This window comes from Triturus cristatus, chromosome 1_1, assembly GCF_964204655.1.
Source record: "Triturus cristatus chromosome 1_1, aTriCri1.1, whole genome shotgun sequence".
In the NCBI taxonomy this organism is placed as follows: Eukaryota; Metazoa; Chordata; class Amphibia; order Caudata; family Salamandridae; genus Triturus; species Triturus cristatus.
The window spans coordinates 1,245,954,927-1,246,027,015 of record NC_140579.1 but is presented as its reverse complement, the minus strand read 5'-3'; positions in this window follow the sequence as shown (position 1 = coordinate 1,246,027,015).

The following is a 72,089-nucleotide window of genomic DNA, read 5'->3' as shown; positions in this document are numbered from 1 at the left end:
AACGTGAGCAAGGGACTCACGTCTGAGCATACCCTGCCAACTTATGGCGAACAAAGCAAAAACCAAAGGAAATGATGGACGGAGTGTTGAACATTGCAAGCACTCACCCCCAGTCAACTGATCTGGGTTTAATCCATCACCGTTCTTTAGCCCACTCTGCCACCCCAGTTCAGACATAGCCATATTCAAATCAGTCTGACCCTGTGCCTCATGGGAAAAGTCCAGCCCGAACTGCCAAGCCATGTCTTCCCTGGACCGGAAACAAGCTACCTAGGACTGGTTTCTGGCATTTCAGCCGTCTTCAGCCATGCTTGCTTGAATCCAGTGGCAAAGTGAGCAAGGAACTCACGTCTGAGCATACCCTGCCAACTTATGGCGAACAAAGCAAAAACCAAAGGAAATGATGGACGGAGTGTTGAACATTGCAAGCACTCACCCCCAGTCAACTGATCTGGGTTTAATCCATCACCATTCTTTAGCCCACGCTGCCACCCCAGTTCAGACAGGGCCATATGCAAATCAGTCTGACCCTGTGCCTCATGGGAACAGTCCAGCCCTAACTGCCAAGCCATGTCTTCCCTGGACCGGAAACAAACTACCTAGGACCGGTTTCTGGCATTTCAGCCGTCTTCAGCCAGGCTTGCTTGAATCCAGTGGCAAAGTGAGCAAGGGACTCACGTCTGAGCATACCCTGCCAACTTATGGCGAACAAAGCAAAAACCAAATGAAATGATGGACGGAGTGTTGAACATTGCAAGCACTCACCCCCAGTCAACTGATCTGGGTTTAATCCATCACCGTTCTTTAGCCCACTCTGCCACCCCAGTTCAGACATGGCCATATGCAAATCAGTCTGACCCTGTGCCTCATGGGAACAGTCCAGCCCGAACTGCCAAGCCATGTCGTCTCTGGACCGGAAACAAGCTACCTAGGACCGGTTTCTGGCATTTCAGCCAGGCTTGCTTGAATCCAGTGGCAAAGTGAGCAGGGGACTCATGTCTGAGCATACCCTGCCAATTTATGGCGAACAAAGCAAAAACCAAAGGAAATGATGGATGGAGTGTTGAACATTGCAAGCACTCACCCCCAGTCAACTGACCTGGGTTTAATCCATCACCGCTCTTTAGCCCACTCTGCCACCCCAGTTCAGACATGGCCATATGCAAATCAGTCTGACCCTGTGCCTCATGGGAACAGTCCAGCCCGAACTGCCAAGCCATGTCTTCCCTGGACCGGAAACAAGCTACCTAGGACTGGTTTCTGGCATTTCAGCCGTCTTCAGCCAGGATTGCTTGAATCCAGTGGCAAAGTGAGCAAAGGACTCACGTCTGAGCATACCCTGCCAACTTATGGCGAACAAAGCAAAATCCAAAGGAAATGATGGACGGAGTGTTGAACATTGCAAGCACTCACCCCCAGTCAACTGATCTGGGTTTAATCCATCACCGTTCTTTAGCCCAAGCTGCCACCCCAGTTCAGACATGGCCATGTGCAAATCAGTCTGACCCTGTGCCTCATGGGAACAGTCCAGCCCGAACTGCCAAGCCATGTCTTCCCTGGACCGGAAACAAGCTACCTAGGACCGGTTTCTGGCATTTCAGCCGTCTTCAGCCAGGCTTGCTTGAATCCAGTGGCAAAGTGAGCAAGGGACTCACGTCTGAGCATATCCTGCCAACTTATGGCGAACAAAGCAAAAACGAAAGGAAATGATGGACGGAGTGTTGAACATTGCAAGCACTCACCCCCAGTCAACTGATCTGGGTTTAATCCATCACCGTTCTTTAGCCCACTCTGCCACCCCAGTTCAGACATGGCCATATGCAAATGAGTCTGACCCTGTGCCTCATGGGAACAGTCCAGCCCGAACTGCAAAGCCATGTCTTCCCTGGACCGGAAACACGCTACCTAGGACCGGTTTATGGCATTTCAGCCGTCTTCAGCCAGGCTTGCTTGAATCCAGTGGCAAAGTGAGCAAGGGACTCACGTCTGAGCATACCCTGCCAACTTATGGCTTACAAAGCAAAAACCAAAGGAAATGATGGACGGAGTGTTGAACATTGCAAGCACTCACCCCCAGTCAACTGATCTGGGTTTAATCCATCACCGTTCTTTAGCCCACGCTGCCACCCAAGTTCAGACATGGCCATATGCAAATCAGTCTGACCCTGTGCCTCATGGGAACAGTCCAGCCCGAGCTGCCAAGCCATGTCTTCCCTGGACCGGAAACAAGCTACCTAGGACCGGTGTCTGGCATTTCAGCCGTCTTCAGCCAGGCTTGCTTGAATCCAGTGGCAAAGTGAGCAAGGGACTCACGTCTGAGCATACCCTGCCAACTTATGGCGAACAAAGCAAAAACCAAAGGAAATGATGGACGGAGTGTTGAACATTGCAAGCACTCACCCCCAGTCAACTGATCTGGGTTTAATCCATCACTGTTCTTTAGCCCACTCTGCCACCCCACTTCAGACATGGCCATATGCAAATCAGTCTGACCCTGTGCCTCATGGGAACAGTCCAGCCCGAACTGCCAAGCCATGTCTTCCCTGGACCGGAAACAAGCTGCCTAGGACCGGTTTCTGGCATTTCAACCGTCTTCAGCCAGGCTTGCTTGAATCCAGTGGCAAAGTGAGCAGGGGACTCACGTCTGAGCATACCATGCCAATTTATGGCGAACAAAGCAAAAACCAAAGGAAATGATGGACAGAGTGTTTAACATTGCAAGCACTCACCCCCAGTCAACTGATCTGGGTTTAATCCATCACCGTTCTTTAGCCCACTCTGCCACCCCAGTTCAGACATGGCCATATGCAAATGAGTCTGACCCTGTGCCTCATGGGAACAGTCCAGCCAAAACTGCCAAACCATGTCTTCCCTGGACCGGAAACAAGCTTCCTAGGACCGGTTTCTGGCATTTCAGCCGTCTTCTGCCAGGCTTGCTTGAATCCAGTTGCAAAGTGAGCAAGGGACTCATGTCTGAGCATACCCTGCCAACTTATGGCGAACAAAGCAGAAAACAAAGGAAATGATGGACGGAGTGTTGAACATTGCAAGCAATCACCCCCAGTCAACTGATCTGGGTTGAATCTATCATCGTTCTTTAGCCTACGCTGCCACCCCAGTTCAGACATGGCCATATGCATATCAGTCTGACCCTGTGCCTCATGGGAACAGTCCAGCCCAAACTGCCAAGCCATGTCTTCCCTGGACCGGAAACAAGCTACCTAGGACCGGTTTCTGGCATTTCAGCCGTCTTCAGCCAGGCTTGTTTGAATCCAGTGGCAAAGTGAGCAAGGGACTGACGTCTGAGCATACCCTGCCAACTTATGGCGAACAAAGCAAACACCAAAGGAAATGATGGACGGAGTGTTGAACATTGCAAGCACTCACCCCCAGTCAACTGATCTGGGTTTAATCCATCACCGTTCTTTAGCCCACTCTGCCACCCCAGTTCAGACATGGCCATATGCAAATCAGTCTGACCCTGTGCCTCATGGGAACAGTTCAGCCCGAAATGGCAAGCCATGTCTTACCTGGACCGGAAACAAGCTACCTAGGACCGGTTTCTGGCATTTCAACCGTCTTCAGCCAGGCTTGCTTGAATCCAGTGCCAAAGTGAGCAAGGGACTCACCTCTGAGCATACCTTGCCAACTTATGGCGAACAAAGCAAAAACCAAAGGAAATGATGGACGGAGTGTTGAACATTGCAAGCACTCACCCCCAGTCAACTGATCTGGGTTTAATCCATCACCGTTCTTTAGCCCACTCTGCCACCCCAGTTCAGACATGGCCATATGCAAATCAGTCTGACCCTGTGCCTGATGGGAACAGTCCAGCCCAAACGGCCAAACCATGTCTTCCCTGGACCGGAAACAAGCTTCCTAGGACAGGTTTCTGGCATTTCAGCCGTCTTCAGCCAGGCTTGCTTGAATCCAGTGGCAAAGTGAGCAAGGAACTCACGTCTGAGCATACCCTGCCAACTTATGGCGAACAAAGCAAAAACCAAAGGAAATGATGGACGGAGTGTTGAACATTGCAAGCACTTGCCCCCAGTCAACTGATCTGGGTTTAATCCATCACCGTTCTTTAGCCCACTCTGCCACTCCAGTTCAGACATGGCCATATGCAAATCAGTCTGACCCTGTTCCTCATGGGAACAGTCCAGCCCGAACTGCCAAGCCATGTCTTCCCTGGACCGGAAACAAGCTACCTAGGACTGGTTTCTGGCATTTCAGCCATCTTCAGCCAGGCTTGCTTGAATCCAGTGGCAAAGTGAGCAAGGGACTGACGTTTGAGCATACCCTGCCAACTTATGGCGAACAAAGCAAATACCAAAGGAAATGATGGACGGAGTGTTGAACATTGCAAGCACTCACCCCCAGTCAACTGATCTGGGTTTAATCCATCACCATTCTTTAGCTCACGCTGCCACCCCAGTTCAGACATGGCCATATGCAAATCAGTCTGACCCTGTGCCTCATGGGAACACTCCAGCCCTAACTGCCAAGCCATGTCTTCCCTGGACCGGAAACAAACTACCTAGGACCGGTTTCTGGCATTTCAGCGGTCTTCAGCAAGGCTTGCTTGAATCCAGTGGCAAAGTGAGCAAGGGACTCACGTCTGAGCATACCCTGCCAACTTATGGCGAACAAACCAAAAACCAAAGGAAATGATGGACAGAGTGTTGAACATTGCAAGCACTCACCCCCAGTCAACTGATCTGGGTTTAATCCATCACCGTTCTTTAGCCCACTCTGCCACCCCAGTTCAGACATGGCCATATGCAAATCAGTCTGACCCTGTGCCTCATGGGAACAGTCCAGCCCAAACTGCCAAGCCATGTCTTCTCTGGACCGGAAACAAGCTGCCTAGGACCGGTTTCTGGCATTTCAGCCAGGCTTGCTTGAATCCAGTGGCAAAGTGAGCAGGGGACTCATGTCTGAGCATACCCTGCCAATTTATGGCGAACAAAGCAAAAACCAAAGGAAATGATGGATGGAGTGTTGAACATTGCAAGCACTCACCCCCAGTCAACTGATCTGGGTTTAATCCATCACCGTTCTTTAGCCCACTCTGCCACCCCAGTTCAGACATGGCCATATGCAAATCAGTCTGACCCTGTGCCTCATGGGAACAGTCCAGCCCGAACTGCCAAGCCATGTCTTCCCTGGACCGGAAACAAGCTACCTAGGACTGGTTTCTGGCATTTCAGCCGTCTTCAGCCAGGCTTGCTTGAATCCAGTGGCAAAGTGAGCAAAGGACTCACGTCTGAGCATACCCTGCCAATTTATGGCGAACAAAGCAAAAACCAAAGGAAATGATGGACGGAGTGTTGAACATTGCAAGCACTCACCCCCAGTCAACTGATCTGGGTTTAATCCATCACCGTTCTTTAGCCCACGCTGCCACCCCAGTTCAGACATGGCCATGTGCAAATCAGTCTGACCCTGTGCCTCATGGGAACAGTACAGCCCGAACTGCCAAGCCATGTCTTCCCTGGACCGGAAACAAGCTACCTAGGACCGGTTTCTGGCATTTCAGCCGTCTTCAGCCAGGCTTGCTTGAATCCAGTGGCAAAGTGAGCAAGGGACTCACGTCTGAGCATACCCTGCCAACTTATGGCGAACAAAGCAAAAACGAAAGGAAATGATGGACGGAGTGTTGAACATTGCAAGCACTCACCCCCAGTCAACTGATCTGGGTTTAATCCATCACCGTTCTTTAGCCCACTCTGCCACCCCAGTTCAGACATGGCCATATGCAAATGAGTCTGACCCTGTGCCTCATGGGAACAGTCCAGCCCAAACTTCAAAGCCATGTCTTCCCTGGACCGGAAACAAGCTACCTAGGACCGGTTTCTGGCATTTCAGCCGTCTTCAGCCAGGCTTGCTTGAATCCAGTGGCAAAGTGAGCAAGGGACTCACGTCTGAGCATACCCTGCCAACTTATGGCGAACAAAGCAAAAACCAAAGGAAATGATGGACGGAGTGTTGAACATTGCAAGCACTCACCCCCAGTCAACTGATCTGGGTTTAACCCATCACCGTTCTTTAGCCCACTCTGCCACCCCACTTCAGACATGGCCATATGCAAATCAGTCTGACCCTGTGCCTCATGGGAACAGTCCAGCCCGAACTGCCAAGCCATGTCTTCCCTGGTCCGGAAACAAGCTGCCTAGGACCGGTTTCTGGCATTTCAACCGTCTTCAGCCAGGCTTGCTTGAATCCAGTGGCAAAGTGAGCAGGGGACTCATGTCTGAGCATACCCTGCCAATTTATGGCGAACAAAGCAAAAACCAAAGGAAATGATGGACAGAGTGTTTAACATTGCAAGCACTCACCCCCAGTCAACTGATCTGGGTTTAATCCATCACCGTTCTTTAGCCCACTCTGCCACCCCAGTTCAGACATGGCCATATGCAAATGAGTCTGACCCTGTGCCTCATGGGAACAGTCCAGCCCGAACTGTCAAACCATGTCTTCCCTGGACCGGAAACAAGCTACCTAGGACCGGTTTCTGGCATTTCAGCCGTCTTCAGCCAGGCTTGTTTGAATCCAGTGGCAAAGTGAGCAAGGGACTGACGTCTGAGCATACCCTGCCAACTTATGGCGAACAAAGCAAAAACCAAAGGAAATGATGGACCGAGTGTTGAACATTGCAAGCACTCACCCCCAGTCAACTGATCTGGGTTTAATCCATCACCGTTCTTTAGCCCACTCTGCCACCCCAGTTCAGACATGGCCATATGCAAATGAGTCTGACCCTGTGCCTCATGGGAACAGTTCAGCCCGAACTGCCAAGCCATGTCTTACCTGGACCGGAAACAAGCTACCTAGGACCGGTTTCTGGCATTTCAACTGTCTTCAGCCAGGCTTGCTTGAATCCAGTGCCAAAGTGAGCAAGGGACTCACGTCTGAGCATACCTTGCCAACTTATGGCGAACAAAGCAAAAACCAAAGGAAATGATGGACGGAGTGTTTAACATTGCAAGCACTCACCCCCAGTCAACTGATCTGGGTTTAATCCATTACCGTTCTTTAGCCCACTCTGCCACCCCAGTTCAGACATGGATATATGCAAATCAGTCTGACCCAGTGCCTGATGGGAACAGTCCAGCCCGAACTGCCAAACCATGTCTTCCCTGGACCGGAAACAAGCTTCCTAGGACCGGTTTCTGACATTTCAGCCGTCTTCAGCCAGGCTTGCTTGAATCCAGTGGCAAAGTGAGCAAGGAACTCACGTCTGAGCATACCCTGCCAACTTATGGCGAACAAAGCAAAAACCAAAGGAAATGATGGACGGAGTGTTGAACATTGCAAGCACTTGCCCCCAGTCAACTGATCTGGGTTTAATCCATCACCGTTCTTTAGCCCACTCTGCCACCCCAGTTCAGACATGGCCATATGCAAATCAGTCTGACCCTGTGCCTCATGGGAACAGTCCAGCCCGAACTGCCAAGCCATGTCTTCCCTGGACCGGAAACAAGCTACCTAGAACTGGTTTCTGGCATTTCAGCCATCTTCAGCCAGGCTTGCTTGAATCCAGTGGCAAAGTGAGCAAGGGACTGACGTTTGAGCATACCCTGCCAACTTATGGCGAACAAAGCAAAAACCAAAGGAAATGATGGACGGAGTGTTGAACATTGCAAGCACTCACTCCCAGTCAACTGATCTGGGTTTAATCCATCACCATTCTTTAGCCCACGCTGCCACCCCAGTTCAGACATGGCCATATGCAAATCAGTCTGACCCTGTGCCTCATGGGAACAGTCCAGCCCTAACTGCCAAGCCAGGTCTTCCCTGGACCGGAAACAAACTACCTAGGACCGGTTTCTGGCATTTCAGACGTCTTCAGCAAGGCTTGCTTGAATCCAGTGGCAAAGTGAGCAAGGGACTCACGTCTGAGCATACCCTGCCAACTTATGGCGAACAAACCAAAAACCAAAGGAAATGATGGACGGAGTGTTGAACATTGCAAGCACTCACCCCCAGTCAACTGATCTGGGTTTAATCCATCACCGTTCTTTAGCCCACTCTGCCACCCCAGTTCAGACATAGCCATATGCAAATCAGTCTGACCCTGTGCCTCATGGGAACAGTCCAGCCCGAACTGCCAAGCCATGTCTTCTCTGGACTGGAAACAAGCTGCCTAGGACCGGTTTCTGGCATTTCAGCCAGGCTTGCTTGAATCCAGTGGCAAAGTGAGCAGGAGACTCACGTCTGAGCATACCCTGCCAATTTATGGCAAACAAAGCAAAAACCAAAGGAAATGATGGATGGAGTGTTGAACATTGCAAGCACTCACCCCCAGTCAACTGATCTGGGTTTAATCCATCACCGTTCTTTAGCCCACTCTGCCACCCCACTTCAGACATGGCCATATGCAAATCAGTCTGACCCTGTGCCTCATGGAAACAGTCCAGCCCGAACTGCCAAGCCATGTCTTCCCTGGACCGGAAACAAGCTACCTAGGACTGGTTTCTGGCATTTCAGCCGTCTTCAGCCAGGCTTGCTTGAATCCAGTGGCAAAGTGAGCAAGGGACTCACGTCTAAGCATACCCTGTGAACTTATGGCGAACAAAGCAAAAACCAAAGGAAATGATGGACGGAGTGTTGAACATTGCAAGCACTCACCCCCAGTCAACTGATCTGGGTTTAATCCATCACCGTTCTTTAGCCCACGCTGCCACGCCAGTTCAGACATGGCCATGTGCAAATCAGTCTGACCCTGTGCCTCATGGGAACAGTCCAGCCCGAACTGCGAAGCCATGTCTTCCCTGGACCGGAAACAAGCTACCTAGGACCAGTTTCTGGCATTTCAGCCGTCTTCAGCCAGGCTTGCTTGAATCCAGTGGCAAAGTGAGCAGGGGACTCACGTCTGAGCATACCCTGCCAACTTATGGCAAACAAAGCAAAAACGAAAGGAAATGATGGACGGAGTGTTGAACATTGCAAGCACTCACCCCCAGTCAACTGATCTGGGTTTAATCCATCACCGTTCTTTAGCCCACTCTGCCACCCCAGTTCAGACATGGCCATATGCAAATCAGTCTGACCCTGTGCCTGATGGGAACAGTCCAGACCGAACTGCCAAACCATGTCTTCCCTGGACCGGAAACAAGCTTCCTAGGACCGGTTTCTGGCATTTCAGCCGTCTTCAGCCAGGCTTGCTTGAATCCAGTGGCAAAGTGAGCAAGGAACTCACGTCTGAGCATACCCTGCCAACTTATGGCGAACAAAGCAAAAACCAAAGGAAATGATGGACGGAGTGTTGAACATTGCAAGCACTTGCCTCCAGTCAACTGATCTGGGTTTAATCCATCACCGTTCTTTAGCCCACTCTGCCACCCCAGTTCGGACATGGCCATATGCAAATCAGTCTGACCCTGTGCCTCATGGGAACAGTCCAGCCCGAACTGCCAAGCCATGTCTTCCCTGGACCGGAAACAAGCTACCTAGGACTGGTTTCTGGCATTTCAGCCATCTTCAGCCAGGCTTGCTTGAATCCAGTGGCAAAGTGAGCAAGGGACTGACGTTTGAGCATACCCTGCCAACTTATGGCGAACAAAGCAAAAACCAAAGGAAATGATGGACGGAGTGTTGAACATTGCAAGCACTCACCCCCAGTCAACTGATCTGGGTTTAATCTATCATCGTTCTTTTGCCCACGCTGCCACCCCAGTTCAGACATGGCCATATGCAAATCAGTCTGACCCTGTGCCTCATGGGAACAGTCCAGCCCGAGCTGCCAAGCCATGTCTTCTCTGGACCGGAAACAAGCTGCCTAGGACCGGTTTCTGGCATTTCAGCCAGGCTTGCTTGAATCCAGTGGCAAAGTGAGCAGGGGACTCATGTCTGAGCATACCCTGCCAATATATGGCGAACAAAGCAAAAACCAAAGGAAATGATGGATGGAGTGTTGAACATTGCAAGCACTCACCCCCAGTCAACTGATCTGGGTTTAATCCATCACCGTTCTTTAGCCCACTCTGCCACCCCAGTTCAGACATGGCCATATGCAAATCAGTCTGACCCTGTGCCTCATGGGAACAGTCCAGCCCGAACTGCCTAGCCATGTCTTCCCTGGACCGGAAACAAGCTACCTAGGACTGGTTTCTGGCATTTCAGCCGTCTTCAGCCAGGCTTGCTTGAATCCAGTGGCAAAGTGAGCAAAGGACTCACGTCTGAGCATACCCTGCCAACTTATGGCGAACAAAGCAAAAACCAAAGGAAATGATGGACGGAGTGTTGAACATTGCAAGCACTCACCCCAGTCAACTGATCTGGGTTTAATCCATCACCGTTCTTTAGCCCACGCTGCCACCCCAGTTCAGACATGGCCATGTGCAAATCAGTCTGACCCTGTGCCTCATGGGAACAGTCCAGCCCGAACTGCCAAGCCATGTCTTCCCTGGACCGGAAACAAGCTACCTAGGACCGGTTTCTGGCATTTCAGCCGTCTTCAGCCAGGCTTGCTTGAATCCAGTGACAAAGTGAGCAAGGGACTCACGTCTGAGCATACCCTGCCAACTTATGGCGAACAAAGCAAAAACGAAAGGAAATGATGGATGGAGTGTTGAAGATTGCAAGCACTCACCCCCAGTCAACTGATCTGGGTTTAATCCATCACCGTTCTTTAGCCCACTCTGCCACCCCAGTTCAGACATGGCCATATGCAAATGAGTCTGACCCTGTGCCTCATGGGAACAGTCCAGCCCGAACTGCAAAGCCATGTCTTCCCTGGACCGGAAACAAGTTTCCTAGGACCGGTTTATGGCATTTCAGCCGTCTTCAGCCAGGCTTGCTTGAATCCAGTGGCAAAGTGAGCAAGGGACTCACGTCTGAGCATACCCTGCCAACTTATGGCGAACAAAGCAAAAACCAAAGGAAATGATGGACCGAGTGTTGAACATTGCAAGCACTCACCCCCAGTCAACTGATCTGGGTTTAATCCATCACCGTTCTTTAGCCCACGCTGCCACCCCAGTTCAGACATGGCCATATGCAAATCAGTCTGACCCTGTGCCTCATGGGAACAGTCCAGCCCGAACTGCCAAGCCATGTCTTCCCTGGACCGGAAACAAGCTACCTAGGACCGGTTTCTGGCATTTCAGCCGTCTTCACTCAGGCTTGCTTGAATCCAGTGGCAAAGTGAGCAAGGGACTCACGTCTGAGCATACCCTGCCAACTTATGGCGAACAAAGCAAAAACCAAAGGAAATGATGGACGGAGTGTTGAACATTGCAAGCACTCACCCCCAGACAACTGATCTGGGTTTAATCCATCACCGTTCTTTAGCCCACTCTGCCACCCCACTTCAGACATGGCCATATGCAAAGCAGTCTGACCCTGTGTCTCATGGGAACAGTCCAGCTCGAACTGCCAAGCCATGTCTTCCCTGGACCAGAAACAAGCTGCCTAGGACCGGTTTCTGGCATTTCAACCGTCTTCAGCAAGGCTTGCTTGAATCCAGTGGCAAAGTGAGCAGGGGACTCACGTCTGAGCATACCCTGCCAATTTATGGCAAACAAAACAAAAACCAAAGGAAATGATGGACAGAGTGTTTAACATTGCAAGCACTCACCCCCAGTCAACTGATCTGGGTTTAATCCATCACCGTTCTTTAGCCCACTCTGCCACCCCAGTTCAGACATGGCCATATGCAAATGAGTCTGACCCTGTGCCTCATGGGAACAGTCCAGCCCGAACTGCCAAACCATGTCTTCCCTGGACCGGAAACAAGCTTCCTAGGACCGGTTTCTGGCATTTCAGCCGTCTTCTGCCAGGCTTGCTTGAATCCAGTGGCAAAGTGAGCAAGGGATTCATGTCTGAGCATACCCTGCCAACTTATGGCGAACAAAGCAAAAAACAAAGGAAATGATGGACGGAGTGTTGAACATTGCAAGCGATCACCCCCAGTCAACTGATCTGGGTTTAATCTATCATCATTCTTTAGCCTACGATACCACCCCAGTTCAGACATGGCCATATGCAAATCAGTCTGACCCTGTGCCTCATGGGAACAGTCCAGCCCAAACTGCCAAGCCATGTCTTCCCTGGACCGGAAACAAGCTTCCTAGGACCGGTTTCTGGCATTTCAGCCGTCTTCAGCCAGGCTTGCTTGAATCCAGTGGCAAAGTGAGCAAGGGACTGACGTCTGAGCATACCCTTCCAACTTATGGCGAACAAAGCAAAAACCAAAGGAAATTATGGACGGAGTGTTGAACATTGCAAGCACTCACCCCCAGTCAACTGATCTGGGTTTAATCCATCACCGTTCTTTAGCCCACTCTGCCACCCCAGTTCAGACATGGCCATATGCAAATCAGTCTGACCCTGTGTGTCATGGGAACAGTTCAGACCGAACTGCCAAGCCATGTCTTACCTGGACCGGAAACAAGCTACCTAGGACCGGTTTCTGGCATTTCAACCGTCTTCAGCCAGGCTTGCTTGAATCCAGTGCCAAAGTGATCAAGGGACTCACGTCTGAGCATACCTTGCCAACTTATGGCGAACAAAGCAAAAACCAAAGGAAATGATGGACGGAGTGTTGAACATTGCAAGCACTCACCCCCAGTCAACTGATCTGGGTTTAATCCATCACCGTTCTTTAGCCCACTCTGCCACCCAGTTCAGACATGGCCATATGCAAATCAGTCTGACCCTGTGCCTGATGGGAACAGTCCAGCCCGAACTGCCAAACCATGTCTTCCCTGGACCGGAAACAAGCTTCCTAGGACCGGTTTCTGGCATTTCAGCCGTCTTCAGCCAGGCTTGCTTGAATCCAGTGGCAAAGTGAGCAAGGAACTCACGTCTGAGCATACCCTGCCAACTTATGGCGAACAAAGCAAAAACCAAAGGAAATGATGGACGGAGTGTTGAACATTGCAAGCACTCACCCCCAGTCAACTGATCTGGGTTTAATCCATCACCGTTCTTTAGCCCACTCTGCCACCCCAGTTCAGACATGGCCATATGCAAATCAGTCTGACCCTGTGCCTCATGGGAACAGTCCAGCCCTAACTGCCAAGCCATGTCTTCCCTGGACCGGAAACAAACTACCTAGGACCGGTTTCTGGCATTTCAACCGTCTTCAGCAAGGCTTGCTTGAATCCAGTGGCAAAGTGAGCAAGGGACTCACGTCTGAGCATACCCTGCCAACTTATGGCGAACAAAGCAAAAACCAAAGGAAATGATGGACGGAGTGTTGAACATTGCAAGCACTCACCCCCAGTCAACTGATCTGGGTTTAATCCATCACCGTTCTTTAGCCCACTCTGCCACCCCAGTTCAGACATAGCCATATGCAAATCAGTCTGACCCTGTGCCTCATGGGAACAGTCCAGCCCGAACTGCCAAGCCATGTCTTCTCTGGACTGGAAACAAGCTGCCTAGGACCGGTTTCTGGCATTTCAGCCAGGCTTGCTTGAATCCAGTGGCAAAGTGAGCAGGGGACTCACGTCTGAGCATACCCTGCCAATTTATGGCGAACAAAGCAAAAACCAAAGGAAATGATGGATGGAGTGTTGAACATTGCAAGTACTCACCCCCAGTCAACTGATCTGGGTTTAATCCATCACCGTTCTTTAGCCCACTCTGCCACCCCACTTCAGACATGGCCATATGCAAATCAGTCTGACCCTGTGCCTCATGGGAACAGTCCAGCCCGAACTGCCAAGCCATGTCTTCCCTGGACCGGATAAAAAGCTACCTAGGACTGGTTTCTGGCATTTCAGCCGTCTTCAGCCAGGCTTGCTTGAATCCAGTGGCAAAGTGAGCAAGGGACTCACGTCTAAGCATACCCTGTGAACTTATGGCGAACAAAGCAAAAACCAAAGGAAATGATGGACGGAGTGTTGAACATTGCAAGCACTCACCCCCAGTCAACTGATCTGGGTTTAATCCATCACCGTTCTTTAGCCCACTCTGCCACCCCAGTTCAGACATGGCCATATGCAAATGAGTCTGACCCTGTGCCTCATGGGAACAGTCCAGCCCGAACTGCCAAACCATGTCTTCCCTGGACCGGAAACAAGCTTCCTAGGACCGGTTTCTGGCATTTCAGCCGTCTTCTGCCAGGCTTGCTTGAATCCAGTGGCAAAGTGAGCAAGGGATTCATGTCTGAGCATACCCTGCCAATTTATGGCGAACAAAGCAAAAAACAAAGGAAATGATGGACGGAGTGTTGAACATTGCAAGCGATCACCCCCAGTCAACTGATCTGGGTTTAATCTATCATCATTCTTTAGCCTACGATACCACCCCAGTTCAGACATGGCCATATGCAAATCAGTCTGACCCTGTGCCTCATGGGAACAGTCCAGCCCAAACTGCCAAGCCATGTCTTCCCTGGACCGGAAACAAGCTTCCTAGGACCGGTTTCTGGCATTTCAGCCGTCTTCAGCCAGGCTTGCTTGAATCCAGTGGCAAAGTGAGCAAGGGACTGACGTCTGAGCATACCCTTCCAACTTATGGCGAACAAAGCAAAAACCAAAGGAAATTATGGACGGAGTGTTGAACATTGCAAGCACTCACCCCCAGTCAACTGATCTGGGTTTAATCCATCACCGTTCTTTAGCCCACTCTGCCACCCCAGTTCAGACATGGCCATATGCAAATCAGTCTGACCCTGTGCCTCATGGGAACAGTTCAGCCCGAACTGCCAAGCCATGTCTTACCTGGACCGGAAACAAGCTACCTAGGACCGGTTTCTGGCATTTCAACCGTCTTCAGCCAGGCTTGCTTGAATCCAGTGCCAAAGTGAGCAAGGGACTCACGTCTGAGCATACCTTGCCAACTTATGGCGAACAAAGCAAAAACCAAAGGAAATGATGGACGGAGTGTTGAACATTGCAAGCACTCACCCCCAGTCAACTGATCTGGGTTTAATCCATCACCGTTCTTTAGCCCACTCTGCCACCCCAGTTCAGACATGGCCATATGCAAATCAGTCTGACCCTGTGCCTGATGGGAACAGTCCAGCCCGAACTGCCAAACCATGTCTTCCCTGGACCGGAAACAAGCTTCCTAGGACCGGTTTCTGGCATTTCAGCCGTCTTCAGCCAGGCTTGCTTGAATCCAGTGGCAAAGTGAGCAAGGAACTCACGTCTGAGCATACCCTGCCAACTTATGGTGAACAAAGCAAAAACCAAAGGAAATGATGGACGGAGTGTTGAACATTGCAAGCACTCACCCCCAGTCAACTGATCTGGGTTTAATCCATCACCGTTCTTTAGCCCACTCTGCCACCCCAGTTCAGACATGGCCATATGCAAATCAGTCTGACCCTGTGCCTCATGGGAACAGTCCAGCCCAAACTGCCAAGCCATGTCTTCCCTGGACCGGAAACAAGCTACCTAGGACTGGTTTCTGGCATTTCAGCCATCTTCAGCCAGGCTTGCTTGAATCCAGTGGCAAAGTGAGCAAGGGACTGACGTCTGAGCATACCCTGCCAACTTATGGCGAACAAAGCAAAAACCAAAGGAAATGATGGACGGAGTGTTGAACATTGCAAGCACTCACCCCCAGTCAACTGATCTGGGTTTAATCCATCACCATTCTTTAGCCCACGCTGCCACCCCAGTTCAGACATGGCCATATGCAAATCAGTCTGACCCTCTGCCTCATGCGAACAGTCCAGCCCTAACTGCCAAGCCATGTCTTCCCTGGACCGGAAACAAACTACCTAGGACCGGTTTCTGGCATTTCAACCATCTTCAGCAAGGCTTGCTTGAATCCAGTGGCAAAGTGAGCAAGGGACTCACGTCTGAGCATACCCTGCAACTTATGGCGAACAAAGCAAAAACCAAAGGAAATGATGGACGGAGTTTTGAACATTGCAAGCACTCACCCCCAGTCAACTGATCTGGGTTTAATCCATCACCGTTCTTTAGCCCACTCTGCCACCCCACTTCAGACATGGCCATATGCAAATCAGTCTGACCCTGTGCCTCATGGGAACAGTCCAGCCCGAACTGCCAAGCCATGTCTTCCCTGGACCGGATAAAAAGCTACCTAGGACTGGTTTCTGGCATTTCAGCCGTCTTCCGCCAGGCTTGCTTGAATCCAGTGGCAAAGTGAGCAAGGGACTCACGTCTAAGCATACCCTGTGAACTTATGGCGAACAAAGCAAAAACCAAAGGAAATGATGGACGGAGTGTTGAACATTGCAAGCACTCACCCCCAGTCAACTGATCTGGGTTTAATCCATCACCGTTCTTTAGCCCACTCTGCCACCCCAGTTCAGACATGGCCATGTGCAAATCAGTCTGACCCTGTGCCTCATGGGAACAGTCCAGCCCGTACTGCCAAGCCATGTCTTCCCTGGACCGGAAACAAGCTACCTAGGACCAGTTTCTGGCATTTCAGCCGTCTTCAGCCAGGCTTGCTTGAATCCAGTGGCAAAGTGAGCAAGGGACTCACGTCTGAGCATACCCTGCCAACTTATGGCGAACAAAGCAAAAACGAAAGGAAATGATGGACGGAGTGTTGAACATTGCAAGCACTCACCCCCAGTCAACTGATCTGGGTTTAATCCATCACCGTTCTTTAGCCCATGCTGCCACCCCAGTTCAGACATGGCCATATACAAATCAGTCTGACCCTGTGCCTCATGGGAACAGTCCAGCCCGAACTGCCAAGCCATGTCTTCCTTGGACCGGAAACAAGCTACCTAGGACCGGTTTCTAGCATTTCAGCCGTCTTCAGCCAGGCTTGCTTGAATCCAGTGGCAAAGTGAGCAAGGGACTCACGTCTGAGCATACCCTGCCAACTTATGGCAAACAAAGCAAAAGCCAAAGGAAATGATGGACGGAGTGTTGAACATTGCAAGCACTCACCCCCAGTCAACTGATCTGGGTTTAATCCATCACCGTTCTTTAGCCCACTCTGCCACCCCACTTCAGACATGGCCATATGCAAATCAATCTGACCCTGTGTCTCATGGGAACAGTCCAGCCCGAACTGCCAAGCCATGTCTTCCCTGGACCAGAAACAAGCTGCCTAGGACCGGTTTCTGGCATTTCAACCGTCTTAAGCCAGGCTTGCTTGAATCCAGTAGCAAAGTGAGCAGGGGACTCACGTCTGAGCATACCCTGCCAATTTATGGCAAACAAAGCAAAAACCAAAGGAAATGATGGACAGAGTGTTTAACATTGCAAGCACTCACCCCCAGTCAACTGATCTGGGTTTAATCCATCACCGTTCTTTAGCCCACGCTGCCACCCCAGTTCAGACATGGCCATATGCAAATGAGTCTGACCATGTGCCTCATGGGAACAGTCCAGCCCTAACTGCCAAGCCATGTCTTCCCTGGACCGGAAACAAACTACCTAGGACCGGTTTCTGGCATTTCAACCGTCTTCAGCAAGGCTTGCTTGAATCCAGTGGCAAAGTGAGCAAGGGACTCACGTCTAAGCATACCCTGTGAACTTATGGTGAACAAAGCAAAAACCAAAGGAAATGATGGACGGAGTGTTGAACATTGCAAGCACTCACCCCCAGTCAACTGATCTGGGTTTAATCCATCACCGTTCTTTAGCCCACTCTGCTACCCCAGTTCAGACATGGCCATGTGCAAATCAGTCTGACCCTGTGCCTCATGGGAACAGTCCAGCCCGAACTGCCAAGCCATGTCTTCCCTGGACCGGAAACAAGCTACCTAGGACCAGTTTCTGGTATTTCAGCCGTCTTCAGCCAGGCTTGCTTGAATCCAGTGGCAAAGTGAGCAAGGTACTCACGTCTGAGCATACCCTGCCAACTTATGGCGAACAAAGCAAAAACGAAAGGAAATGATGGACGGAGTGTTGAACATTGCAAGCACTCACCCCCAGTCAACTGATCTGGGTTTAATCCATCACCGTTCTTTAGCCCACTCTGCCACCCCAGTTCAGACATGGCCATATGCAAATCAGTCTGACCCTGTGCCTCATGGGAACAGTCCAGCCCGAACTGCCAAGCCATGTCTTCTCTGGACTGGAAACAAGCTGCCTAGGACCGGTTTCTGGCATTTCAGCCAGGCTTGCTTGAATCCAGTGGCAAAGTGAGCAGGGGACTCACGTCTGAGCATACCCTGCCAACTTATGGCGAACAACGCAAAAACCAAAGGAAATGATGGACTGAGTGTTGAACATTGCAAGCACTCACCCCCAGTCAACTGATCTGGGTTTAATCCATCACCATTCTTTAGCCCACGCTGCCACCCCAGTTCAGACATGGCCATATGCAAATCAGTCTGACCCTGTGCCTCATGCGAACAGTCCAGCCCTAACTGCCAAGCCATGTCTTCCCTGGACCGGAAACAAACTACATAGGACCGGTTTCTGGCATTTCAACCGTCTTCAGCAAGGCTTGCTTGAATCCAGTGGCAAAGTGAGCAAGGGACTCACGTCTGAGCATACCCTGCCAACTTATGGCGAACAAAGCAAAAACCAAAGGAAATGATGGACGGAGTGTTGAACATTGCAAGCACTCACCCCCAGTCAACTGATCTGGGTTTAATCCATCACCGTTCTTTAGCCCACTCTGCCACCCCAGTTCAGACATAGCCATATGCAAATCAGTCTGACCCTGTGCCTCATGGGAACAGTCCAGCCCGAACTGCCAAACCATGTCTTCTCTGGACTGGAAACAAGCTGCCTAGGACCGGTTTCTGGCATTTCAGCCAGGCTTGCTTGAATCCAGTGGCAAAGTGAGCAGGGGACTCACGTCTGAGCACACCCTGCCAATTTATGGCGAACAAAGCAAAAACCAAAGGAAATGATGGATGGAGTGTTGAACATTGCAAGCACTCACCCCCAGTCAACTGATCTGGGTTTAATCCATCACCGTTCTTTAGCCCACTCTGCCACCCCACTTCAGACATGGCCATATGCAAATCAGTCTGACCCTGTGCCTCATGGGAACAGTCCAGCCCGAACTGCCAAGCCATGTCTTCCCTGGACCGGATAAAAAGCTACCTAGGACTGGTTTCTGGCATTTCAGCCGTCTTCAGCCAGGCTTGCTTGAATCCAGTGGCAAAGTGAGCAAGGGACTCACGTCTAAGCATACCCTGTGAACTTATGGCGAACAAAGCAAAAACCAAAGGAAATGATGGACGGACTGTTGAACATTGCAAGCACTCACCCCCAGTCAACTGATCTGGGTTTAATCCATCACCGTTCTTTAGCCCACTCTGCCACCCCAGGTCAGACATGGCCATGTGCAAATCAGTCTGACCCTGTGCCTCATGGGAACAGTCCAGCCCGAACTGCCAAGCCATGTCTTCCCTGGACCGGAAACAAGCTACCTAGGACCAGTTTCTGGCATTTCAGCCGTCTTCAGCCAGGCTTGCTTGAATCCAGTGGCAAAGTGAGCAAGGGACTCACGTCTGAGCATACCCTGCCAACTTATGGCGAACAAAGCAAAAACGAAAGGAAATGATGGACGGAGTGTTGAACATTGCAAGCACTCACCCCCAGTCAACTGATCTGGGTTTAATCCATCACCGTTCTTTAGCCCACTCTGCCACCCCAGTTCAGACATGGCCATATGCAAATGAGTCTGACCCTGTGCCTCATGGGAACAGTCCAGCCCGAACTGCCAAACCATGTCTTCCCTGGACCGGAAACAAGCTTCCTAGGACCGGTTTCTGGCATTTCAGCCGTCTTCTGCCAGGCTTGCTTGAATCCAGTGGCAAAGTGAGCAAGGGATTCATGTCTGAGCATACCCTGCCAACTTATGGCGAACAAAGCAAAAAACAAAGGAAATGATGGACGGAGTGTTGAACATTGCAAGCGATCACCCCCAGTCAACTGATCTGGGTTTAATCTATCATCATTCTTTAGCCTACGATACCACCCCAGTTCAGACATGGCCATATGCAAATCAGTCTGACCCTGTGCCTCATGGGAACAGTCCAGCCCAAACTGCCAAGCCATGTCTTCCCTGGACCGGAAACAAGCTTCCTAGGACCGGTTTCTGGCATTTCAGCCGTCTTCAGCCAGGCTTGCTTGAATCCAGTGGCAAAGTGAGCAAGGGACTGACGTCTGAGCATACCCTTCCAACTTATGGCGAACAAAGCAAAAACCAAAGGAAATTATGGACGGAGTGTTGAACATTGCAAGCACTCACCCCCAGTCAACTGATCTGGGTTTAATCCATCACCGTTCTTTAGCCCACTCTGCCACCCCAGTTCAGACATGGCCATATGCAAATCAGTCTGACCCTGTGCCTCATGGGAACAGTTCAGCCCGAACTGCCAAGCCATGTCTTACCTGGACCGGACACAAGCTACCTAGGACCGGTTTCTGGCATTTCAACCGTCTTCAGCCAGGCTTGCTTGAATCCAGTGCCAAAGTGAGCAAGGGACTCACGTCTGAGCATACCTTGCCAACTTATGGCGAACAAAGCAAAAACCAAAGGAAATGATGGACGGAGTGTTGAACATTGCAAGCACTCACCCCCAGTCAACTGATCTGGGTTTAATCCATCACCGTTCTTTAGCCCACTCTGCCACCCCAGTTCAGACATGGCCATATGCAAATCAGTCTGACCCTGTGCCTGATGGGAACAGTCCAGCCCGAACTGCCAAACCATGTCTTCCCTGGACCGGAAACAAGCTTCCTAGGACCGGTTTCTGGCATTTCAGCCGTCTTCAGCCAGGCTTGCTTGAATCCAGTGGCAAAGTGAGCAAGGAACTCACGTCTGAGCATACCCTGCCAACTTATGGCGAACAAAGCAAAAACCAAAGGAAATGATGGACGGAGTGTTGAACATTGCAAGCACTCACCCCCAGTCAACTGATCTGGGTTTAATCCATCACCATTCTTTAGCCCACGCTGCCACCCCAGTTCAGACATGGCCATATGCAAATCAGTCTGACCCTGTGCCTCATGCGAACAGTCCAGCCCTAACTGCCAAGCCATGTCTTCCCTGGACCGGAAACAAACTACCTAGGACCGGTTTCTGGCATTTCAACCGTCTTCAGCAAGGCTTGCTTGAATCCAGTGGCAAAGTGAGCAAGGGACTCACGTCTGAGCATACCCTGCCAACTTATGGCGAACAAAGCAAAAACCAAAGGAAATGATGGACGGAGTTTTGAACATTGCAAGCACTCACCCCCAGTCAACTGATCTGGGTTTAATCCATCACCGTTCTTTAGCCCACTCTGCCACCCCAGTTCAGACATAGCCATATGCAAATCAGTCTGACCCTGTGCCTCATGGGAACAGTCCAGCCCGAACTGCCAAGCCATGTCTTCTCTGGACTGGAAACAAGCTGCCTAGGACCGGTTTCTGGCATTTCAGCCAGGCTTGCTTGAATCCAGTGGCAAAGTGAGCAGGGGACTCACGTCTGAGCATACCCTGCCAATTTATGGCGAACAAAGCAAAAACCAAAGGAAATGATGGATGGAGTGTTGAACATTGCAAGCACTCACCCCCAGTCAACTGATCTGGGTTTAATCCATCACCGTTCTTTAGCCCACTCTGCCACCCCACTTCAGACATGGCCATATGCAAATCAGTCTGACCCTGTGCCTCATGGGAACAGTCCAGCCCGAACTGCCAAGCCATGTCTTCCCTGGACCGGATAAAAAGCTACCTAGGACTGGTTTCTGGCATTTCAGCCGTCTTCAGCCAGGCTTGCTTGAATCCAGTGGCAAAGTGAGCAAGGGACTCACGTCTAAGCATACCCTGTGAACTTATGGCGAACAAAGCAAAAACCAAAGGAAATGATGGACGGAGTGTTGAACATTGCAAGCACTCACCCCCAGTCAACTGATCTGGGTTTAATCCATCACCGTTCTTTAGCCCACTCTGCCACCCCAGTTCAGACATGGCCATGTGCAAATCAGTCTGACCCTGTGCCTCATGGGAACAGTCCAGCCCGAACTGCCAAGCCATGTCTTCCTTGGACCGGAAACAAGCTACCTAGGACCGGTTTCTAGCATGTCAGCCGTCTTCAGCCAGGCTTGCTTGAATCCAGTGGCAAAGTGAGCAAGGGACTCACGTCTGAGCATACCCTGCCAACTTATGGCAAACAAAGCAAAAACCAAAGGAAATGATGGACGGAGTGTTGAACATTGCAAGCACTCACCCCCAGTCAACTGATCTGGGTTTAATCCATCACCGTTCTTTAGCCCACTCTGCCACCCCACTTCAGACATGGCCATATGCAAATCAATCTGACCCTGTGTCTCATGGGAACAGTCCAGCCCGAACTGCCAAGCCATGTCTTCCCTGGACCAGAAACAAGCTGCCTAGGACCGGTTTCTGGCATTTCAACCGTCTTAAGCCAGGCTTGCTTGAATCCAGTAGCAAAGTGAGCAGGGGACTCACGTCTGAGCATACCCTGCCAATTTATGGCAAACAAAGCAAAAACCAAAGGAAATGATGGACAGAGTGTTTAACATTGCAAGCACTCACCCCCAGTCAACTGATCTGGGTTTAATCCATCACCGTTCTTTAGCCCACTCTGCCACCCCAGTTCAGACATGGCCATATGCAAATGAGTCTGACCCTGTGCCTCATGGGAACAGTCCAGCCCGAACTGCCAAACCATGTCTTCCCTGGACCGGAAACAAGCTTCCTAGGACCGGTTTCTGGCATTTCAGCCGTCTTCAGCCAGGCTTGCTTGAATCCAGTGGCAAAGTGAGCAAAGGACTGACGTCTGAGCATACCCTGCCAACTTATGGCGAACAAAGCAAAAACCAAAGGACATGATGGACGGAGTGTTGAACATTGCAAGCACTCACCCCCAGTCAACTGATCTGGGTTTAATCCATCACCGTTCTTTAGCCCACTCTGCCACCCCAGTTCAGACATGGCCATATGCAAATGAGTCTGACCATGTGCCTCATGGGAACAGTCCAGCCCTAACTGCCAAGCCATGTCTTCCCTGGACCGGAAACAAACTACCTAGGACCGGTTTCTGGCATTTCAACCGTCTTCAGCAAGGCTTGCTTGAATCCAGTGGCAAAGTGAGCAAGGGACTCACGTCTAAGCATACCCTGTGAACTTATGGCGAACAAAGCAAAAACCAAAGGAAATGATGGACGGAGTGTTGAACATTGCAAGCACTCACCCCCAGTCAACTGATCTGGGTTTAATCCATCACCGTTCTTTAGCCCACTCTGCTACCCCAGTTCAGACATGGCCATGTGCAAATCAGTCTGACCCTGTGCCTCATGGGAACAGTCCAGCCCGAACTGCCAAGCCATGTCTTCCCTGGACCGGAAACAAGCTACCTAGGACCAGTTTCTGGCATTTCAGCCGTCTTCAGCCAGGCTTGCTTGAATCCAGTGGCAAAGTGAGCAAGGGACTCACGTCTGAGCATACCCTGCCAACTTATGGCGAACAAAGCAAAAACGAAAGGAAATGATGGACGGAGTGTTGAACATTGCAAGCACTCACCCCCAGTCAACTGATCTGGGTTTAATCCATCACCGTTCTTTAGCCCACTCTGCCACCCCAGTTCAGACATGGCCATATGCAAATCAGTCTGACCCTGTGCCTCATGGGAACAGTCCAGCCCGAACTGCCAAGCCATGTCTTCTCTGGACTGGAAACAAGCTGCCTAGGACCGGTTTATGGCATTTCAGCCGTCTTCAGCCAGGCTTGCTTGAATCCAGTGGCAAAGTGAGCAAGGGACTCACGTCTGAGCATACCCTGCCAACTTATGGCGAACAAAGCAAAAACCAAAGGAAATGATGGACGGAGTGTTGAACATAGCAAGCACTCACCCCCAGTCAACTGATCTGGGTTTAATCCATCACCGTTCTTTAGCCCATGCTGCCACCCCAGTTCAGACATGGCCATATACAAAACAGTCTGACCCTGTGCCTCATGGGAACAGTCCATCCCGAACTGCCAAGCCATGTCTTCCTTGGACCGGAAACAAGCTACCTAGGACCGGTTTCTAGCATTTCAGCCGTCTTCAGCCAGGCTTGCTTGAATCCAGTGCCAAAGTGAGCAAGGGACTCACGTCTGAGCATACCCTGTCAACTTATGGCGAACAAAGCAAAAACCAAAGGAAATGATGGACGGAGTGTTGAACATTGCAAGCACTCACCCCCAGTCAACTGATCTGGGTTTAATCCATCACCGTTCTTTAGCCCACTCTGCCACCCCAGTTCAGACATGGCCATATGCAAATGAGTCTGACCCTGTGCCTCATGGGAACAGTCCAGCCCGAACTGCCAAACCATGTCTTCCCTGGACCGGAAACAAGCTTCCTAGGACCGGTTTCTGGCATTTCAGCCGTCTTCTGCCAGGCTTGCTTGAATCCAGTGGCAAAGTGAGCAAGGGACTCATGTCTGAGCATACCCTGCCAACTTATGGCAAACAAAGCAAAAAACAAAGGAAATGATGGACGGAGTGTTGAACATTGCAAGCAATCACCCCCAGTCAACTGATCTGGGTTTAATCTATCATCGTTCTTTAGCCTACGCTGCCACCCCAGTTCAGACATGGCCATATGCAAATCAGTCTGACCCTGTGCCTCATGGGAACAGTCCAGCCCAAACTGCCAAGCCATGTCTTCCCTGGACCGGAAACAAGCTTCCTAGGACCGGTTTCTGGCATTTCAGCCGTCTTCAGCCAGGCTTGCTTGAATCCAGTGGCAAAGTGAGCAAGGGACTGACGTCTGAGCATACCCTGCCAACTTATGGCGAACAAAGCAAAAACCAAAGGAAATGATGGACGGAGTGTTGAACATTGCAAGCACTCACCCCCAGTCAACTGATCTGGGTTTAATCCATCACCGTTCTTTAGCCCACTCTGCCACCCCAGTTCAGACATGGCCATATGCAAATGAGTCTGACCATGTGCCTCATGGGAACAGTCCCGCCCGAACTGCCAAACCATGTCTTCCCTGGACCGGAAACAAGCTTCCTAGGACCGGTTTCTGGCATTTCAGCCGTCTTCTGCCAGGCTCGCTTGAATCCAGTGGCAAAGTGAGCAAGGGACTCACGTCTGAGCATACCCTGCCAACTTATGGCGAACAAAGCAAATAACAAAGGAAATGATGGACGGAGTGTTGAACATTGCAAGCACTCACCCCCAGTCAACTGATCTGGGTTTAATCTATCATCGTTCTTTTGCCCACGCTGCCACCCCAGTTCAGACATGGCCATATGCAAATCAGTCTGACCCTGTGCCTCATGGGAACAGTCCAGCCCGAACTGCCAAGCCATGTCTTCCCTGGACCGGAAACAAGCTACCTAGGACTGGTTTCTGGCATTTCAGCCATCTTCAGCCAGGCTTGCTTGAATCCAGTGGCAAAGTGAGCAAGGGACTGACGTCTGAGCATACCCTGCCAACTTATGGCGAACAAAGCACAAACCAAAGGAAATGATGGACGGAGTGTTGAACATTGCAAGCACTCACCCCCAGTCAACTGATCTGGGTTTAATCCATCACCGTTCTTTAGCCCACTCTGCCACCCCAGTTCAGACATGGCCATATGCAAATCAGTCTGACCCTGTGCCTCATGGGAACAGTCCAGCCCAAACTGCCAAGCCATGTCTTCTCTGGACCGGAAACAAGCTGCCTAGGACCGGTTTCTGGCATTTCAGCCAGGCTTGCTTGAATCCAGTGGCAAAGTGAGCAGGGGACTCATGTCTGAGCATACCCTGCCAATTTATGGCGAACAAAGCAAAAACCAAAGGAAATGATGGATGGAGTGTTGAACATTGCAAGCACTCACCCCCAGTCAACTGATCTGGGTTTAATCCATCACCGTTCTTTAGCCCACTCTGCCACCCCAGTTCAGACATGGCCATATGCAAATCAGTCTGACCCTGTGCCTCATGGGAACAGTCCAGCCCGAACTGCCAAGCCATGTCTTCCCTGGACCGGAAACAAGCTACCTAGGACTGGTTTCTGGCATTTCAGCCGTCTTCAGCCAGGCTTGCTTGAATCCAGTGGCAAAGTGAGCAAAAGACTCACGTCTGAGCATACCCTGCCAACTTATGGCGAACAAAGCAAAAACCAAAGGAAATGATGGACGGAGTGTTGAACATTGCAAGCACTCACCCCCAGTCAACTGATCTGGGTTTAATCCATCACCGTTCTTTAGCCCACGCTGCCACCCCAGTTCAGACATGGCCATGTGCAAATCAGTCTGACCCTGTGCCTCATGGGAACAGTCCAGCCCGAACTGCCAAGCCATGTCTTCCCTGGACCGGAAACAAGCTACCTAGGACCGGTTTCTGGTATTTCAGCCGTCTTCAGCCAGGCTTGCTTGAATCCAGTGGCAAAGTGAGCAAGGGACTCACGTCTGAGCATACCCTGCCAACTTATGGCGAACAAAGCAAAAACCAAAGGAAATGATGGACGGAGTGTTGAACATTGCAAGCACTCACCCCCAGTCAACTGATCTGGGTTTAATCCATCACCGTTCTTTAGCCCAATCTGCCACCCCAGTTCAGACATGGCCATATGCAAATGAGTCTGACCCTGTGCCTCATGGGAACAGTCCAGCCCGAACTGCCAAACCATGTCTTCCCTGGACCGGAAACAAGCTTCCTAGGACCGGTTTCTGGCATTTCAGCCGTCTTCTGACAGGCTTGCTTGAATCCAGTGGCAAAATGAGCAAGGGACTCATGTCTGAGCATACCCTGCCAACTTATGCCGAACAAAGCAAAAAACAAAGGAAATGATGGACGGAGTGTTGAACATTGCAAGCAATCACCCCCAGTCAACTGATCTGGGTTTAATCTATCATCGTTCTTTAGCCTACGCTGCCACCCCAGTTCAGACATGGCCATATGCAAATCAGTCTGACCCTGTGCCTCATGGGAACAGTCCAGCCCAAACTGCCAAGCCATGTCTTCCCTGGACCGGAAACAAGCTACCTAGGACCGGTTTCTGGCATTTCAGCCGTCTTCAGCCAGGCTTGCTTGAATCCAGTGGCAAAGTGAGCAAGGGACTGACGTCTGAGCATACCCTGCCAACTTATGGCGAACAAAGCAAAAACCAAAGGAAATGATGGACGGAGTGTTGAACATTGCAAGCACTCACCCCCAGTCAACTGATCTGGGTTTAATCCATCACCGTTCTTTAGCCCACTCTGCCACCCCAGTTCAGACATGGCCATATGCAAATCAGTCTGACCCTGTGCCTCATGGGAACAGTTCAGCCCGAACTGCCAAGCCATGTCTTACCTGGACCGGAAACAAGCTACCTAGGACCGGTTTCTGGCATTTCAACCGTCTTCAGCCAGGCTTGCTTGAATCCAGTGGCAAAGTGAGCAAGGGACTCACGTCTGAGCATACCCTGCCAACTTATGGCGAACAAAGCAAAAACCAAAGGAAACGATGGACGGAGTGTTGAACATTGCAAGCACTCACCCCCAGTCAACTGATCTGGGTTTAATCCATCACCGTTCTTTAGCCCACGCTGACACCCCAGTTCAGACATGGCCATATGCAAATCAGTCTGACCCTGTGCCTCATGGGAACAGTCCTGCCCTAACTGCCAAGCCATGTCTTCCCTGGACCGGAAACAAACTACCTAGGACCGGTTTCTGGCATTTCAGCCGTCTTCAGCCAGGCTTGCTTGAATCCAGTGGCAAAGTGAGCAAGGGACTCACGTCTGAGCATACCCTGCCAACTTATGGCGAACAAACCAAAAACCAAAGGAAATGATGGACGGAGTGTTGAACATTGCAAGCACTCACCCCCAGTCAACTGATCTGGGTTTAATCCATCACCGTTCTTTAGCCCACTCTGCCACCCCAGTTCAGACATGGCCATATGCAAATCAGTCTGACCCTGTGCCTCATGGGAACAGTCCAGCCCGAACTGCCAAGCCATGTCTTCTCTGGACTGGAAACAAGCTGTCTAGGACCGGTTTCTGGCATTTCAGCCAGGCTTGCTTGAATACAGTGGCAAAGTGAGCAGGGGACTCACGTCTGAGCATACCCTGCCAATTTATGGCGAACAAAGCAAAAACCTAAGGAAATGATGGACGGAGTGTTGAACATTGCAAGCACTCACCCCCAGTCAACTGATCTGGGTTTAATCCATCACCGTTCTTTAGCCCACTCTGCCACCCCAGGTCAAACATGGCCATATGCAAATGAGTCTGACCATGTGCCTCATGGGAACAGTCCAGCCCGAACTGCCAAACCATGTCTTCCCTGGACTGGAAACAAGCTTCCTAGGACCGGTTTCTGGCATTTCAGCCGTCTTCTGCCAGGCTTGCTTGAATCCAGTGGCAAAGTGAGCAAGGGACTCACGTCTGAGCATACCCTGCCAACTTATGGCGAACAAAGCAAAAAACAAAGGAAATGATGGACGGAGTGTTGAACATTGCAAGCACTCACCCCCAGTCAACTGATCTGGGTTTAATCTATCATCGTTCTTTTGCCCACGCTGCCACCCCAGTTCAGACATGGCCATATGCAAATCAGTCTGACCCTGTGCCTCATGGGAACAGTCCAGCCCGAACTGCAAAGCCATGTCTTCCCTGGACCGGAAACAAGCTACCTAGGACCGGTTTATGGCATTTCAGCCATCTTCAGCCAGGCTTGCTTGAATCCAGTGGCAAAGTGAGCAAGGGACTCACGTCTGAGCATACCCTGACAACTTATGGCGAACAAAGCAAAAACCAAAGGAAATGATGGACGGAGTGTTGAACATTGCAAGCACTCACCCCCAGTCAACTGATCTGGGTTTAATCCATCACCATTCTTTAGCCCACGCTGACACCCCAGTTCAGACATGGCCATATGCAAATCAGTCTGACCATGTGCCTCATGGGAACAGTCCAGCCCGAACTGCCAAACCATGTCTTCCCTGGACCGGAAACAAGCTTCCTAGGACCGGTTTCTGGCATTTCAGCCGTCTTCTGCCAGGCTTGCTTGAATCCAGTGGCAAAGTGAGCAAGGGACTCACGTCTGAGCATACCCTGCCAACTTATGGCGAACAAAGCAAAAACGAAAGGAAATGATGGACGGAGTGTTGAAGATTGCAAGCACTCACCCCCAGTCAACTGATCTGGGTTTAATCCATCACCGTTCTTTAGCCCACTCTGCCACCCCAGTTCAGACCTGGCCATATGCAAATGAGTCTGACTCTGTGCCTCATGGGAACAGTCCAGCTCGAACTGCAAAGCCATGTCTTCCCTGGACCGGAAACAAGCTACCTAGGACCGGTTTATGGCATTTCAGCCATCTTCAGCCAGGCTTGCTTGAATCCAGTGGCAAAGTGAGCAAGGGACTCACGTCTGAGCATACCCTGCCAACTTATGGGGAACAAAGCAAAAACCAAAGGAAATGATGGACCGAGTGTTGAACATTGCAAGCACTCACCCCCAGTCAACTGATCTGGGTTTAATCCATCACCGTTCTTTAGCCCACTCTGCCACCCCAGTTCAGACATGGCCATATGCAAATCAGTCTGACCCTGTGCCTCATGGGAACAGTCCAGCCCGAACTGCCAAGCCATGTCTTCTCTGGACTGGAAACAAGCTGCCTAGGACCGGTTTCTGGCATTTCAGCCAGGCTTGCTTGAATCCAGTGGCAAAGTGAGCAGGGGACTCACGTCTGAGCATACCCTGCCAACTTATGGCGAACAACGCAAAAACCAAAGGAAATGATGGACGGAGTGTTGAACATTGCAAGCACTCACCCCCAGTCAACTGATCTGGGTTTAATCCATCACCATTCTTTAGCCCACGCTGCCACCCCAGTTCAGACATGGCCATATGCAAATCAGTCTGACCCTGTGCCTCATGCGAACAGTCCAGCCCTAACTGCCAAGCCATGTCTTCCCTGGACCGGAAACAAACTACCTAAGACCGGTTTCTGGCATTTCAACCGTCTTCAGCCAGGCTTGCTTGAATCCAGTGGCAAAGTGAGCAAGGGACTCACGTCTAAGCATACCCTGTGAACTTATGGCGAACAAAGCAAAAACCCAAGGAAATGATGGACGGACTGTTGAACATTGCAAGCACTCACCCCCAGTCAAATGATCTGGGTTTAATCCATCACCGTTCTTTAGCCCACTCTGCCACCCCAGGTCAGACATGGCCATGTGCAAATCAGTCTGACCCTGTGCCTCATGGGAACAGTCCAGCCCGAACTGCCAAGCCATGTCTTCCCTGGACCAGAAACAAGCTACCTAGGACCAGTTTCTGGCATTTCAGCCGTCTTCAGCCAGGCTTGCTTGAATCCAGTGGCAAAGTGAGCAAGGGACTCACGTCTGAGCATACCCTGCCAACTTATGGCGAACAAAGCAAAAACGAAAGGAAATGATGGACGGAGTGTTGAACATTGCAAGCACTCACCCCCAGTCAACTGATCTGGGTTTAATCCATCACCGTTCTTTAGCCCACTCTGCCACGCCAGTTCAGACATGGCCATATGCAAATGAGTCTGACCCTGTGCCTCATGGGAACAGTCCAGCCCGAACTGCAAAGCCATGTCTTCCCTGGACCGGAAACAAGCTGCCTAGGACCGGTTTATTGCATTTCAGCCGTCTTCAGCCAGGCTTGCTTGAATCCAGTGGCAAAGTGAGCAAGGGACTCACGTCTGAGCATACCCTGCCAACGTATGGCGAACAAAGCAAAAACCAAAGGAAATGATGGACGGAGTGTTGAACATAGCAAGCACTCACCCCCAGTCAACTGATCTGGGTTTAATCCATCACCGTTCTTTAGCCCATGCTGCCACCCCAGTTCAGACATGGCCATATACAAATCAGTCTGACCCTGTGCCTCATGGGAACAGTCCATCCCGAACTGCCAAGCCATGTCTTCCTTGGACCGGAAACAAGCTACCTAGGACCGGTTTCTAGCATTTCAGCCGTCTTCAGCCAGGCTTGCTTGAATCCAGTGCCAAAGTGAGCAAGGGACTCACGTCTGAGCATACCCTGTCAACTTATGGCGAACAAAGCAAAAACCAAAGGAAATGATGGACGGAGTGTTGAACATTGCAAGCACTCACCCCCAGTCAACTGATCTGGGTTTAATCCATCACCGTTCTTTAGCCCACTCTGCCACCCCAGTTCAGACATGGCCATATGCAAATGAGTCTGACCCTGTGCCTCATGGGAACAGTCCAGCCCGAACTGCCAAACCATGTCTTCCCTGGACCGGAAACAAGCTTCCTAGGACCGGTTTCTGGCATTTCAGCCGTCTTCTGCCAGGCTTGCTTGAATCCAGTGGCAAAGTGAGCAAGGGACTCATGTCTGAGCATACCCTGCCAACTTATGGCAAACAAAGCAAAAAACAAAGGAAATGATGGACGGAGTGTTGAACATTGCAAGCAATCACCCCCAGTCAACTGATCTGGGTTTAATCTATCATCGTTCTTTAGCCTACGCTGCCACCCCAGTTCAGACATGGCCATATGCAAATCAGTCTGACCCTGTGCCTCATGGGAACAGTCCAGCCCAAACTGCCAAGCCATGTCTTCCCTGGACCGGAAACAAGCTTCCTAGGACCGGTTTCTGGCATTTCAGCCGTCTTCAGCCAGGCTTGCTTGAATCCAGTGGCAAAGTGAGCAAGGGACTGACGTCTGAGCATACCCTGCCAACTTATGGCGAACAAAGCAAAAACCAAAGGAAATGATGGACGGAGTGTTGAACATTGCAAGCACTCACCCCCAGTCAACTGATCTGGGTTTAATCCATCACCGTTCTTTAGCCCACTCTGCCACCCCAGTTCAGACATGGCCATATGCAAATGAGTCTGACCATGTGCCTCATGGGAACAGTCCAGCCCGAACTGCCAAACCATGTCTTCCCTGGACCGGAAACAAGCTTCCTAGGACCGGTTTCTGGCATTTCAGCCGTCTTCTGCCAGGCTCGCTTGAATCCAGTGGCAAAGTGAGCAAGGGACTCACGTCTGAGCATACCCTGCCAACTTATGGCGAACAAAGCAAATAACAAAGGAAATGATGGACGGAGTGTTGAACATTGCAAGCACTCACCCCCAGTCAACTGATCTGGGTTTAATCTATCATCGTTCTTTTGCCCACGCTGCCACCCCAGTTCAGACATGGCCATATGCAAATCAGTCTGACCCTGTGCCTCATGGGAACAGTCCAGCCCGAACTGCCAAGCCATGTCTTCCCTGGACCGGAAACAAGCTACCTAGGACTGGTTTCTGGCATTTCAGCCATCTTCAGCCAGGCTTGCTTGAATCCAGTGGCAAAGTGAGCAAGGGACTGACGTCTGAGCATACCCTGCCAACTTATGGCGAACAAAGCACAAACCAAAGGAAATGATGGACGGAGTGTTGAACATTGCAAGCACTCACCCCCAGTCAACTGATCTGGGTTTAATCCATCACCGTTCTTTAGCCCACTCTGCCACCCCAGTTCAGACATGGCCATATGCAAATCAGTCTGACCCTGTGCCTCATGGGAACAGTCCAGCCCAAACTGCCAAGCCAAGTCTTCTCTGGACCGGAAACAAGCTGCCTAGGACCGGTTTCTGGCATTTCAGCCAGGCTTGCTTGAATCCAGTGGCAAAGTGAGCAGGGGACTCATGTCTGAGCATACCCTGCCAATTTATGGCGAACAAAGCAAAAACCAAAGGAAATGATGGATGGAGTGTTGAACATTGCAAGCACTCACCCCCAGTCAACTGATCTGGGTTTAATCCATCACCGTTCTTTAGCCCACTCTGCCACCCCAGTTCAGACATGGCCATATGCAAATCAGTCTGACCCTGTGCCTCATGGGAACAGTCCAGCCCGAACTGCCAAGCCATGTCTTCCCTGGACCGGAAACAAGCTACCTAGGACTGGTTTCTGGCATTTCAGCCATCTTCAGCCAGGCTTGCTTGAATCCAGTGGCAAAGTGAGCAAAAGACTCACGTCTGAGCATACCCTGCCAACTTATGGCGAACAAAGCAAAAACCAAAGGAAATGATGGACGGAGTGTTGAACATTGCAAGCACTCACCCCCAGTCAACTGATCTGGGTTTAATCCATCACCGTTCTTTAGCCCACGCTGCCACCCCAGTTCAGACATGGCCATGTGCAAATCAGTCTGACCCTGTGCCTCATGGGAACAGTCCAGCCCGAACTGCCAAGCCATGTCTTCCCTGGACCGGAAACAAGCTACCTAGGACCGGTTTCTGGTATTTCAGCCGTCTTCAGCCAGGCTTGCTTGAATCCAGTGGCAAAGTGAGCAAGGGACTCACGTCTGAGCATACCCTGCCAACTTATGGCGAACAAAGCAAAAACGAAAGGAAATGATGGACGGAGTGTTGAAGATTGCAAGCACTCACCCCCAGTCAAGTGATCTGGGTTTAATCCATCACCGTTCTTTAGCCCACTCTGCCACCCCAGTTCAGACCTGGCCATATGCAAATGAGTCTGACCCTGTGCCTCATGGGAACAGTCCAGCCCGAACTGCAAAGCCATGTCTTCCCTGGACCGGAAACAAGCTACCTAGGACCGGTTTATGGCATTTCAGCCGTCTTCAGCCAGGCTTGCTTGAATCCAGTGGCAAAGTGAGCAAGGGACTCACGTCTGAGCATACCCTGCCAACTTATGGCGAACAAAGCAAAAACCAAAGGAAATGATGGACGGAGTGTTGAACATTGCAAGCACTCACCCCCAGTCAACTGATCTGGGTTTAATCCATCACCGTTCTTTAGCCCACTCTGCCACCCCACTTCAGACATGGCCATATGCAAATCAGTCTGACCCTGTGCCTCATGGGAACAGTCCAGCCCGAACTGCCAAGCCATGTCTTCCCTGGACCAGAAACAAGCTGCCTAGGACCGGTTTCTGGCATTTCAACCGTCTTCAGCCAGACTTGCTTGAATCCAGTGGCAAAGTGAGCAGGGGACTCACGTCTGAGCATACCCTGCCAATTTATGGCAAACAAAGCAAAATCCAAAGGAAATGATGGACAGAGTGTTTAACATTGCAAGCACTCACCCCCAGTCAACTGATCTGGGTTTAATCCATCACCGTTCTTTAGCCCAATCTGCCAGCCCAGTTCAGACATGGCCATATGCAAATGAGTCTGACCCTGTGCCTCATGGGAACAGTCCAGCCCGAACTGCCAAACCATGTCTTCCCTGGACCGGAAACAAGCTTCCTAGGACCGGTTTCTGGCATTTCAGCCGTCTTCTGACAGGCTTGCTTGAATCCAGTGGCAAAGTGAGCAAGGGACTCATGTCTGAGCATACCCTGCCAACTTATGCCGAACAAAGCAAAAAACAAAGGAAATGATGGACGGAGTGTTGAACATTGCAAGCAATCACCCCCAGTCAACTGATCTGGGTTTCATCTATCATCGTTCTTTAGCCTACGCTGCCACCCCAGTTCAGACATGGCCATATGCAAATCAGTCTGACCCTGTGCCTCATGGGAACAGTCCAGCCCAAACTGCCAAGCCATGTCTTCCCTGGACCGGAAACAAGCTACCTAGGACCGGTTTCTGGCATTTCAGCCGTCTTCAGCCAGGCTTGCTTGAATCCAGTGGCAAAGTGAGCAAGGGACTGACGTCTGAGCATACCCTGCCAACTTATGGCGAACAAAGCAAAAACCAAAGGAAATGATGGACGGAGTGTTGAACATTGCAAGCACTCACCCCCAGTCAACTGATCTGGGTTTAATCCATCACCGTTCTTTAGCCCACTCTGCCACCCCAGTTCAGACATGGCCATATGCAAATCAGTCTGACCCTGTGCCTCATGGGAACAGTTCAGCCCGAACTGCCAAGCCATGTCTTACCTGGACCGGAAACAAGCTACCTAGGACCGGTTTCTGGCATTTCAACCGTCTTCAGCCAGGCTTGCTTGAATCCAGTGGCAAAGTGAGCAAGGGACTCACGTCTGAGCATACCCTGCCAACTTATGGCGAACAAAGCAAAAACCAAAGGAAACGATGGACGGAGTGTTGAACATTGCAAGCACTCACCCCCAGTCAACTGATCTGGGTTTAATCCATCACCGTTCTTTAGCCCACGCTGACACCCCAGTTCAGACATGGCCATATGCAAATCAGTCTGACCCTGTGCCTCATGGGAACAGTCCTGCCCTAACTGCCAAGCCATGTCTTCCCTGGACCGGAAACAAACTACCTAGGACCGGTTTCTGGCATTTCAGCCGTCTTCAGCCAGGCTTGCTTGAATCCAGTGGCAAAGTGAGCAAGGGACTCACGTCTGAGCATACCCTGCCAACTTATGGCGAACAAACCAAAAACCAAAGGAAATGATGGACGGAGTGTTGAACATTGCAAGCACTCACCCCCAGTCAACTGATCTGGGTTTAATCCATCACCGTTCTTTAGCCCACTCTGCCACCCCAGTTCAGACATGGCCATATGCAAATCAGTCTGACTCTGTGCCTCATGGGAACAGTCCAGCCCGAACTGCCAAGCCATGTCTTCTCTGGACTGGAAACAAGCTGTCTAGGACCGGTTTCTGGCATTTCAGCCAGGCTTGCTTGAATACAGTGGCAAAGTGAGCAGGGGACTCACGTCTGAGCATACCCTGCCAATTTATGGCGAACAAAGCAAAAACCTAAGGAAATGATGGACGGAGTGTTGAACATTGCAAGCACTCACCCCCAGTCAACTGATCTGGGTTCAATCCATCACCGTTCTTTAGCCCACTCTGCCACCCCAGGTCAAACATGGCCATATGCAAATGAGTCTGACCATGTGCCTCATGGGAACAGTCCAGCCCGAACTGCCAAACCATGTCTTCCCTGGACCGGAAACAAGCTTCCTAGGACCGGTTTCTGGCATTTCAGCCGTCTTCTGCCAGGCTTGCTTGAATCCAGTGGCAAAGTGAGCAAGGGACTCACGTCTGAGCATACCCTGCCAACTTATGGCGAACAAAGCAAAAAACAAAGGAAATGATGGACGGAGTGTTGAACATTGCAAGCACTCACCCCCAGTCAACTGATCTGGGTTTAATCTATCATCGTTCTTTTGCCCACGCTGCCACCCCAGTTCAGACATGGCCATATGCAAATCAGTCTGACCCTGTGCCTCATGGGAACAGTCCAGCCCGAACTACCAAGCCATGTCTTCCCTGGACCGGAAACAAGCTACCTAGGACTGGTTTCTGGCATTTCAGCCATCTTCAGCCAGGCTTGCTTGAATCCAGTGGCAAAGTGAGCAAGGGACTGACGTCTGAGCATACCCTGCCAACTTATGGCGAACAAAGCAAAAACCAAAGGAAATGATGGACGGAGTGTTGAACATTGCAAGCACTCACCCCCAGTCAACTGATCTGGGTTTAATCCATCACCGTTCTTTAGCCCACTCTGCCACCCCAGTTCAGACATGGCCATATGCAAATCAGTCTGACCCTCTGCCTCATGGGAACAGTCCAGCCCAAACTGCCAAGCCATGTCTTCTCTGGACCGGAAACAAGCTGCCTAGGACCGGTTTCTGGCATTTCAGCCAGGCTTGCTTGAATCCAGTGGCAAAGTGAGCAGGGGACTCATGTCTGAGCATACCCTGCCAATTTATGGCGAACAAAGCATAAACCAAAGGAAATGATGGATGGAGTGTTGAACATTGCAAGCACTCACCCCCAGTCAACTGATCTGGGTTTAATCCATCACCGTTCTTTAGCCCACTCTGCCACCCCAGTTCAGACATGGCCATATGCAAATCAGTCTGACCCTGTGCCTCATGGGAACAGTCCAGCCCGAACTGCCAAGCCATGTCTTCCCTGGACCGGAAACAAGCTACCTAGGACTGGTTTCTGGCATTTCAGCCGTCTTCAGCCAGGCTTGCTTGAATCCAGTGGCAAAGTGAGCAAAAGACTCACGTCTGAGCATACCCTGCCAACTTATGGCGAACAAAGCAAAAACCAAAGGAAATGATGGACGGAGTGTTGAACATTGCAAGCACTCACCCCCAGTCAACTGATCTGGGTTTAATCCATCACCGTTCTTTAGCCCACGCTGCCACCCCAGTTCAGACATGGCCATGTGCAAATCAGTCTGACCCTGTGCCTCATGGGAACAGTCCAGCCCGAACTGCCAAGCCATGTCTTCCCTGGACCGGAAACAAGCTACCTAGGACCGGTTTCTGGCATTTCAGCCGTCTTCAGCCAGGCTTGCTTGAATCCAGTGGCAAAGTGAGCAAGGGACTCACGTCTGAGCATACCCTGCCAACTTATGGCGAACAAAGCAAAAACGAAAGGAAATGATGGACGGAGTGTTGAAGATTGCAAGCACTCACCCCCAGTCAACTGATCTGGGTTTAATCCATCACCGTTCTTTAGCCCACTCTGCCACCCCAGTTCAGACCTGGCCATATGCAAATGAGTCTGACTCTGTGCCTCATGGGAACAGTCCAGCCCGAACTGCAAAGCCATGTCTTCCCTGGACCGGAAACAAGCTACCTAGGACCGGTTTATGGCATTTCAGCCATCTTCAGCCAGGCTTGCTTGAATCCAGTGGCAAAGTGAGCAAGGGACTCACGTCTGAGCATACCCTGCCAACTTATGGGGAACAAAGCAAAAACCAAAGGAAATGATGGACCGAGTGTTGAACATTGCAAGCACTCACCCCCAGTCAACTGATCTGGGTTTAATCCATCACCGTTCTTTAGCCCACGCTGCCACCCCAGTTCAGATATGGCCATATGCAAATCAGTCTGACCCTGTGCCTCATGGGAACAGTCCAGCCCGAACTGCCAAGCCATGTCTTCCCTGGACCGGAAACAAGCTACCTAGGACCGGTTTCTGGCATTTCAGCCGTCTTCAGCCAGGCTTGCTTGAATCCAGTGGCAAAGTGAGCAAGGGACTCACGTCTGAGCATACCCTGCCAACTTATGGCGAACAAAGCAAAAACCAAAGGAAATGATGGACGGAGTGTTGAACATTGCAAGCACTCAACCCCAGTCAACTGATCTGGGTTTAATCCATCACCGTTCTTTAGCCCACTCTGCCACCCCACTTCAGACATGGCCATATTCAAATCAGTCTGACCCTGTGCCTCATGGGAACAGTCCTGCCCGAACTGCCAAGCCATGTCTTCCCTGGACCAGAAACAAGCTGCCTAGGACCGGTTTCTGGCATTTCAACCGTCTTCAGCCAGACTTGCTTGAATCCAGTGGCAAAGTGAGCAGGGGACTCACGTCTGAGCATACCCTGCCAATTTATGGCAAACAAAGCAAAAACCAAAGGAAATGATGGACAGAGTGTTTAACATTGCAAGCACTCACCCCCAGTCAACTGATCTGGGTTTAATCCATCACCGTTCTTTAGCCCAATCTGCCACCCCAGTTCAGACATGGCCATATGCAAATGAGTCTGACCCTGTGCCTCATGGGAACAGTCCAGCCCGAACTGCCAAACCATGTCTTCCCTGGACCGGAAACAAGCTTCCTAGGACCGGTTTCTGGCATTTCAGCCGTCTTCTGACAGGCTTGCTTGAATCCAGTGGCAAAGTGAGCAAGGGACTCATGTCTGAGCATACCCTGCCAACTTATGGCGAACAAAGCAAAAAACAAAGGAAATGATGGACGGAGTGTTGAACATTGCATGCAATCACCCCCAGTCAACTGATCTGGGTTTAATCTATCATCATTCTTTAGCCTACGCTGCCACCCCAGTTCAGACATGGCCATATGCAAATCAGTCTGACCCTGTGCCTCATGGGAACAGTCCAGCCCAAACTGCCAAGCCATGTCTTCCCTGGACCGGAAACAAGCTACCTAGGACCGGTTTCTGGCATTTCAGCCGTCTTCAGCCAGGCTTGCTTGAATCCAGTGGCAAAGTGAGCAAGGGACTGACGTCTGAGCATACCCTGCCAACTTATGGCGAACAAAGCAAAAACCAAAGGAAATGATGGACGGAGTGTTGAACATTGCAAGCACTCACCCCCAGTCAACTGATCTGGGTTTAATCCATCACCGTTCTTTAGCCCACTCTGCCACCCCAGTTCAGACATGGCCATATGCAAATCAGTCTGACCCTGTGCCTCATGGGAACAGTTCAGCCCGAACTGCCAAGCCATGTCTTACCTGGACCGGAAACAAGCTACCTAGGACCGGTTTCTGGCATTTCAACCGTCTTCAGCCAGGCTTGCTTGAATCCAGTGCCAAAGTGAGCAAGGGACTCACGTCTGAGCATACCTTGCCAACTTATGGCGAACAAAGCAAAAACCAAAGGAAATGATGGACGGAGTGTTGAACATTGCAAGCACTCACCCCCAGTCAACTGATCTGGGTTTAATCCATCACCGTTCTTTGGCCCACTCTGCCACCCCAGTTCAGACATGGCCATATGCAAATCAGTCTGACCCTGTGCCTGATGGGAACAGTCCAGCCCGAACTGCCAAACCATGTCTTCCCTGGACCGGAAACAAGCTTCCTAGGACCGGTTTCTGGCATTTCAGCCGTCTTCTGCCAGGCTTGCTTGAATCCAGTGGCAAAGTGAGCAAGGGACTCATGTCTGAGCATACCCTGCCAACTTATGGCAAACAAAGCAAAAAACAAAGGAAATGATGGACGGAGTGTTGAACATTGCAAGCAATCACCCCCAGTCAACTGATCTGGGTTTAATCTATCATCGTTCTTTAGCCTACGCTGCCACCCCAGTTCAGACATGGCCATATGCAAATCAGTCTGACCCTGTGCCTCATGGGAACAGTCCAGCCCAAACTGCCAAGCCATGTCTTCCCTGGACCGGAAACAAGCTTCCTAGGACCGGTTTCTGGCATTTCAGCCGTCTTCAGCCAGGCTTGCTTGAATCCAGTGGCAAAGTGAGCAAGGGACTGACGTCTGAGCATACCCTGCCAACTTATGGCGAACAAAGCAAAAACCAAAGGAAATGATGGACGGAGTGTTGAACATTGCAAGCACTCACCCCCAGTCAACTGATCTGGGTTTAATCCATCACCGTTCTTTAGCCCACTCTGCCACCCCAGTTCAGACATGGCCATATGCAAATGAGTCTGACCATGTGCCTCATGGGAACAGTCCAGCCCGAACTGCCAAACCATGTCTTCCCTGGACCGGAAACAAGCTTCCTAGGACCGGTTTCTGGCATTTCAGCCGTCTTCTGCCAGGCTCGCTTGAATCCAGTGGCAAAGTGAGCAAGGGACTCACGTCTGAGCATACCCTGCCAACTTATGGCGAACAAAGCAAAAAACAAAGGAAATGATGGACGGAGTGTTGAACATTGCAAGCACTCACCCCCAGTCAACTGATCTGGGTTTAATCTATCATCGTTCTTTTGCCCACGCTGCCACCCCAGTTCAGACATGGCCATATGCAAATCAGTCTGACCCTGTGCCTCATGGGAACAGTCCAGCCCGAACTGCCAAGCCATGTCTTCCCTGGACCGGAAACAAGCTACCTAGGACTGGTTTCTGGCATTTCAGCCATCTTCAGCCAGGCTTGCTTGAATCCAGTGGCAAAGTGAGCAAGGGACTGACGTCTGAGCATACCCTGCCAACTTATGGCGAACAAAGCACAAACCAAAGGAAATGATGGACGGAGTGTTGAACATTGCAAGCACTCACCCCCAGTCAACTGATCTGGGTTTAATCCATCACCGTTCTTTAGCCCACTCTGCCACCCCAGTTCAGACATGGCCATATGCAAATCAGTCTGACCCTGTGCCTCATGGGAACAGTCCAGCCCAAACTGCCAAGCCATGTCTTCTCTGGACCGGAAACAAGCTGCCTAGGACCGGTTTCTGGCATTTCAGCCAGGCTTGCTTGAATCCAGTGGCAAAGTGAGCAGGGGACTCATGTCTGAGCATACCCTGCCAATTTATGGCGAACAAAGCAAAAACCAAAGGAAATGATGGATGGAGTGTTGAACATTGCAAGCACTCACCCCCAGTCAACTGATCTGGGTTTAATCCATCACCGTTCTTTAGCCCACTCTGCCACCCCAGTTCAGACATGGCCATATGCAAATCAGTCTGACCCTGTGCCTCATGGGAACAGTCCAGCCCGAACTGCCAAGCCATGTCTTCCCTGGACCGGAAACAAGCTACCTAGGACTGGTTTCTGGCATTTCAGCCGTCTTCAGCCAGGCTTGCTTGAATCCAGTGGCAAAGTGAGCAAAAGACTCACGTCTGAGCATACCCTGCCAACTTATGGCGAACAAAGCAAAAACCAAAGGAAATGATGGACGGAGTGTTGAACATTGCAAGCACTCACCCCCAGTCAACTGATCTGGGTTTAATCCATCACCGTTCTTTAGCCCACGCTGCCACCCCAGTTCAGACATGGCCATGTGCAAATCAGTCTGACCCTGTGCCTCATGGGAACAGTCCAGCCCGAACTGCCAAGCCATGTCTTCCCTGGACCGGAAACAAGCTACCTAGGACCGGTTTCTGGTATTTCAGCCGTCTTCAGCCAGGCTTGCTTGAATCCAGTGGCAAAGTGAGCAAGGGACTCACGTCTGAGCATACCCTGCCAACTTATGGCGAACAAAGCAAAAACGAAAGGAAATGATGGACGGAGTGTTGAAGATTGCAAGCACTCACCCCCAGTCAAGTGATCTGGGTTTAATCCATCACCGTTCTTTAGCCCACTCTGCCACCCCAGTTCAGACCTGGCCATATGCAAATGAGTCTGACCCTGTGCCTCATTGGAACAGTCCAGCCCGAACTGCAAAGCCATGTCTTCCCTGGACCGGAAACAAGCTACCTAGGACCGGTTTATGGCATTTCAGCCGTCTTCAGCCAGGCTTGCTTGAATCCAGTGGCAAAGTGAGCAAGGGACTCACGTCTGAGCATACCCTGCCAACTTATGGCGAACAAAGCAAAAACCAAAGGAAATGATGGACGGAGTGTTGAACATTGCAAGCACTCACCCCCAGTCAACTGATCTGGGTTTAATCCATCACCGTTCTTTAGCCCACTCTGCCACCCCACTTCAGACATGGCCATATGCAAATCAGTCTGACCCTGTGCCTCATGGGAACAGTCCAGCCCGAACTGCCAAGCCATGTCTTCCCTGGACCAGAAACAAGCTGCCTAGGACCGGTTTCTGGCATTTCAACCGTCTTCAGCCAGACTTGCTTGAATCCAGTGGCAAAGTGAGCAGGGGAATCACGTCTGAGCATACCCTGCCAATTTATGGCAAACAAAGCAAAATCCAAAGGAAATGATGGACAGAGTGTTTAACATTGCAAGCACTCACCCCCAGTCAACTGATCTGGGTTTAATCCATCACCGTTCTTTAGCCCAATCTGCCACCCCAGTTCAGACATGGCCATATGCAAATGAGTCTGACCCTGTGCCTCATGGGAACAGTCCAGCCCGAACTGCCAAACCATGTCTTCCCTGGACCGGAAACAAGCTTCCTAGGACCGGTTTCTGGCATTTCAGCCGTCTTCTGACAGGCTTGCTTGAATCCAGTGGCAAAGTGAGCAAGGGACTCATGTCTGAGCATACCCTGCCAACTTATGCCGAACAAAGCAAAAAACAAAGGAAATGATGGACGGAGTGTTGAACATTGCAAGCAATCACCCCAGTCAACTGATCTGGGTTTAATCTATCATCGTTCTTTAGCCTACGCTGCCACCCCAGTTCAGACATGGCCATATGCAAATCAGTCTGACCCTGTGCCTCATGGGAACAGTCCAGCCCAAACTGCCAAGCCATGTCTTCCCTGGACCGGAAACAAGCTACCTAGGACCGGTTTCTGGCATTTCAGCCGTCTTCAGCCAGGCTTGCTTGAATCCAGTGGCAAAGTGAGCAAGGGACTGACGTCTGAGCATACCCTGCCAACTTATGGCGAACAAAGCAAAAACCAAAGGAAATGATGGACGGAGTGTTGAACATTGCAAGCACTCACCCCCAGTCAACTGATCTGGGTTTAATCCATCACCGTTCTTTAGCCCACTCTGCCACCCCAGTTCAGACATGGCCATATGCAAATCAGTCTGACCCTGTGCCTCATGGGAACAGTTCAGCCCGAACTGCCAAGCCATGTCTTACCTGGACCGGAAACAAGCTACCTAGGACCGGTTTCTGGCATTTCAACCGTCTTCAGCCAGGCTTGCTTGAATCCAGTGGCAAAGTGAGCAAGGGACTCACGTCTGAGCATACCCTGCCAACTTATGGCGAACAAAGCAAAAACCAAAGGAAACGATGGACGGAGTGTTGAACATTGCAAGCACCCACCCCCAGTCAACTGATCTGGGTTTAATCCATCACCGTTCTTTAGCCCACGCTGACACCCCAGTTCAGACATGGCCATATGCAAATCAGTCTGACCCTGTGCCTCATGGGAACAGTCCTGCCCTAACTGCCAAGCCATGTCTTCCCTGGACCGGAAACAAACTACCTAGGACCGGTTTCTGGCATTTCAGCCGTCTTCAGCCAGGCTTGCTTGAATCCAGTGGCAAAGTGAGCAAGGGACTCACGTCTGAGCATACCCTGCCAACTTATGGCGAACAAACCAAAAACCAAAGGAAATGATGGACGGAGTGTTGAACATTGCAAGCACTCACCCCCAGTCAACTGATCTGGGTTTAATCCATCACCGTTCTTTAGCCCACTCTGCCACCCCAGTTCAGACATGGCCATATGCAAATCAGTCTGACCCTCTGCCTCATGGGAACAGTCCAGCCCGAACTGCCAAGCCATGTCTTCTCTGGACTGGAAACAAGCTGTCTAGGACCGGTTTCTGGCATTTCAGCCAGGCTTGCTTGAATACAGTGGCAAAGTGAGCAGGGGACTCACGTCTGAGCATACCCTGCCAATTTATGGCGAACAAAGCAAAAACCTAAGGAAATGATGGACGGAGTGTTGAACATTGCAAGCACTCACCCCCAGTCAACTGATCTGGGTTTAATCCATCACCGTTCTTTAGCCCACTCTGCCACCCCAGGTCAAACATGGCCATATGCAAATGAGTCTGACCATGTGCCTCATGGGAACAGTCCAGCCCGAACTGCCAAACCATGTCTTCCCTGGACCGGAAACAAGCTTCCTAGGACCGGTTTCTGGCATTTCAGCCGTCTTCTGCCAGGCTTGCTTGAATCCAGTGGCAAAGTGAGCAAGGGACTCACGTCTGAGCATACCCTGCCAACTTATGGCGAACAAAGCAAAAAACAAAGGAAATGATGGACGGAGTGTTGAACATTGCAAGCACTCACCCCCAGTCAACTGATCTGGGTTTAATCTATCATCGTTCTTTTGCCCACGCTGCCACCCCAGTTCAGACATGGCCATATGCAAATCAGTCTGACCCTGTGCCTCATGGGAACAGTCCAGCCCGAACTACCAAGCCATGTCTTCCCTGGACCGGAAACAAGCTACCTAGGACTGGTTTCTGGCATTTCAGCCATCTTCAGCCAGGCTTGCTTGAATCCAGTGGCAAAGTGAGCAAGGGACTGACGTCTGAGCATACCCTGCCAACTTATGGCGAACAAAGCAAAAACCAAAGGAAATGATGGACGGAGTGTTGAACATTGCAAGCACTCACCCCCAGTCAACTGATCTGGGTTTAATCCATCACCGTTCTTTAGCCCACTCTGCCACCCCAGTTCAGACATGGCCATATGCAAATCAGTCTGACCCTCTGCCTCATGGGAACAGTCCAGCCCAAACTGCCAAGCCATGACTTCTCTGGACCGGAAACAAGCTGCCTAGGACCGGTTTCTGGCATTTCAGCCAGGCTTGCTTGAATCCAGTGGCAAAGTGAGCAGGGGACTCATGTCTGAGCATACCCTGCCAATTTATGGCAAACAAAGCATAAACCAAAGGAAATGATGGATGGAGTGTTGAACATTGCAAGCACTCACCCCCAGTCAACTGATCTGGGTTTAATCCATCACCGTTCTTTAGCCCACTCTGCCACCCCAGTTCAGACATGGCCATATGCAAATCAGTCTGACCCTGTGCCTCATGGGAACAGTCCAGCCCGAACTGCCAAGCCATGTCTTCCCTGGACCGGAAACAAGCTACCTAGGACTGGTTTCTGGCATTTCAGCCGTCTTCAGCCAGGCTTGCTTGAATCCAGTGGCAAAGTGAGCAAAAGACTCACGTCTGAGCATACCCTGCCAACTTATGGCGAACAAAGCAAAAACCAAAGGAAATGATGGACGGAGTGTTGAACATTGCAAGCACTCACCCCCAGTCAACTGATCTGGGTTTAATCCATCACCGTTCTTTAGCCCACGCTGCCACCCCAGTTCAGACATGGCCATGTGCAAATCAGTCTGACCCTGTGCCTCATGGGAACAGTCCAGCCCGAACTGCCAAGCCATGTCTTCCCTGGACCGGAAACAAGCTACCTAGGACCGGTTTCTGGCATTTCAGCCGTCTTCAGCCAGGCTTGCTTGAATCCAGTGGCAAAGTGAGCAAGGGACTCACGTCTGAGCATACCCTGCCAACTTATGGCGAACAAAGCAAAAACGAAAGGAAATGATGGACGGAGTGTTGAACATTGCAAGCACTCACCCCCAGTCAACTGATCTGGGTTTAATCCATCACCGTTCTTTAGCCCACTCTGTCACCCCAGTTCAGACCTGGCCATATGCAAATGAGTCTGACTCTGTGCCTCATGGGAACAGTCCAGCCCGAACTGCAAAGCCATGTCTTCCCTGGACCGGAAACAAGCTACCTAGGACCGGTTTATGGCATTTCAGCCATCTTCAGCCAGGCTTGCTTGAATCCAGTGGCAAAGTGAGCAAGGGACTCACGTCTGAGCATACCCTGCCAACTTATGGGGAACAAAGCAAAAACCAAAGGAAATGATGGACCGAGTGTTGAACATTGCAAGCACTCACCCCCAGTCAACTGATCTGGGTTTAATCCATCACCGTTCTTTAGCCCACGCTGCCACCCCAGTTCAGATATGGCCATATGCAAATCAGTCTGACCCTGTGCCTCATGGGAACAGTCCAGCCCGAACTGCCAAGCCATGTCTTCCCTGTACCGGAAACAAGCTACCTAGGACCGGTTTCTGGCATTTCAGCCGTCTTCAGCCAGGCTTGCTTGAATCCAGTGGCAAAGTGAGCAAGGGACTCACGTCTGAGCATACCCTGCCAACTTATGGCGAACAAAGCAAAAACCAAAGGAAATGATGGACGGAGTGTTGAACATTGCAAGCACTCAACCCCAGTCAACTGATCTGGGTTTAATCCATCACCGTTCTTTAGCCCACTCTGCCACCCCACTTCAGACATGGCCATATTCAAATCAGTCTGACCCTGTGCCTCATGGGAACAGTCCTGCCCGAACTGCCAAGCCATGTCTTCCCTGGACCAGAAACAAGCTGCCTAGGACCGGTTTCTGGCATTTCAACCGTCTTCAGCCAGACTTGCTTGAATCCAGTGGCAAAGTGAGCAGGGGACTCACGTCTGAGCATACCCTGCCAATTTATGGCAAACAAAGCAAAAACCAAAGGAAATGATGGACAGAGTGTTTAACATTGCAAGCACTCACCCCCAGTCAACTGATCTGGGTTTAATCCATCACCGTTCTTTAGCCCAATCTGCCACCCCAGTTCAGACATGGCCATATGCAAATGAGTCTGACCCTGTGCCTCATGGGAACAGTCCAGCCCGAACTGCCAAACCATGTCTTCCCTGGACCGGAAACAAGCTTCCTAGGACCGGTTTCTGGCATTTCAGCCGTCTTCTGACAGGCTTGCTTGAATCCAGTGGCAAAGTGAGCAAGGGACTCACGTCTGAGCATACCCTGCCAACTTATGGCGAACAAAGCAAAAAACAAAGGAAATGATGGACGGAGTGTTGAACATTGCATGCAATCACCCCCAGTCAACTGATCTGGGTTTAATCTATCATCATTCTTTAGCCTACGCTGCCACCCCAGTTCAGACATGGCCATATGCAAATCAGTCTGACCCTGTGCCTCATGGGAACAGTCCAGCCCAAACTGCCAAGCCATGTCTTCCCTGGACCGGAAACAAGCTACCTAGGACCGGTTTCTGGCATTTCAGCCGTCTTCAGCCAGGCTTGCTTGAATCCAGTGGCAAAGTGAGCAAGGGACTGACGTCTGAGCATACCCTGCCAACTTATGGCGAACAAAGCAAAAACCAAAGGAAATGATGGACGGAGTGTTGAACATTGCAAGCACTCACCCCCAGTCAACTGATCTGGGTTTAATCCATCACCGTTCTTTAGCCCACTCTGCCACCCCAGTTCAGACATGGCCATATGCAAATCAGTCTGACCCTGTGCCTCATGGGAACAGTTCAGCCCGAACTGCCAAGCCATGTCTTACCTGGACCGGAAACAAGCTACCTAGGACCGGTTTCTGGCATTTCAACCGTCTTCAGCCAGGCTTGCTTGAATCCAGTGCCAAAGTGAGCAAGGGACTCACGTCTGAGCATACCTTGCCAACTTATGGCGAACAAAGCAAAAACCAAAGGAAATGATGGACGGAGTGTTGAACATTGCAAGCACTCACCCCCAGTCAACTGATCTGGGTTTAATCCATCACCGTTCTTTAGCCCACTCTGCCACCCCAGTTCAGACATGGCCATATGCAAATCAGTCTGACCCTGTGCCTCATGGGAACAGTCCAGCCCGAACTGCCAAGCCATGTCTTCCTGGGACCGTAAACAAGCTACCTAGGACTGGTTTCTGGCATTTCAGCCATCTTCAGCCAGGCTTGCTTGAATCCAGTGGCAAAGTGAGCAAGGGACTGACGTCTGAGCATACCCTGCCAACTTATGGCGAACAAACCAAAAACCAAAGGAAATGATGGACGGAGTGTTGAACATTGCAAGCACTCACCCCCAGTCAACTGATCTGGGTTTAATCCATCACCGTTCTTTAGCCCACTCTGCCACCCCAGTTCAGACATGGCCATATGCAAATCAGTCTGACCCTGTGCCTCATGGGAACAGTCCAGCCCGAACTGCCAAGCCATGTCTTCTCTGGACTGGAAACAAGCTGCCTAGGACCTGTTTCTGGCATTTCAGCCAGGCTTGCTTGAATCCAGTGGCAAAGTGAGCAGGGGACTCACGTCTGAGCATACCCTGCCAATTTATGGCGAACAAAGCAAAAACCAAAGGAAATGATGGACGGAGTGTTGAACATTGCAAGCACTCACCCCCAGTCAACTGATCTGGGTTTAATCCATCACCGTTCTTTAGCCCACTCTGCCACCCCAGTTCAGACATGGCCATATGCAAATGAGTCTGACCATGTGCCTCATGGGAACAGTCCAGCCCGAATTGCCAAACCATGTCTTCCCTGGACCGGAAACAAGCTTCCTAGGACCGGTTTCTGGCATTTCAGCCGTCGTCTGCCAGGCTTGCTTGAATCCAGTGGCAAAGTGAGCAAGGGACTCACGTCTGAGCATACCCTGCCAACTTATGGCGAACAAAGCAAAAAACAAAGGAAATGATGGACGGAGTGTTGAACATTGCAAGCACTCACCCCCAGTCAACTGATCTGGGTTTAATCTATCATCGTTCTTTTGCCCACGCTGCCACCCCAGTTCAGACATGGCCATATGCAAATCAGTCTGACCCTGTGCCTCATGGGAACAGTCCAGCCCGAACTGCTAAGCCATGTCTTCCCTGGACCGGAAACAAGCTACCTAGGACTGGTTTCTGGCATTTAAGCCATCTTCAGCCAGGCTTGCTTGAATCCAGCGGCAAAGTGAGCAAGGGACTGACGTCTGAGCATACCCTGCCAACTTATGGCGAACAAAGCAAAAACCAAAGGAAATGATGGACGGAGTGTTGAACATTGCAAGCACTCACCCCCAGTCAACTGATCTGGGTTTAATCCATCACCGTTCTTTAGCCCACTCTGCCACCCCAGTTCAGACATGGCCATATGCAAATCAGTCTGACCCTGTGCCTCATGGGAACAGTCCAGCCCAAACTGCCAAGCCATGTCTTTTCTGGACCGGAAACAAGCTGCCTAGGACCGGTTTCTGGCATTTCAGCCAGGCTTGCTTGAATCCAGTGGCAAAGTGAGCAGGGGACTCATGTCTGAGCATACCCTGCCAATTTATGGCGAACAAAGCAAAAACCAAAGGAAATGATGGATGGAGTGTTGAACATTGCAAGCACTCACCCCCAGTCAACTGATCTGGGTTTAATCCATCACCGTTCTTTAGCCCACTCTGCCACCCCAGTTCAGACATGGCCATATGCAAATCAGTCTGACCCTGTGCCTCATGGGAACAGTCCAGCCCGAACTGCCAAGCCATGTCTTCCCTGGACCGGAAACAAGCTACCTAGGACTGGTTTCTGGCATTTCAGCCGTCTTCAGCCAGGCTTGCTTGAATCCAGTGGCAAAGTGAGCAAAAGACTCACGTCTGAGCATACCCTGCCAACTTATGGCGAACAAAGCAAAAACCAAAGGAAATGATGGACGGAGTGTTGAACATTGCAAGCACTCACCCCCAGTCAACTGATCTGGGTTTAATCCATCACCGTTCTTTAGCCCACGCTGCCACCCCAGTTCAGACATGGCCATATGCAAATCAGTCTGACCCTGTGCCTCATGGGAACAGTCCAGCCCGAACTGCCAAGCCATGTCTTCCCTGGACCGGAAACAAGCTACCTAGGACCGGTTTCTGGCATTTCAGCCGTCTTCAGCCAGGCTTGCTTGAATCCAGTGGCAAAGTGAGCAAGGGACTCACGTCTGAGCATACCCTGCCAACTTATGGCGAACAAAGCAAAAACGAAAGGAAATGATGGACGGAGTGTTGAAGATTGCAAGCACTCACCCCCAGTCAACTGATCTGGGTTTAATCCATCACCGTTCTTTAGCCCACTCTGCCACCCCAGTTCAGACCTGGCCATATGCAAATGAGTCTGACCCTGTGCCTCATGGGAACAGTCCAGCCCGAACTGCAAAGCCATGTCTTCCCTGGACCGGAAACAAGCTACCTAGGACCGGTTTATGGCATTTCAGCCGTCTTCAGCCAGGCTTGCTTGAATCCAGTGGCAAAGTGAGCAAGGGACTCACGTCTGAGCATACCCTGCCAACTTATGGGGAACAAAGCAAAAACCAAAGGAAATGATGGACCGAGTGTTGAACATTGCAAGCACTCACCCCCAGTCAACTGATCTGGGTTTATTCCATCACTGTTCTTTAGCCCACGCTGCCACCCCAGTTCAGATATGGCCATATGCAAATCAGTCTGACCCTGTGCCTCATGGGAACAGTCCAGCCCGAACTGCCAAGCCATGTCTTCCCTGGACCGGAAACAAGCTACCTAGGACCGGTTTCTGGCATTTCAGCCGTCTTCAGCCAGGCTTGCTTTAATCCAGTGGCAAAGTGAGCAAGGGACTCACGTCTGAGCATACCCTGCCAACTTATGGCGAACAAAGCAAAAACCAAAGGAAATGATGGACGGAGTGTTGAACATTGCAAGCACTCACCCCCAGTCAACTGATCTGGGTTTAATCCATCACCGTTCTTTAGCCCACTCTGCCACCCCACTTCAGACATGGCCATATGCAAATCAGTCTGACCCTGTGCCTCATGGGAACAGTCCAGCCCGAACTGCCAAGCCATGTCTTCCCTGGACCAGAAACAAGCTGCCTAGGACCGGTTTCTGGCATTTCAACCGTCTTCAGCCAGACTTGCTTGACTCCAGTGGCAAAGTGAGCAGGGGACTCACGTCTGAGCATACCCTGCCAATTTATGGCAAACAAAGCAAAAACCAAAGGAAATGATGGACAGAGTGTTTAACATTGCAAACACTCACCCCCAGTCAACTGATCTGGGTTTAATCCATCACCGTTCTTTAGCCCAATCTGCCACCCCAGTTCAGACATGGCCATATGCAAATCAGTCTGACCCTGTGCCTGATGGGAACAGTTCAGCCCAAACTGCCAAGCCATGTCTTCCCTGGACCGGAAACAAGCTACCTAGGACCGGTTTCTGGCATTTCAGCCGTCTTCAGCCAGGCTTGCTTGAATCCAGTGGCAAAGTGAGCAAGGGACTGACGTCTGAGCATACCCTGCCAACTTATGGCGAACAAAGCAAAAACCAAAGGAAATGATGGACGGAGTGTTGAACATTGCAAGCACTCACCCCCAGTCAACTGATCTGGGTTTAATCCATCACCGTTCTTTAGCCCACTCTGCCACCCCAGTTCAGACATGGCCATATGCAAATCAGTCTGACCCTGTGCCTCATGGGAACAGTTCAGCCCGAACTGCCAAGCCATGTCTTACCTGGACCGGAAACAAGCTACCTAGGACCGGTTTCTGGCATTTCAACCGTCTTCAGCCAGGCTTGCTTGAATCCAGTGCCAAAGTGAGCAAGGGACTCACGTCTGAGCATACCTTGCCAACTTATGGCGAACAAAGCAAAAACCAAAGGAAATGATGGACGGAGTGTTGAACATTGCAAGCACTCACCCCCAGTCAACTGATCTGGGTTTAATCCATCACCGTTCTTTGGCCCACTCTGCCACCCCAGTTCAGACATGGCCATATGCAAATCAGTCTGACCCTGTGCCTGATGGGAACAGTCCAGCCCGAACTGCCAAACCATGTCTTCCCTGGACCGGAAACAAGCTTCCTAGGACCAGTTTCTGGCATTTCAGCCGTCTTCAGCCAGGCTTGCTTGAATCCAGTGGCAAAGTGAGCAAGGAACTCACGTCTGAGCATACCCTGCCAACTTATGGCGAACAAAGCAAAAACCAAAGGAAATGATGGACGGAGTGTTGAACATTGCAAGCACTCACCCCCAGTCAACTGATCTGGGTTTAATCCATCACCGTTCTTTAGCCCACTCTGCCACCCCAGTTCAGACATGGCCATATGCAAATCAGTCTGACCCTGTGCCTCATGGGAACATTCCAGCCCGAACTGCCAAGCCATGTCTTCCTGGGACCGTAAACAAGCTACCTAGGACTGGTTTCTGGCATTTCAGCCATCTTCAGCCAGGCTTGCTTGAATCCAGTGGCAAAGTGAGCAAGGGACTGACGTCTGAGCATACCCTGCCAACTTATGGCGAACAAACCAAAAACCAAAGGAAATGATGGACGGAGTGTTGAACATTGCAAGCACTCACCCCAGTCAACTGATCTGGGTTTAATCCATCACCGTTCTTTAGCCCACTCTGCCACCCCAGTTCAGACATGGCCATATGCAAATCAGTCTGACCCTGTGCCTCATGGGAACAGTCCAGCCCGAACTGCCAAGCCATGTCTTCTCTGGACTGGAAACAAGCTGCCTAGGACCTGTTTCTGGCATTTCAGCCAGGCTTGCTTGAATCCAGTGGCAAAGTGAGCAGGGGACTCACGTCTGAGCATACCCTGCCAATTTATGGCGAACAAAGCAAAAACCAAAGGAAATGATGGACGGAGTGTTGAACATTGCAAGCACTCACCCCCAGTCAACTGATCTGGGTTTAATCCATCACCGTTCTTTAGCCCACTCTGCCACCCCAGTTCAGACATGGCCATATGCAAATGAGTCTGACCATGTGCCTCATGGGAACAGTCCAGCCCGAATTGCCAAACCATGTCTTCCCTGGACCGGAAACAAGCTTCCTAGGACCGGTTTCTGGCATTTCAGCCGTCGTCTGCCAGGCTTGCTTGAATCCAGTGGCAAAGTGAGCAAGGGACTCACGTCTGAGCATACCCTGCCAACTTATGGCGAACAAAGCAAAAAACAAAGGAAATGATGGACGGAGTGTTGAACATTGCAAGCACTCACCCCCAGTCAACTGATCTGGGTTTAATCTATCATCGTTCTTTTGCCCACGCTGCCACCCCAGTTCAGACATGGCCATATGCAAATCAGTCTGACCCTGTGCCTCATGGGAACAGTCCAGCCCGAACTGCTAAGCCATGTCTTCCCTGGACCGGAAACAAGCTACCTAGGACTGGTTTCTGGCATTTAAGCCATCTTCAGCCAGGCTTGCTTGAATCCAGCGGCAAAGTGAGCAAGGGACTGACGTCTGAGCATACCCTGCCAACTTATGGCGAACAAAGCAAAAACCAAAGGAAATGATGGACGGAGTGTTGAACATTGCAAGCACTCACCCCCAGTCAACTGATCTGGGTTTAATCCATCACCGTTCTTTAGCCCACTCTGCCACCCCAGTTCAGACATGGCCATATGCAAATCAGTCTGACCCTGTGCCTCATGGGAACAGTCCAGCCCAAACTGCCAAGCCATGTCTTTTCTGGACCGGAAACAAGCTGCCTAGGACCGGTTTCTGGCATTTCAGCCAGGCTTGCTTGAATCCAGTGGCAAAGTGAGCAGGGGACTCATGTCTGAGCATACCCTGCCAATTTATGGCGAACAAAGCAAAAACCAAAGGAAATGATGGATGGAGTGTTGAACATTGCAAGCACTCACCCCCAGTCAACTGATCTGGGTTTAATCCATCACCGTTCTTTAGCCCACTCTGCCACCCCAGTTCAGACATGGCCATATGCAAATCAGTCTGACCCTGTGCCTCATGGGAACAGTCCAGCCCGAACTGCCAAGCCATGTCTTCCCTGGACCGGAAACAAGCTACCTAGGACTGGTTTCTGGCATTTCAGCCGTCTTCAGCCAGGCTTGCTTGAATCCAGTGGCAAAGTGAGCAAAAGACTCACGTCTGAGCATACCCTGCCAACTTATGGCGAACAAAGCAAAAACCAAAGGAAATGATGGACGGAGTGTTGAACATTGCAAGCACTCACCCCCAGTCAACTGATCTGGGTTTAATCCATCACCGTTCTTTAGCCCACGCTGCCACCCCAGTTCAGACATGGCCATATGCAAATCAGTCTGACCCTGTGCCTCATGGGAACAGTCCAGCCCGAACTGCCAAGCCATGTCTTCCTTGGACCGGAAACAAGCTACCTAGGACCGGTTTCTGGCATTTCAGCCGTCTTCAGCCAGGCTTGCTTGAATCCAGTGGCAAAGTGAGCAAGGGACTCACGTCTGAGCATACCCTGCCAACTTATGGCGAACAAAGCAAAAACGAAAGGAAATGATGGACGGAGTGTTGAAGATTGCAAGCACTCACCCCCAGTCAACTGATCTGGGTTTAATCCATCACCGTTCTTTAGCCCACTCTGCCACCCCAGTTCAGACCTGGCCATATGCAAATGAGTCTGACCCTGTGCCTCATGGGAACAGTCCAGCCCGAACTGCAAAGCCATGTCTTCCCTGGACCGGAAACAAGCTACCTAGGACCGGTTTATGGCATTTCAGCCGTCTTCAGCCAGGCTTGCTTGAATCCAGTGGCAAAGTGAGCAAGGGACTCACGTCTGAGCATACCCTGCCAACTTATGGGGAACAAAGCAAAAACCAAAGGAAATGATGGACCGAGTGTTGAACATTGCAAGCACTCACCCCCAGTCAACTGATCTGGGTTTATTCCATCACTGTTCTTTAGCCCACGCTGCCACCCCAGTTCAGATATGGCCATATGCAAATCAGTCTGACCCTGTGCCTCATGGGAACAGTCCAGCCCGAACTGCCAAGCCATGTCTTCCCTGGACCGGAAACAAGCTACCTAGGACCGGTTTCTGGCATTTCAGCCGTCTTCAGCCAGGCTTGCTTTAATCCAGTGGCAAAGTGAGCAAGGGACTCACGTCTGAGCATACCCTGCCAACTTATGGCGAACAAAGCAAAAACCAAAGGAAATGATGGACGGAGTGTTGAACATTGCAAGCACTCACCCCCAGTCAACTGATCTGGGTTTAATCCATCACCGTTCTTTAGCCCACTCTGCCACCCCACTTCAGACATGGCCATATGCAAATCAGTCTGACCCTGTGCCTCATGGGAACAGTCCAGCCCGAACTGCCAAGCCATGTCTTCCCTGGACCAGAAACAAGCTGCCTAGGACCGGTTTCTGGCATTTCAACCGTCTTCAGCCAGACTTGCTTGACTCCAGTGGCAAAGTGAGCAGGGGACTCACGTCTGAGCATACCCTGCCAATTTATGGCAAACAAAGCAAAAACCAAAGGAAATGATGGACAGAGTGTTTAACATTGCAAGCACTCACCCCCAGTCAACTGATCTGGGTTTAATCCATCACCGTTCTTTAGCCCAATCTGCCACCCCAGTTCAGACATGGCCATATGCAAATCAGTCTGACCCTGTGCCTGATGGGAACAGTTCAGCCCGAACTGCCAAACCATGTCTTCCCTGGACCGGAAACAAGCTTCCTAGGACCGGTTTCTGGCATTTCAGCCGTCTTCAGCCAGGCTTGCTTGAATCCAGTGGCAAAGTGAGCAAGGAACTCACGTCTGAGCATACCCTGCCAACTTATGGCGAACAAAGCAAAAACCAAAGGAAATGATGGACGGAGTGTTGAACATTGCAAGCACTCACCCCCGTCAACTGATCTGGGTTTAATCCATCACCGTTCTTTAGCCCACTCTGCCACCCCAGTTCAGACATGGCCATATGCAAATCAGTCTGACCCTGTGCCTCATGGGAACAGTCCAGCCCGAACTGCCAAGCCATGTCTTCCCTGGACTGGAAACAAGCTACCTAGGACTGGTTTCTGGTATTTCAGCCATCTTCAGCCAGGCTTGCTTGAATCCAGTGGCAAAGTGAGCAAGGGACTGACGTCTGAGCATACCCTGCCAACTTATGGCGAACAAAGCAAAAACCAAAGGAAATGATAGACGGAGTGTTGAACATTGCAAGCACTCACCCCCAGTCAACTGATCTGGGTTTAATCCATCACCATTCTTTAGCCCACGCTGACACCCCAGTTCAGACATAGCCATATGCAAATCAGTCTGACCCTGTGCCTCATGGGAACAGTCCAGCCCTAACTGCCAAGCCATGTCTTCCCTGCACCGGAAACAAACTACCTAGGACCGGTTTCTGGCATTTCAGCCGTCTTCAGCCAGGCTTGCTTGAATCCAGTGGCAAAGTGAGCAAGGGACTCACGTCTGAGCATACCCTGCCAGCTTATGGCGAACAAATCAAAAACCAAAGGAAATGATGGACGGAGTGTTGAACATTGCAAGCACTCACCCCCAGTCAACTGATCTGGGTTTAATCCATCACCGTTCTTTAGCCCACTCTGCCACCCCAGTTCAGACATGGCCATATGCAAATCAGTCTGACCCTGTGCCTCATGGGAACAGTCCAGCCCGAACTGCCAAGCCATGTCTTATCTGGATTGGAAACAAGCTGCCTAGGACCGGTTTCTGGCATTTTAGCCAGGCTTGCTTGAATCCAGTGGCAAAGTAAGCAGGGGACTCACGTCTGAGCATACCCTGCCAATTTATGGCGAACAAAGCAAAAACCAAAGGAAATGATCGATGGAGTGTTGAACATTGCAAGCACTCACCCCCAGTCAACTGATCTGGGTTTAATCCATCACCGTTCTTTAGCCCACTCTGCCACCCCAGTTCAGACATGGCCATATGCAAATCAGTCTGACCCTGTGCCTCATGGGAACAGTCCAGCCCGAACTGCCAAGCCATGTCTTCCCTGGAACGGAAACAAGCTAACTAGGACTGGTTTCTGGCATTTCAGCCGTCTTCAGCCAGGCTTGCTTGAATCCAGTGGCAAAGTGAGCAAGGGACTCACGTCTGAGCATACCCTGTGAACTTATGGCGAACAATGCAAAAACCAAAGGAAATGATGGACGGAGTGTTGAACATTGCAAGCACTCACCCCCAGTCAACTGATCTGGGTTTAATCCATCACCGTTCTTTAGCCCACGCTGCCACCCCAGTTCAGACATGGCCATGTGCAAATCAGTCTGACCCTGTGCCTCATGGGAACAGTCCAGCCCGAACTGCCAAGCCATGTCTTCCCTGGACCGGAAACAAGCTACCTAGGACCGGTTTCTGGCATTTCAGCCGTCTTCAGCCAGGCTTGCTTGAATCCAGTGGCAAAGTGAGCAAGGGACTCACGTCTGAGCATACCCTGCCAACTTATGGCGAACAAAGCAAAAACGAAAGGAAATGAGGGACGGAGTGTTGAACATTGCAAGCACTCACCCCCAGTCAAGTGATCTGGGTTTAATCCATCACCGTTCTTTAGCACACTCTGCCACCCTAGTTCAGACATGGCCATATGCAAATGAGTCTGACCCTGTGCCTCATGGGAACAGTCCAGCCCGAACTGCAAAGCCACGTCTTCCCTGGACCGGAAACAAGCTGCCTAGGACCGGTTTATGGCATTTCAGCCGTCTTCAGCCAGGCTTGCTTGAATCCAGTGGCAAAGTGAGCAAGGGACTCACGTCTGAGCATACCCTGCCAACTTATGGCGAACAAAGCAAAAAACAAAGGAAATGATGGACGGAGTGTTGAACATTGCAAGCAATCACCCAGAGTCAACTGATCTGGGTTTAATCTATCATCGTTCTTTAGCCTACGCTGCCACCCCAGTTCAGACATGGCCATATGCAAATCAGTCTGACCCTGTGCCTCATGGGAACAGTCCAGCCCAAACTGCCAAGCCATGTCTTCCCTGGACCGGAAACAAGCTACCTAGGACTGGTTTCTGGCATTTCAGCCGTCTTCAGCCAGGCTTGCTTGAATCCAGTGGCAAAGTGAGCAAGGGACTGACGTCTGAGCATACCCTGCCAACTTATGGCGAACAAAGCAAAAACCAAAGGAAATGATGGACGGAGTGTTGAACATTGCAAGCACTCACCCCCAGTCAACTGATCTGGGTTTAATCCATCACCGTTCTTTAGCCCACTCTGCCACCCCAGTTCAGACATGGCCATATGCAAATCAGTCTGACCCTGTGCCTCATGGGAACAGTTCAGCCCGAACTGCCAAGCCATGTCTTACCTGGACCGGAAACAAGCTACCTAGGACCTTTTTCTGGCATTTCAACCGTCTTCAGCCAGGCTTGCTTGAATCCAGTGCCAAAGTGAGCAAGGGACTCACGTCTGAGCATACCTTGCCAATTTATGGCGAACAAAGCAAAAACCAAAGGAAATGATGGACGGAGTGTTGAACATTGCAAGCACTCACCCCCAGTCAACTGATCTGGGTTTAATCCATCACCGTTCTTTAGCCCACTCTGCCACCCCAGTTCAGACATGGCCATATGCAAATCAGTCTGACCCTGTGCCTGATGGGAACAGTCCAGCCCGAACTGCCAAACCATGTCTTCCCTGGACCGGAAACAAGCTTCCTAGGACCGGTTTCTGGCATTTCAGCTGTCTTCAGCCAGGCTTGCTTGAATCCAGTGGCAAAGTGAGCAAGGAACTCACGTCTGAGCATACCCTGCCAACTTATGGCGAACAAAGCAAAAACCAAAGGAAATGATGGACGGAGTGTTGAACATTGCAAGCACTCACCCCCAGTCAACTGATCTGGGTTTAATCCATCACCGTTCTTTAGCCCACTCTGCCACCCCAGTTCAGACATGGCCATATGCAAATCAGTCTGACCCTGTGCCTCATGGGAACAGTCCAGTCCGAACTGCCAAGCCATGTCTTCCCTGGACCGGAAACAAGCTACCTAGGACTGGTTTCTGGCATTTCAGCCATCTTCAGCCAGGCTTGCTTGAATCCAGTGGCAAAGTGAGCAAGGGACTGATGTCTGAGCATACCCTGCCAACTTATGGCGAACAAAGCAAAAACCAAAGGAAATGATGGACGGAGTGTTGAACATTGCAAGCACTCACCCCCAGTCAACTGATCTGGGTTTAATCCATCACCATTCTTTAGCCCACGCTGACACCCCAGTTCAGACATGGCCATATGCAAATCAGTCTGACCCTGTGCCTCATGGGAACAGTCCAGCCCTAACTGCCAAGCCATGTCTTCCCTGGACCGGAAACAAACTACCTAGGACCGGTTTCTGGCATTTCAGCCGTCTTCAGCCAGGCTTGCTTGAATCCAGTGGCAAAGTGAGCAAGGGACTCACGTCTGAGCATACCCTGCCAACTTATGGCGAACAAACCAAAAACCAAAGTTAATGATGGACGGAGTGTTGAACATTGCAAGCACTCACCCCCAGTCAACTGATCTGGGTTTAATCCATCACCGTTCTTTAGCCCACTCTGCCACCCCAGTTCAGACATGGCCATATGCAAATCAGTCTGACCCTGTGCCTCATGGGAACAGTCCAGCCCGAACTGCCAAGCCATGTCTTCTCTGGACTGGAAACAAGCTGCCTAGGACCGGTTTCTGGCATTTCAGCCAGGCTTGCTTGAATCCAGTGGCAAAGTGAGCAGGGGACTCACGTCTGAGCATACCCTGCCAATTTATGGCGAACAAAGCAAAAACCAAAGGAAATGATGGACGGAGTGTTGAACATTGCAAGCACTCACCCCCAGTCAACTGATCTGGGTTTAATCCATCACCGTTCTTTAGCCCACTCTGCCACCCCAGTTCAGACATGGCCATATGCAAATGAGTCTGACCATGTGCCTCATGGGAACAGTCCAGCCCGAACTGCCAAACCATGTCTTCCCTGGACCGGAAACAAGCTTCCTAGGACCGGTTTCTGGCATTTCAGCCGTCTTCTGCCAGGCTTGCTTGAATCCAGTGACAAAGTGAGCAAGGGACTCACGTCTGAGCATACCCTGCCAACTTATGGCGAACAAAGCAAAAAACAAAGGAAATGATGGACGGAGTGTTGAACATTGCAAGCACTCACCCCCAGTCAACTGATCTGGGTTTAATCTATCATCGTTCTTTTGCCCACGCTGCCACCCCAGTTCAGACATGGCCATATGCAAATCAGTCTGACCCTGTGCCTCATGGGAACAGTCCAGCCCGAACTGCCAAGCCATGTCTTCCCTGGACCGGAAACAAGCTACCTAGGACTGGTTTCTGGCATTTCAGCCATCTTCAGCCAGGCTTGCTTGAATCCAGTGGCAAAGTGAGCAAGGGACTGACGTCTGAGCATACCCTGCCAACTTATGGCGAACAAAGCAAAAACCAAAGGAAATGATGGACGGAGTGTTGAACATTGCAAGCACTCACCCCCAGTCAACTGATCTGGGTTTAATCCATCACCGTTCTTTAGCCCACTCTGCCACCCCAGTTCAGACATGGCCATATGCAAATCAGTCTGACCCTGTGCCTCATGGGAACAGTCCAGCCCAAACTGCCAAGCCATGTCTTCTCTGGACCGGAAACAAGCTGCCTAGGACAGGTTTCTGGCATTTCAGCCAGGCTTGCTTGAATCCAGTGGCAAAGTGAGCAGGGGACTCATGTCTGAGCATACCCTGCCAATTTATGGCGAACAAAACAAAAACCAAAGGAAATGATGGATGGAGTGTTGAACATTGCAAGCACTCACCCCCAGTCAACTGATCTGGGTTTAATCCATCACCGTTCTTTAGCCCACTCTGCCACCCCAGTTCAGACATGGCCATATGCAAATCAGTCTGACCCTGTGCCTCATGGGAACAGTCCAGCCCGAACTGCCAAGCCATGTCTTCCCTGGACCGGAAACAAGCTACCTAGGACTGGTTTCTGGCATTTCAGCTGTCTTCAGCCAGGCTTGCTTGAATCCAGTGGCAAAGTTAGCAAAAGACTCACGTCTGAGCATACCCTGCCAACTTATGGCGAACAAAGCAAAAACCAAAGGAAATGATGGACGGAGTGTTGAAGATTGCAAGCACTCACCCCCAGTCAACTGATCTGGGTTTAATCCATCACCGTTCTTTAGCCCACTCTGCCACCCCAGTTCAGACCTCACCATATGCAAATGAGTCTGACCCTGTGCCTCATGGGAACAGTCCAGCCCGAACTGCAAAGCCATGTCTTCCCCGGACCGGAAACAAGCTACCTAGGACCGGTTTATGGCATTTCAGCCGTCTTCAGCCAGGCTTGCTTGAATCCAGTGGCAAAGTGAGCAAGGGACTCACGTCTGAGCATACCCTGCCAACCTATGGGGAACAAAGCAAAAACCAAAGGAAATGATGGACCGAGTGTTGAACATTGCAAGCACTCACCCCCAGTCAACTGATCTGGGTTTAATCCATCACCGTTCTTTAGCCCACGCTGCCACCCTAGTTCAGATATGGCCATATGCAAATCAGTCTGACCCTGTGCCTCATGGGAACAGTCCAGCCCGAACTGCCAAGCCATGTCTTCCCTGGACCGGAAACAAGCTACCTAGGACCGGTTTCTGGCATTTCAGCCGTCTTCAGCCAGGCTTGCTTGAATCCAGTGGCAAAGTGAGCAAGGGACTCACGTCTGAGCATACCCTGCCAACTTATGGCGAACAAAGCAAAAACCAAAGGAAATGATGGACGGAGTGTTAAACATTGCAAGCACTCACCCCCAGTCAACTGATCTGGGTTTAATCCATCACCGTTCTTTAGCCCACTCTGCCACCCCACTTCAGACATGGCCACATGCAAATCAGTCTGACCCTGTGCCTCATGGGAACAGTCCAGCCCGAACTGCCAAGCCATGTCTTCCCTGGACCAGAAACAAGCTGCCTAGGACTGGTTTCTGGCATTTCAACCGTCTTCAGCCAGACTTGCTTGAATCCAGTGGCAAAGTGAGCAGGGGACTCACGTCTGAGCATACCCTGCCAATTTATGGCAAACAAAGCAAAAACCAAAGGAAATGATGGACAGAGTGTTTAACATTGCAAGCACTCACCCCCAGTCAACTGATCTGGGTTTAATCCATCACCGTTCTTTAGCCCAATCTGCCACCCCAGTTCAGACATGGCCATATGCAAATCAGTCTGACCCTGTGCCTGATGGGAACAGTCCAGCCCGAACTGCCAAACCATGTCTTCCCTGGACCGGAAACAAGCTTCCTAGGACCGGTTTCTGGCATTTCAGCCTTCTTCAGCCAGGCTTGCTTGAATCCAGTGGCAAAGTGAGCAAGGAACTCACGTCTGAGCATACCCTGCCAACTTATGGCAAACAAAGCAAAAACCAAAGGAAATGATGGACGGAGTGTTGAACATTGCAAGCACTCACCCCCAGTCAACTGATCTGGGTTTAATCCATCACCGTTCTTTAGCCCACTCTGCCACCCCAGTTCAGACATGGCCATATGCAAATCAGTCTGACCCTGTGCCTCATGGGAACAGTCCAGCCCGAACTGCAAAGCCATGTCTTCCCTGGACCGGAAACAAGCTACCTAGGACCGGTTTATGGCATTTCAGCCGTCTTCAGCCAGGCTTGCTTGAATCCAGTGGCAAAGTGAGCAAGGGACTCACGTCTGAGCATACCCTGCCAACTTATGGCGAACAAAGCAAAAACCAAAGGAAATGATGGACGGAGTGTTGAACATTGCAAGCACTCACCCCCAGTCAACTGATCTGGGTTTAATCCATCACCGTTCTTTAGCCCACTCTGCCACCCCACTTCAGACATGGCCATATGCAAATCAGTCTGACCCTGTGCCTCATGGGAACAGTCCAGCCCGAACTGCCAAGCCATGTCTTCCCTGGACCAGAAACAAGCTGCCTAGGACCGGTTTCTGGCATTTCAACCGTCTTCAGCCAGACTTGCTTGAATCCAGTGGCAAAGTGAGCAGGGGACTCACGTCTGAGCATACCCTGCCAATTTATGGCAAACAAAGCAAAAACCAAAGGAAATGATGGACAGAGTGTTTAACATTGCAAGCACTCACCCCCAGTCAACTGATCTGGGTTTAATCCATCACCGTTCTTTAGCCCAATCTGCCACCCCAGTTCAGACATGGCCATATGCAAATCAGTCTGACCCTGTGCCTGATGGGAACAGTCCAGCCCGAACTGCCAAACCATGTCTTCCCTGGACCGGAAAGAAGCTTCCTAGGACCGGTTTCTGGCATTTCAGCCGCCTTCAGCCAGGCTTGCTTGAATCCAGTGGCAAAGTGAGCAAGGAACTCACGTCTGAGCATACCCTGCCAACTTATGGCGAACAAAGCAAAAACCAAAGGAAATGATGGACGGAGTGTTGAACATTGCAAGCACTCACCCCCAGTCAACTGATCTGGGTTTAATCCATCACCGTTCTTTAGCCCACTCTGCCACCCCAGTTCAGACATGGCCATATGCAAATCAGTCTGACCCTGTGCCTCATGGGAACAGTCCAGCCCGAACTGCCAAGCCATGTCTTCCCTGGACCGGAAACAAGCTACCTAGGACTGGTTTCTGGCATTTCAGCCATCTTCAGCCAGGCTTGCTTGAATCCAGTGGCAAAGTGAGCAAGGGACTGACGTCTGAGCATACCCTGCCAACTTATGGTGAACAAAGCAAAAACCAAAGGAAATGATGGACGGAGTGTTGAACATTGCAAGCACTCACCCCCAGTCAACTGATCTGGGTTTAATCCATCACCATTCTTTAGCCCACGCTGACACCCCAGTTCAGACATGGCCATATGCAAATCAGTCTGACCCTGTGCCTCATGGGAACAGTCCAGCCCTAACTGCCAAGCCATGTCTTCCCTGGACCGGAAACAAACTACCTAGGACCGGTTTCTGGCATTTCAGCCGTCTTCAGCCAGGCTTGCTTGAATCCAGTGGCAAAGTGAGCAAGGGACTCACGTCTGAGCATACCCTGCCAACTTATGGCGAACAAAGCAAAAACCAAAGGAAATGATGGACGGAGTGTTGAACATTGCAAGCACTCACCCCCAGTCAACTGATCTGGGTTTAATCCATCACCGTTCTTTAGCCCACTCTGCCACCCCAGTTCAGACATGGCCATATCCAAATCAGTCTGACCCTGAGCCTCATGGGAACAGTCCAGCCCGAACTGCCAAGCCATGTCTTATCTGGACTGGAAACAAGCTGCCTAGGACCGGTTTCTGGCATTTCAGCCAGGCTTGCTTGAATCCAGTGGCAAAGTGAGCAGGGGACTCACGTCTGAGCATACCCTGCCAATTTATGGCGAACAAAGCAAAAACCAAAGGAAATGATGGATGGAGTGTTGAACATTGCAAGCACTCACCCCCAGTCAACTGATCTGGGTTTAATCCATCACCGTTCTTTAGCCCACTCTGCCACCCTAGTTCAGACATGGCCATATGCAAATCAGTCTGACCCTGTGCCTCATGGCAACAGTCCAGCCCGAACTGCCAAGCCATGTCTTCCCTGGACCGGAAACAAGCTAACTAGGACTGGTTTCTGGCATTTCAGCCGTCTTCTGCCAGGCTTGCTTGAATCCAGTGGCAAAGTGAGCAAGGGACTCACGTCTGAGCATACCCTGTGAACTTATGGCGAACAATGCAAAAACCAAAGGAAATGATGGATGGAGCGTTGAACATTGCAAGCACTCACCCCCAGTCAACTGATCTGGGTTTAATCCATCACCGTTCTTTAGCCCACGCTGCCACCCCAGTTCAGACATGGCCATGTGCAAATCAGTCTGACCCTGTGCCTCATGGGAACAGTCCAGCCCGAACTGCCAAGCCATGTCTTCCCTGGACCGGAAACAAGCTACCTAGGACCGGTTTCTGGCATTTCAGCCGTCTTCAGCCAGGCTTGCTTGAATCCAGGGGCAAAGTGAGCAAGGGACTCACGTCTGAGCATACCCTGCCAACTTATGGCGAACAAAGCAAAAACGAAAGGAAATGATGGACGGAGTGTTGAACATTGCAAGCACTCACCCCCAGTCAAGTGATCTGGGTTTAATCCATCACCGTTCTTTAGCCCACTCTGCCACCCTAGTTGAGACATGGCCATATGCAAATGAGTCTGACCCTGTGCCTCATGGGAACAGTCCAGCCCGAACTGCAAAGCCACGTCTTCCCTGGACCGGAAACAAGCTGCCTAGGACCGGTTTATGGCATTTCAGCCGTCTTCAGCCAGGCTTGCTTGAATCCAGTGGCAAAGTGAGCAAGGGACTCACGTCTGAGCATACCCTGCCAACTTATGGCGAACAAAGCAAAAACCAAAGGAAATGATGGACAGAGTGTTGAACATAGCAAGCACTCACCCCCAGTCAACTCATCTGGGTTTAATCCATCACCGTTCTTTAGCCCACGCTGCCACCCCAGTTCAGACATGGCCATATGCAAATCAGTCTGACCCTGTGCCTCATGGGAACAGTCCAGCCCGAACTGCCAAGCCATGTCTTCCTTGGACCGGAAACAAGCTACCTAGGACCGGTTTCTGGCATTTCAGCTGTCTTCAGCCAGGCTTGTTTGAATCCAGTGGCAAAGTGAGCAAGGGTCTCACGTCTGAGCATACCCTGCCAACTTATGGCGAACAAAGCAAAAACCAAAGGAAATGATGGACGGAGTGTTGAACATTGCAAGCACTCACCCCCAGTCAACTGATCTGGGTTTAATCCATCACCGTTCTTTAGCCCACGCTGCCACCCCAGTTCAGACATGGCCATGTGCAAATCAGTCTGACCCTGTGCCTCATGGGAACAGTCCAGCCCGAACTGCCAAGCCATGTCTTCCCTGGACCGGAAACAAGCTACCTAGGACCGGTTTCTGGCATTTCAGCCGTCTTCAGCCAGGCTTGCTTGAATCCAGTGGCAAAGTGAGCAAGGGACTCACGTCTGAGCATACCCTGCCAACTTATGGCGAACAAAGCAAAAACGAAAGGAAATGATGGACGGAGTGTTGAACATTGCAAGCACTCACCCCCAGTCAAGTGATCTGGGTTTAATCCATCACCGTTCTTTAGCACACTCTGCCACCCTAGTTCAGACATGACCATATGCATATGAGTCTGACCCTGTGCCTCATGGGAACAGTCCAGCCCGAACTGCAAAGCCACGTCTTCCCTGGACCGGAAACAAGCTGCCTAGGACCGGTTTATGGCATTTCAGCCGTCTTCAGCCAGGCTTGCTTGAATCCAGTGGCAAAGTGAGCAAGGGACTCACGTCTGAGCATACCCTGCCAACTTATGGCGAACAAAGCAAAAAACAAAGGAAATGATGGACGGAGTGTTGAACATTGCAAGCAATCACCCAGAGTCAACTGATCTGGGTTTAATCTATCATCGTTCTTTAGCCTACGCTGCCACCCCAGTTCAGACATGGCCATATGCAAATCAGTCTGACCCTGTGCCTCATGGGAACAGTCCAGCCCAAACTGCCAAGCCATGTCTTCCCTGGACCGGAAAAAAGCTACCTAGGACTGGTTTCTGGCATTTCAGCCGTCTTCAGCCAGGCTTGCTTGAATCCAGTGGCAAAGTGAGCAAGGGACTGACGTCTGAGCATACCCTGCCAACTTATGGCGAACAAAGCAAAAACCAAAGGAAATGATGGACGGAGTGTTGAACATTGCAAGCACTCACCCCCAGTCAACTGATCTGGGTTTAATCCATCACCGTTCTTTAGCCCACTCTGCCACCCCAGTTCAGACATGGCCATATGCAAATCAGTCTGACCCTGTGCCTCATGGGAACAGTTCAGCCCGAACTGCCAAGCCATGTCTTACCTGGACCGGAAACAAGCTACCTAGGACCGGTTTCTGGCATTTCAACCGTCTTCAGCCAGGCTTGCTTGAATCCAGTGCCAAAGTGAGCAAGGGACTCACGTCTGAGCATACCTTGCCAACTTATGGCGAACAAAGCAAAAACCAAAGGAAATGATGGACGGAGTGTTGAACATTGCAAGCACTCACCCCCAGTCAACTGATCTGGGTTTAATCCATCACCGTTCTTTAGCCCACTCTGCCATCCCAGTTCAGACATGGCCATATGCAAATCAGTCTGACCCTGTGCCTGATGGGAACAGTCCAGCCCGAACTGCCAAACCATGTCTTCCCTGGACCGGAAACAAGCTTCCTAGGACCGGTTTCTGGCATTTCAGCCGTCTTCAGCCAGGCTTGCTTGAATCCAGTGGCAAAGTGAGCAAGGAACTCACGTCTGAGCATACCCTGCCAACTTATGGCGAACAAAGCTAAAACCAAAGGAAATGATGGACGGAGTGTTGAACATTGCAAGCACTCACCCCCAGTCAACTGATCTGGGTTTAATCCATCACCGTTCTTTAGCCCACTCTGCCACCCCAGTTCAGACATGGCCATATGCAAATCAGTCTGACCCTGTGCCTCATGATAACAGTCCAGCCCGAACTGCCAAGCCATGTCTTCCCTGGACCGGAAACAAGCTACCTAGGACTGGTTTCTGGCATTTCAGCCATCTTCAGCCAGGCTTGCTTGAATCCAGTGGCAAAGTGAGCAAGGGACTGACGTCTGAGCATACCCTGCCAACTTATGGCGAACAAAGCAAAAACCAAAGGAAATGATGGACGGAGTGTTGAACATTGCAAGCACTCACCCCCAGTCAACTGATCTGGGTTTAATCCATCACCATTCTTTAGCCCACGCTGACACCCCAGTTCAGACATGGCCATATGCAAATCAGTCTGACCCTGTGCCTCATGGGAACAGTCCAGCCCTAACTGCCAAGCCATGTCTTCCCTGGACCGGAAACAAACTACCTAGGACCGGTTTCTGGCATTTCAGCCGTCTTCAGCCAGGCTTGCTTGAATCCAGTGGCAAAGTGAGCAAGGGACTCACGTCTGAGCATACCCTGCCAACTTATGGCAAACAAAGCAAAAACCAAAGGAAATGATGGACGGAGTGTTGAACATTGCAAGCACTCACCCCCAGTCAACTGATCTGGGTTTAATCCATCATCGTTCTTTAGCCCACTCTGCCACCCCAGTTCAGACATGGCCATATGCAAATCAGTCTGACCCTGTGCCTCATGGGAACAGTCCAGCCCGAACTGCCAAGCCATGTCTTCTCTGGACTGGAAACAAGCTGCCTAGGACCGGTTTCTGGCATTTCAGCCAGGCTTGCTTGAATCCAGTTGCAAAGTGAGCAGGGGACTCACGTCTGAGCATACCCTGCCAATTTATGGCGAACAAAGCAAAAACCAAAGGAAATGATGGACGGAGTGTTGAACATTGCAAGCACTCACCCCCAGTCAACTGATCTGGGTTTAATCCATCACCGTTCTTTAGCCCACTCTGCCACCTCAGTTCAGACATGGCCATATGCAAATGAGTCTGACCATGTGCCTCATGGGAACAGTCCAGCCCGAACTGCCAAACCATGTCTTCCCTGGACCGGAAACAAGCTTCCTAGGACCGGTTTCTGGCATTTCAGCCGTCTTCTGCCAGGCTTGCTTGAATCCAGTGGCAAAGTGAGCAAGGGACTCACGTCTGAGCATACCCTGCCAACTTATGGCGAACAAAGCAAAAAACAAGGGAAATGATGGACGGAGTGTTGAACATTGCAAGCACTCACCCCCAGTCAACTGATCTGGGTTTAATCTATCATCGTTCTTTTGCCCACGCTGCCACCCCAGTTCAGACATGGCCATATGCAAATCAGTCTGACCCTGTGCCTCATGGGAACAGTCCAGCCCGAACTGCCAAGCCATGTCTTCCCTGGACCGGAAACAAGCTACCTAGGACTGGTTTCTGGCATTTCAGCCATCTTCAGCCAGGCTTGCTTGAATCCAGTGGCAAAGTGAGCAAGGGACTGACGTCTGAGCATACCCTGCCAACTTATGGCGAACAAAGCAAAAACCAAAGGAAATGATGGACGGAGTGTTGAACATTGCAAGCACTCACCCCCAGTCAACTGATCTGGGTTTAATCCATCACCGTTCTTTAGCCCACTCTGCCACCCCAGTTCAGACATGGCCATATGCAAATCAGTCTGACCCTGTGCCTCATGGGAACAGTCCAGCCCAAACTGCCAAGCCATGTCTTCTCTGGACCGGAAACAAGCTGCCTAGGACCGGTTTCTGGCATTTCAGCCAGGCTTGCTTGAATCCAGTGGCAAAGTGAGCAGGGGACTCATGTCTGAGCATACCCTGCCAATTTATGGCGAACAAAGCAAAAACCAAAGGAAATGATGGATGGAGTGTTGAACATTGCAAGCACTCACCCCCAGTCAACTGATCTGGGTTTAATCCATCACCGTTCTTTAGCCCACTCTGCCACCCCAGTTCAGACATGGCCATATGCAAATCAGTCTGACCCTGTGCCTCATGGGAACAGTCCAGCCCGAACTGCCAAGCCATGTCTTCCCTGGACCGGAAACAAGCTACCTAGGACTGGTTTCTGGCATTTCAGCCGTCTTCAGCCAGGCTTGCTTGAATCCAGTGGCAAAGTGAGCAAAAGACTCACGTCTGAGCATACCCTGCCAACTTATGGCGAACAAAGCAAAAACCAAAGGAAATGATGGACGGAGTGTTGAACATTGCAAGCACTCACCCCCAGTCAACTGATCTGGGTTTAATCCATCACCGTTCTTTAGCCCACGCTGCCACCCCAGTTCAGACATGGCCATATGCAAATCAGTCTGACCCTGTGCCTCATGGGAACAGTCCAGCCCGAACTGCCAAGCCATGTCTTCCCTGGACCGGAAACAAGCTACCTAGGACCGGTTTCTGGCATTTCAGCCGTCTTCAGCCAGGCTTGCTTGAATCCAGTGGCAAAGTGAGCAAGGGACTCACGTCTGAGCATACCCTGCCAACTTATGGCGAACAAAGCAAAAATGAAAGGAAATGATGGACGGAGTGTTGAAGATTGCAAGCACTCACCCCCAGTCAACTGATCTGGGTTTAATCCATCACCGTTCTTTAGCCCACTCTGCCACCCCAGTTCAGACCTGGCCATATGCAAATGAGTCTGACCCTGTGCCTCATGGGAACAGTCCAGCCCAAACTGCAAAGCCATGTCTTCCCTGGACCGGAAACAAGCTACCTAGGACCGGTTTATGGCATTTCAGCCGTCTTCAGCCAGGCTTGCTTGAATCCAGTGGCAAAGTGAGCAAGGGACTCACGTCTGAGCATACCCTGCCAACTTATGGGGAACAAAGCAAAAACCAAAGGAAATGATGGACCGAGTGTTGAACATTGCAAGCACTCACCCCCAGTCAACTGATCTGGGTTTAATCCATCACCGTTCTTTAGCCCACGCTGCCACCCCAGTTCAGATATGGCCATATGCAAATCAGTCTGACCCTGTGCCTCATGGGAACAGTCCAGCACGATCTGCCAAGCCATGTCTTCCCTGGACCGGAAACAAGCTACCTAGGACCGGTTTCTGGCATTTCAGCCGTCTTCAGCCAGGCTTGCTTGAATCCAGTGGCAAAGTGAGCAAGGGACTCACGTCTGAGCATACCCTGCCAACTTATGGCGAACAAAGCAAAAACCAAAGGAAATGATGGACGGAGTGTTGAACATTGCAAGCACTCACCCCCAGTCAACTGATCTGGGTTTAATCCATCACCGTTCTTTAGCCCACTCTGCCACCCCACTTCAGACATGGCCACATGCAAATCAGTCTGACCCTGTGCCTCATGGGGACAGTCCAGCCCGAACTGCCAAGCCATGTCTTCCCTGGACCAGAAACAAGCTGCCTAGGACCGGTTTTTGGCATTTCAACCGTCTTCAGCCAGACTTGCTTGAATCCAGTGGCAAAGTGAGCAGGGGACTCACGTCTGAGCATACCCTGCCAATTTATGGCAAACAAAGCAAAAAACAAAGGAAATGATGGACAGAGTGTTTAACATTGCAAGCACTCACCCCCAGTCAACTGATCTGGGTTTAATCCATCACCGTTCTTTAGCCCAATCTGCCACCCCAGTTCAGACATGGCCATATGCAAATCAGTCTGACCCTGTGCCTGATGGGAACAGTCCAGCCCGAACTGCCAAACTATGTCTTCCCTGGACCGGAAACAAGCTTCCTAGGACAGGTTTCTGGCATTTCAGCCTTCTTCAGCCAGGCTTGCTTGAATCCAGTGGCAAAGTGAGCAAGGAACTCACGTCTGAGCATACCCTGCCAACTTATGGCAAACAAAGCAAAAACCAAAGGAAATGATGGACGGAGTGTTGAACATTGCAAGCACTCACCCCCAGTCAACTGATCTGGGTTTAATCCATCACCGTTCTTTAGCCCACTCTGCCACCCCAGTTCAGACATGGCCATATGCAAATCAGTCTGACCCTGTGCCTCATGGGAACAGTCCAGCCCTAACTGCAAAGCCATGTCTTCCCTGGACCGGAAACAAGCTACCTAGGACCGGTTTATGGCATTTCAGCCGTCTTCAGCCAGGCTTGCTTGAATCCAGTGGCAAAGTGAGCAAGGGACTGACGTCTGAGCATACCCTGCCAACTTATGGCGAACAAAGCAAAAACCAAAGGAAATGATGGACGGAGTGTTGAACATTGCAAGCACTCACCCCCAGTCAACTGATCTGGGTTTAATCCATCACCATTCTTTAGCCCACGCTGACACCCCAGTTCAGACATGGCCATATGCAAATCAGTCTGACCCTGTGCCTCATGGGAACAGTCCAGCCCTAACTGCCAAGCCATGTCTTCCCTGGAGCGGAAACAAACTACCTAGGACCGGTTTCTGGCATTTCAGCCGTCTTCAGCCAGGCTTGCTTGAATCCAGTGGCAAAGTGAGCAAGGGACTCACGTCTGAGCATACCCTGCCAACTTATGGCGAACAAACCAAAAACCAAAGGAAATGATGGACGGAGTGTTGAACATTGCAAGCACTCACCCCCAGTCAACTGATCTGGGTTTAATCTATCACCGTTCTTTAGCCCACTCTGCCACCCCAGTTCAGACATGGCCATATGCAAATCAGTCTGACCCTGTGCCTCATGGGAACAGTCCAGCCCAAACTGCCAAGCCATGTCTTATCTGGACTGGAAACAAGCTGCCTAGGACCGGTTTCTGGCATTTCAGCCAGGCTTGCTTGAATCCAGTGGCAAAGTGAGCAGGGGACTCACGTCTGAGCATACCCTGCCAATTTATGGCGAACAAAGCAAAAACCAAAGGAAATGATGGATGGAGTGTTGAACATTGCAAGCACTCACCCCCAGTCAACTGATCTGGGTTTAATCCATCACCGTTCTTTAGCCCACTCTGCCACCCCAGTTCAGACATGGCCATATGCAAATCAGTCTGACCCTGTGCCTCATGGGAACAGTCCAGCCCGAACTGCCAAGCCATGTCTTCCCTGGACCGGAAACAAGCTAACTAGGACTGGTTTCTGGCATTTCAGCCGTCTTCAGCCAGGCTTGCTTGAATCCAGTGAGCAAGGGACTCACGTCTGAGCATACCCTGTGAACTTATGGCGAACAATGCAAAAACCAAAGGAAATGATGGATGGAGTGTTGAACATTGCAAGCACTCACCCCCAGTCAACTGATCTGGGTTTAATCCATCACCGTTCTTTAGCCCACACTGCCACCCCAGTTCAGACATGGCCATGTGCAAATCAGTCTGACCATGTGCCTCATGGGAACAGTCCAGCCCGAACTGCCAAGCCATGTCTTCCCTGGACCGGAAACAAGCTACCTAGGACCGGTTTCTGGCATTTCAGCCGTCTTCAGCCAGGCTTGCTTGAATCCAGTGG